General features: G+C 38.9%; 1 pseudogene; it reads right to left on the minus strand.

Annotated features, from left to right (window-relative positions):
* Nucleotides 1-14,320: 14,320 nt before the first annotated feature.
* On the minus strand, nucleotides 14,321-30,659 carry LOC149258876 (glutamate synthase 1 [NADH], chloroplastic-like; annotated as a pseudogene).
* Nucleotides 30,660-72,089: the final 41,430 nt, after the last annotated feature.

The raw sequence follows: 72,089 nt of genomic DNA on the forward strand, positions 1-72,089 counted from the left end.
AATCTCATCCAGAGTTTCAGATCCTTTAACAAATTTAAGATTAATAGCTTTTTTTTTCTCAATCTCCTTTCTAAGACCAACAATTTCACATTCCAAATTTTCAAGATGTTTTTCCCTTTCAGCCAGTTGACATTGCAGAGAATCAATAATCGCATTTTTCTCTTCTAAGCAAATTTTGAGATTAGATATCTCTTTATAAAAACCTTCTACATCTATAGCATCCATGTAGTCATCATCTTCAAAATCCATTAAAATTTTATACTTATTACCTCGTTCATCTTCATCACTATTTGAAAGTCCATCACTATATTCATGAGTGTAATAGCTTTTCTTATTTGCATTCTGTTTCTTGTTCCATCTAACAGGTTCCTTCCCTTTGTCAATCTTATCCTTGTGAGGACATTTGGCAGCATAGTGACCGACTCTTCCACAAGCAAAGCATTTGAAAGGTAACTTACCTCGGAACCGTCCAGTACCCCGTTGAAGATTTCTGACAAAATTTGATTCTTCTTCTTCTTCTGACACATGTCCTGACTCATAGTACTCGCCTTTTCCTGAAGCCTTGAAGGTAGCTTCTCTCCTATCTGATGGACCTCCTTTCCTCATTTCATAAGCAGTTAGAATTCCGTGCAGCTGTGACATTTTAAGGCTTTGTAAATTCTCTTTTTCTTCTATTGTAGAAACTTTAGATTCAAACCTAGGGGACAAAGATCTTAGAACTTTTTCAACCACAATAGCCTCTTTTATTTCTTCACCCAATTTTTTCATACAATTAACAATCTCATCTACACGAAGAAAATAGTTAGCCACACTTTCATCGTTATACATCTTGAGATTTTCATACTGAATCCTGAGGGTTTGAAGTTTTGCTCGTTTTACCTGATCATCTCCTTCATAGCTCAGAACAATCTTGTCCCATATCTCTTTTGCAGATTTAAACTGCATTACCTTGACAAATTCTGGTTGAGATAGGCATCCTAATAGAGTATTGACCGCCTTTGCATTTGTTTCATATTTCTTCTTTTCAGCCGGATCTGTAGGAGTTGCTGATGGAAAAGTATGCCCTGTATCTATGATATCCCAGACTTCTGTACCAAGAGATTGAAGATAGGTAGTAACTCTTACCTTCCAATAAACGAAGTTTGTCCCATCAAAAATCGGTGGCCTGATTGATGCTTCCCTCTCGTAGTTGCACATGATGAATGATCTTCCTTCAAGCGATCAAGCTTCTTCTGAAGGACCTGCTCTGATACCAATTGTTGGAAATAATACTAAGAGGGGGGGTGAATCAGTATTATTAAGTCAAATATTCCTTTTTCAAAATCAAATGCTATACGCTACTTCAGTTAATTAAACCCGCGTATATACGCAACTATGCAGAAGAAAACCCGCGTATATAATGCAAACTTTTAATTTACTTTATCTTTCTGATGTTGATTGTTAATCTGTGATTCAAAAGCAAATAACCAGTAACCAGAAAAGTAAAACAGAGCAGAAGGACAATCGTACACAAGAACACAAGATATAAGGTGGAAACCCAATGTGGGTGAAAACCACCTGCTGCAATTCGTCTCTATCTTTTCTTTAATTAGAAACTTCTTTTTACAAATGTACTGGTGCAGTCCTTTACCAGTACGCAGGCTGCAACTTGCAGAGAGCTACAAACCTCTCTTGTTTTCTAGCTTCTCCTGGAAGGGAGCTACAACCCCCTTAGCTCTTGCACTAGCCAAGATACTAGTGCGTAGGTGCTGGCCTACAGAAGGCTACAACCTTCTCTTTCTTTCAGGGACCACGTTTCATAAATTTTTAGACTGGATCCACAAATAACATCAATCAACCATCAAGAATTTCTGCATCAACCAATCACCTTTTCACCAATCAAAACTGAATCAACATAAACACTTCTCTGACGACTGTACCCAGATCACAGTAACAGTACCACACACCAAAACTGAACCCAGAGCACTGCAACAATAAACAGAAGCAGCAAAATCACAACTCAAAATGTATACGCTACTTTAATAGCTTGAAACTTGCGTGCATACGCTTCTGCGTATGGAACAACCTGCGTATACGCTGTTTTCCTTCAATGAACCTGCGTATATACGCACCATAGCTGAACTGAACCTGCGTACAGATCTACAAAAATAATTCACTCTTTCAAGTATTTAGGCACTGATTAAACCAGATTATCAGATTTATAGATCACGCATGCGCCAGATATAACAGATCAAAAAAAGATATTATCATTCAAGCCAAGAGATTATGACCCATCAATAGAACTTATCCTTCTTTTCACTAAGGTTCCTCCTTCATTCAGATCCAGATCTTCTCCACAATGCTAATCACCAATATTTCAGATCTCGTACATTATCAGATATTCAATAATAATTCAGATGATTCCTTGTCACATGATCTCCTTCCTCTTTTATAGTTTTAGGCCTTCCACAATACCATGGTCCAAAATCATAATAAACCAATACCAAGGGCCCAAAACCTGGGGTCAACACTTCTGACGAGATACCATGGTCCAAAACCATAGGTTCAAATTCCAAGGACTAACAACCATGGACTAAAAATAAGTTTCCCACCATGTACGCACTTTTCTGTGCATAAAAGTGCATGTATATGCATACGCGACTTCTGAACGTATAACCTGCGTGTATACGCGTCTTCGGCAAGGTGAACCTGCGTATACAAGATTTCCTTCATTCTGAGTGCCTGAACTGAGGTCTGACACCAAAGTGAGTTGCCATCAAGGACAACACCTGTACCATAGGGCCACACCTGTGCCAAAATGCCAACACATCTCACATGATCAACATCTTTAACATACTTCTTAAGAAATAACACATGGAGAACATCATGGACTTTCACTGTCAGAGGCAGTGCAAGTCGATAGGCTACTGGTCTAATGCTTTCAAGTATCTTGAAAGGTCCACAAAATCGAGGTGTCATCTTGGCTCATGATCCAATCCGCAAGGAGCTCTTATTGGGCTTGATGCGCAAGCACACCTGTTCCCCAACCTGAAACTCCTTAAACAACCTGTTCTGATCTACGTAAATTTTCATCTATCTTGTGTTGTATTCATATTCTTATTGATTACCAACATTTCCTATTCCATATCTACCAACAAATCTGGTCCAATCAATACCATGTTCACTAGATCACTCCAACTAATGGGATTATTGCAACTTTGCCCATAGAGTGCCTCAAACAAACTCATCCTCAAAGACTCCTGGTAACCATTATTATAACCGAGCTCGACCAATAGATTATACTCCTCCCATCTCCTCTGTTGGTGCATCTGATACATCCTCAACCTGTCCTCTAATATCCAGTTGACCCTCCCCGTCTGTCCATCTCTCTGCGGATGATAAGTGTTGCTGAAGGCCAACTCTGTACCCAAACCTACAAACAACTCTTTCCACAATTTAGAAGTGAACTTAGCATCCCTGTCTGAAACAATCTTCTTTAGAACACCATTCAATCTGACCACATCTCTGATGAATACCTATGCTACATCACTGGTTGAATAATTGGACTTCACTGGAATGAAGTGCGATATCTTTGTCAAGCTTTCCACCACAACCATGATGGAATCATGTTTTCTAGATGTCCTCGACAATTTTGTAATGAAATCCATGGAAATGACCTCCCATTTCCACTCTAGAATCAGAATCGGTTGTACTAATCCAACTGGGTGCTTACACTCTACCTTCACCTATTGAAAATCCAAGCACCTAGTCACAAACTCTAGAAAATCCTTCTTCAGGTTCGGCCAATAATAAAATTTCTTCACTGCAGTCAATGTCTTCTGATATCCTGGGTGTCTTGAATATGGTTTCACATGAAACTCCTTCAAGATAATATTTTTGAGCTCACTATTGTCTGGCACATATATCATGTCCCTAAATTTGATCAAGCCATCTGTTGAGAGATGATAGTACACATTCTGTGCACCTATACCATTACCTGTACTCTATTGTGACTTGTGCATGAGTTCCAAGTACATGTTATCCTGCTGACCTGTTTGTAATCTCTGATCTGGTAGATTTGTCCAATAAGAACTCATTTTAATGTGCTTTACTTGTATCCGCTTGCTAAGAGCATCTACAACCTTGTTCTCTTTACCCTTAATGTACTTGATCTCAAATTCAAACTCACTGATCATGGTCAACCATCTAGCTTACCTGACATTCAGATTTAATTGGTCAAATAGGTACCTCAAACCACTATGATTACTCATCAATACAAACCTCCTACCAAGAAGATAGTGCCTCCACATCTTCAACGCATGAATGATCACTGCTAACTCAAGATCACGAGTCAGATAGTTTTTCTCATGCTCATTCAATTTCCATGACTCGTAGCACACTACTTGTTCCTCCCACATAAGGACTCCATCAAGTCCTCTCTTGCAAACATCTATACATACCATAAAATCTTTGTCCGAATATGCAATCTTTAACACTGGAGCATTTGTTAATAACCGCTTTAACTGCTCAAAACTTGTTGCACATTCCTCTGTCCATTCAAATTTCTTATCTTTGCCTCTGCAGTGACGTAATAGGATATGAAATCTAGGAGAAGTTCCTGATGAACCTCCTATAATAACTTGCTAACACCATAAATGATCTTACCTCTTCCACATTTCTAGGAGTTTCCCACTCCATGATAGCCCTTATCTTCTCTAGATCCACTGTTATGCCTTCATTGGAAACAAAATGTCCCCAGTAATGCACCTTTGTCTGAAATAAACTACATTTATTGAGCTTAGCATACAATTGATGCTCTCTCAACAATCTCAATACTGCCACTAAATGTTCGACATGCTCTTCCTCATTCTCAGAATATATCAAGATGTTATCAATGAATACAATAACAAACTTGTCCAGATAAGGACACAACACGCTATTCATCAAGCACATAAATATAACTGGAGCATTAATCAAACCAAATGGAACTACAACAAACTCATAATGCCCATACCTGATCCAGAAACTTGTCTTGTAGTGTCCTCTTCTTTAATGTGTACCTGATGATATCTGGATCTCAAATCAATCTTTGAGAATACTGTTGCTCCCTTCAATTCATCGAATAAGTAATTAATCCTCAACAACAGATACCTGATCTTAATGGTCACCTTATTCAATTTGCTGTAATCAATGCATAACTTGAGAGTACCATCCTTCTTCTTCACAAACAATACCAATGCACCCCAAGGTGATACACTTGGCCTAATGTATCTCTTGTCAAGAATTTCCTTTAACTACAACTTCAACTCTATTAACTTTGGAGTGCTCATCCTGTAAGTTGCCTTTGATGCTAGTGCTACCCTTGGTACCCACTTAATAGAAAATTCCACTTCTTTATGAGGCGACAACTTTGAAATCTCTGCTAGAAACACATCCTGAAACTGCTGTAAAATTGGGTACTTTCTTAATACCTCTGCATCCTCATCCTCCTTACCTTTGTCACTAGAGATATGTACTGCAAATAATGCACAACCTTTTCTTCAACTGTGCTTTTTCTGCATGCACTAGTACAAAATGGCTAATCAATTACTAAAAATAATTAAAATTTGCATATAAAAGACTATTTTTCAGTCGGTGACCAATAATGGCTAATTTACAGTATCTTATAACGCAACTAACTTTTAGTCGTATTTAGCTTATTCATTAATTGGTTGTTTCAATTTCATCGTCTAGTAGTATATTTAGTCATTAATTATCACAATTAATGACCAAATACACAACAAAATATACTACTACATGATCACCCAAGAAAACCAATTAATGGCAAAAGAAATATGACCAAAATGTTGGTCTTGCTATAAGATACTGTAAATTAGCTACTAATAGTCACATATATGCAGATTTTAGTCATTGTTTGAAACCAATTAATGACCAAAGAAATATGACTAAACTTCAGCCATGTTATGAGATACTGTAAATTAACTACTAATAGTCATATATATGCAAAATTTAGTATTCATTTGTAATCACAAATTTATCATTTACAATTGTCACTTATCATTTTTTGGTAATTTCATATTCATTATATAAATGACTGATTTAGTAATTTATATTCATTTTATTTACTTTCATTAAGAATAATTATAAATGACTAATTTAGTTGTTGTATATTAATTTTATTTGTGTTCATTAACAATTAATATGAACTACTAATTAAGTAGTTTTAGATTTATTTTATGTGTTAATTATTAATCAACATAAATTAATTAGTATGATTTTGCAACTAAATTAAAAAAATGTCATACAATGTGCACGATCATCTAATATGAAAACACAAAGTTATATAGGTTATTACAATACTAAATAATATCAAATACAACTACAAATAATTTCAACCACATAAATTATATTATATAAAATGTAAGTATTACAATATCAGTTTCCAACTTAATATTGGTTGGACTACAATTTACACATGAAATATTGTTTCATCACTTCAGAACATTATTATTGCATTTCCAAGGCATTGTAGGCGAATTCACCAACTCTAAATATTTGACCATCAGTCTATATGTGTGTGTCTCATGTAGGATATTGGCTTTAAGAGTATCATTAGACTGGTTCTCTTCTCTGTCTCTTTCTACATTTGTCGCTCCAATGTTATTATTTCCCTCTTTCTTCAATTCCCGCTTCTTACCATCAATACTGAGTTCCACTTCTGAAAATGAAGGAAGATACAATGTAGAGTATAAGACATGAAAGCTGATGAACACTAGAATATAAACTAAAATATACTATAAAAGATTTATATGACATATACCTCAACATCAACAATGTCAATGTCATTTTTACCCATAAAAGAAAGAAGCTCGAACAAGTTTGCTTCAGTTTGGCAATAGTGGCCATTATGTGGCTAGATGCCCTATATAAACAAAGCAAATAAAAGGTCATCATAAAAAGAAAACCTTAGGAAATTAGTATTCAACCTTCAGGAAAAGCTTTAGGCACAATCATGTCAACTAAGTTACACGCTAATTAAAAACCTCAAACTATCGATAACTTGTGAAGACAAATGGAAAAAAAAAGGCAACATATAATAAACAAGAGCCATGTGGTGGCAATGTCATTGCTTTTTCTTTTTTGCGCATTGCCACCACCTGGTTCTTGATGATAATAAGTTTAATAAAAAATAAAAACAATTAATATAATATCTTAAAAGAAAAAAAATATGAAGTAAGCAATTTAATTAATTAAATAAAAATATAAGTAACTTGAAAAGCAACTGGTTCTACATAGATAATTTCAATAAAAATATTATTTTAAAATTTGTATAAAATTTCTTATTATTAATATATTGAAAAAATATATAAATACAAATAGAGTTTAAAGTGGAACTTGTTGAAATGATTAAAGTGGCGTATTTGAAAGCTGTACATTTTGGTGGCAATTTCACCTTTCACCACTTCAATGCTAAGAATCATCTATATACCTATATTATCAAAATTCATAGGCAAACGATGTAGTCAATAATCTATTAATCAAACCAACTACCATGGTGACTTCAAATGTATAAAAACATGAAATTCGTTTGCAAATAGCATTGATTAGAGGAAGACCTTGAACTACTACAAACTTAAAACATCCAATCTTTTCCATTTCCACAAGGTAAGCATAACCTAGAAACTGATATGGCACAAAAATAATAGAAAATGATTGATATGCACACCTTTCTCAGAATACCACTTTGGGAGCTACCTCTCTCCTCCACTTCCAACGCAAACATGGAAGTTCGGTAGTCGTGCAACTCCTAATAGCAACAAATACCAATGTTCACATCTCTCTCTCTCTCTTTCTCTCTCTCTCTCTCGTATACAAGCAAACATACATAAGGATGCATGAATGTATCATACATCCTACAACAACACTATCATGGAGAAGAAAGTTGATGATCACATGAGATCAATGTTGGTTTTCATCAAAGGTGAAAATATTAACAATCATACAGGGCTGGAGAATGGAGAACGCTTCATATATTTTACATTTATAAGATACACACATACTAATAAGATACACAACATATGAGTCCATAAGGGATAAACATAATTTATATAGAGGAAGGTAATGGAGATATGATATAGTAGACTCTTAAAAAAGGGTATGTTAGGATCACTTCCAAGCATAGGCACCAACTGCTACGTAAAATTCAACAATAATTGTAACCCTTGAGACATTAGAGTCTACTTGTGACTTCGCATAGTAGTGACAAACCAGATAGATCTCCTTAGTACAACAAACCATTGTCACATTGAGATAAGAACAAAATCCAGATATTGACATCTTTTTGTTATTTGTAATCTTTTGTATAGTTAATTTACATCCATCGATCCTGTGAACATGGGTGACTATCTATCTCTCCATTTTATGGATAGAAAGGAAAAGCCTTGTACGAGCAATATGTCACTAACTAGCTTTCATATCCATAGTTGCAATCTTTGGTACAAGCAGCGAAGCATACATTCCCTCTAGTCTTTGTGCAAGCTTAGAAGCACCACTTTTACCAAGTTGTATCAATGGCTCCACCAAAGGTATCATTTGGTTGAAAAATACAAAGCAATTAATTCAATTAATACCATCTTCAAAAGAAATTTCAAGATAGGCATATTTCATTTAAAACAATATATTTAAAGATATAAGATCATTTATAACTTGAAACTTTTGAACCATTAGAGCTAGACCACAATATTTACCCGTATCAAAATCTTTGAGTTATGGTGTGCTAATTTCAAACTACAAAGGTGTGCTCTTCACAATTTTTCCTTCTCTTTAAATCCCACATCAAAGAAAGAAGAAACATCCTGTACAACACCATCTGTTGATTTTGCAATCTAGGAACCCAAAGACAACAATATTGCAATACGTGCCTCGACATCCCTATATTTTTTTCCAAGAAAGTTACTAAGTAACCAAATCAAATAGTATACTAAAAAAAAAACAGATAAAAAACAGAAAAATAAAACCAAACCTGCACAATGGTTGTAGGACCAGGAGTTATGTTCATGCACATCTTGAGCCCTTCTTGGATCTGTCATTCAAATAGAGAAGTTATCCATTGTTTAAATATTTTTTCTAAATTTCTCTTGTCAACTACCTCCATACACTCAAAGATTCATTTCTCCTTTTGCACCACTAAACATCTATCACCATGTAGAATCCTAAGAGAAAATTCAGGTGCCATGTCAAGAAAAAGGACTAGGAAACCGCATTTTCACTCCTCCAAGGGAATAATTATGGATTTCAAACATCAACATTATAGCCAACGTACATAGGTAGAAAATGGGATATAAATGCAAATGATGAAATGTCCATTGGGACTGAAATGTCTCGTATAGACCCTTTTTCCATCACAAAGGCCTTGGACCAGGCAGTTAATGCTTCCAAAATACCCTCCTTGTTAGTATTAATAAATAACAATGTGAGACACTCGAAGCAAAGCACTCGACCTTTGATTCCTTTCACAACTTCAATAACAAGGCATGTGAGTGGCCTGTTCGACATTTTGTTGCCATTTTTATTGGGATTATGACTTTCTACAACAAGTTTCATAGGGGCACTTATGTTTTGAAAGTGAACATTGGACGCTTATCCTTGTCCTTCACTCTCTTACAAGTTTTGATCAACTGGTATTCCTTCATCACAAATTTATCTATCTGGGAAATTGCTGGTCTTGCTTTAGCAATGGCCCAAACAACTAGTGATTATCCATGTCTACAGTCACCAACAACAAAAACACCATCAACACTTGCAGAATCACCAAAGTTGGCTTTGAAATTTGACTTGTTATCCCTTTCTATATCAAGCTTCTCTACAATGATCTATCAAACAAAATAAAAAATTGAAATTAGAGTGAGGAGGTTGTTAGCACTCAGAATGAACCCCAAGGCTGAGAAGAGGCAATCCCGAGGTAACCACAGACCAAGCTTTCGATCTGGCATCTAGCCCTGCCAGACTAGAGAGGGATCTCTCTTTGCCAACAAAATGTGGCTGCAATAAGTGAATCTTAGGCTAGCTATGAAGAACGATTTGGTTGAAATTTGTGGGTCGAAAACAACAAGAGAAGGGACCATTGGGCTATGGAATTGAGGCTAGTTTCTGCCGACAAACTTGGGGCAAAGTAAGTGCAATGTTTAGCCAGATTAAAGATATAATGAGAGAAGAAAAGAGGAAAAAGACCGTTGCCCTGCAGGCATCAATCAGGGGATGGATCTACAGTGGCAACTTTAGGAGAAAGAGAAGCACATGATTACTCAACAGAGCATCTAACAGAGGATGGATTTTGAAAAGATAACCACTACATTAAACAACATAATCATTGTGAAAGGAGCATCATGCGTGGATGGATTCCTAACACTTCCCTTAGAGAATGCTGTAATGAAATTAGCAGAAAAAACAAAGCATGGAAATGAATTTACAAGAAAAACATGCTGCACATTAAACACCGTGATGGATCCCAAATCTAAAGGGCAGAAACTGCTCCATTAAAAATAATATTCAGAAAAAACTTTACACAGTCCAAAGAAACTTTCATCTGCTGAAAAATTTGAACCCTTTACACTCTGAAATTCATAAAATATATACGATTATCTCATCCCTGTACTAAGGGAGTTGAGCTCAACCATCTCCCTAAAGATAGAAACAGTTACATTAAATTTGGATCGAATTTCTGAAAATATGGGTCAAAGATGAACTCGTATCTCTTGAACCATAACACCTGTTAAAAAACTGAAAGAAATTTTTGTAGATAAGGTCATTTTTGAGAAAAACCTCTCTCAAATTTTGGAAATTCGTTTCTAGTTTCTCAGAATATGTGCCACAAAATAATCTCTAAAACATGAAATCATTAAATATTTAAATCTGTAAAAATAGGCTGTAAAGATCTAGTCAAATATTCCAATTCACGACACCTATGAATAAAATGAAAGAGGTTTTTGTTACATTGCTTATGGTTGACAAAAACCTCCTTGGGTTTCTCAAAATTACTTTCCATCTGTTGTAAAATGGCGCCGCACTACAATGACTAAAACAGTAAAACAAATGCAAAATTTGTTTTGTTTTAATGTAGGCTTCAAATATCACTGCATATCTCCCACATAGTAACACCTGTGCATAAACTGAAGGAGGTTTTTGTTATTTGGTATGTGATTGACAAAAACCTCTTTCAATTTTGTAAAATTCATGTCCATTACTTCATAAACTTATTTTGTAGTAAACTTGTCCCTGTGTGCAGCAAATGACCTCAAAACATGCATAACCAAGAATCAATCATTCATTTCGATCATATCTTCTAATCTAGAAACTGGTTACAGGAGTGTGATATACCATTGGAAATATTTTTTCGAGCTGCTTCTGATGGACATACTTAGGATATGATTTGCACTGAAACTCATGTGCAAAACATCTCTGAAAACCAGACATAGTAAGAGCCCATTTTGATCCCTGGTGACAGGCTGCGAAGACTGGAACTAACATTGGCCTTATTGGGGATGGCAACTCCTTGGAGGTGTCAAGAACACCGTAGAACAAGTGCCTCATCCATTGGGCAATACAGTCACAAACAACTGCAAACCTAACGCTGAAAATCACACACTGCAAACTGTAAACTAGATGCTGAAGGATGTCTGTCTAGCAAGCTTATTACACACTTATCCTACACTAATCTACTACAAAATCATTGTATCAAGTGATACTAAAGTGCCAAATCAACCAATCAAGAAGTTTTTGTAATGATGTGGTTGTTTGATGGTGTTTGAACCAGAACATAATTGGAAATTCTACCAGCAATATATACACATAGTACCTTTGGCTCTGTAAAAGGAAATCTGGTTTTTCATTCAACTTAAGAAAATATTCCATATATGCTACTATAGGATCATAAAAACTAGATTCTATCTGTTGCCCCAACTCATTAATATATTCTCTCGGCTGGATATCCTCACATCCTTGCTGTAAATCAAAACATCCTTCAATCCAACCATCCAAGGGCAACCTTACCTTTTCTTCTTTGGGAGGAGGGAGAGTTTCCAGGAATTGTTTAGGATCTTGGAAATCATATGATTCAATTTGAAAATCCAATAGTTCAATTTCATTTTCTAATCTTTTAGCAACTAAACCAAGAAAACAATTTGTACCTTCAGCTGTGAGTCGACTAAATTTCAAACAATGAAATACTAATGTTGAGAAACTCTGATTAATCTGAAATTTGGATTCTTTAGCAGTGAAGTCGCTCTGAACTTTGAAGCTCGGGATCTTGAACAATGGAGTCACCAGGTGAATGATTTCAACCTTAATACATGTTTGACTACTGTCCACCATCAATAATCAAATCTGCAACTTGAACGATCTTTCCCGGAGAAGATTTGTCACCTCGTCCTTGACAACGACGCCAATATGTTCACACTCAGAATGAACCTCAAGGCTGAGAAGAAGCAATCCTGAGGTAACCACAGACCAAGCTTTCGATCTGGCATCTAGCCCTACCAGACCAGAGAGGGCTCTCTCTTTGCCAACAAAATGTGGCTGTAATAAGTGAATCTTAGGCTAGCTATGAAGAACGATTTGGTTGAAATTTGTGGGTTGAAAACAACAAGAGAATGGACCATTAGGCTATGGAATCGAGGCTAGTTTTTGCCGGAAAACTTGGGGCAAAGTAAGTGCAATGTTCAACCATATTAAAGATATAATGAGAGAAGAAAATAGGAAAATTATCGCTGCCCTGCAGGCATCAATCAGGGGATGGATATACAATGGCAACTTTAGGAGAAAGTGAAGCACATGATTACTCAACAGAGCATCTAATAGAGGATGGATTCTGAAAAGATAACCACTACATTAAACAACATAATCATTGTGAAAGGAACATCGTGTGTGGATGGATTCCTAACACTTCCCTTAGAGAATGCTGTAATGAAATTAGCAGAAAAAACAAAGCATGGAAATGAATTTACAAGAAAAACATGCTGCACATTAAACATCATGATGGATCCCAAATCTAAAGGGCAGAAACTGCTCCATTAAAAATAATATTCAGAAAAAACTTTACACAGTCCAAAGCAGCTTTCCTCTATTGAAAAATTCGAACCCTTTACACTTTGAAATTCATAAAATATATACAATTAGCTCATCCCTGTACTAAGGGAGTTGAGCTCAACCATCTCCCTAAAGATAGAAACAGTTACATTAAATTTGGACCGAATTTTTGAAAATAGGGGTCAAAGATGAACTCATATCTCTTGAACCATAACACTTGTTACAAAACTGAAAGAGGTTTTTGTAGATAAGGTCATTTTTGAGAAAAACCTCTCTCAAATTTTGGAAATTCGTTTCCAGTTGCTTGGAATCTGTGCCACAAAATAATCTCTAAAACAAGAAATCATTAAATATTTAAATATGTAAAAATAGGCTGTAAAGATCTAGTCAAATATTACAATTCACGATATCTGTGAATAAACTGAAAGAGGTTTTTGTTATATGGCTCATTGTTGACAACAACCTCCTTGGGTTTCTCAAAATTACGTTCCATCTGTTGTAAAAAGGCACCGCACTACAATGACTAAAACAGTAAAACAAATGCAAAATTTGTTTTGTTTTAATGTAGGCTTCAAAGATCGCTGCATATCTCCCACATAGTAACACCTGTGCATAAACTGAAGGAGGATATTGTTATTTGGTATGTGATTGACAAAAACCTCTTCACTTTTGTAAGATTCATGTCCATTACTTCAGAAACTGATTTTGTAGTAAACTTGTCCCCCTGTGTAGCAAATGACCTCAAAACATGCATAACCAAGAATCAATCATTCATTTCGATCATATCTTCTGATCCAGAAACTAGTTATGGGAGTGTGATATACCGTTGGAAATATTTTTCTGTTCTTTTTCTGATGGACATACTTAGGATATTACTTGCACTAAAACTCATGTGCAAAACATCTCTAAAAACCAGACATAGTAAGAGCCCATTTTGATCCCAGTGATAGGCCGCAAAGACTGGAACTAACAGAGGTAAATGGAGAAATTCTAGAAAATATGGTGTGTATGTCTAGTATCTTTTGGACACAAAATATAAATGTTTAAAAGATATGTATTTAATGTTATGGATTGGAAGGGCTGCAATATCACTGAATTACTCAATTTTCCAAAGAAGAAAACATAGTCCAACAATGAATGTTGTCAACCAAATTCAGATTGGACCCGAATCGTTATATTGTGCTTATTAATAAAAATTTAAAGTTTTATATCACCTTAGCAACAACTTTGATGCTTAGAAAAATATAGCTTACCTGTTCTAGTCCAAGAAATCCCATTTTACCTTGATCAATTCAAGCCCTTTATCATTTCCATTGTCGTCATCTATAAACCTTTTTTTCAACACTTCATATGACTTGGGATCTTTACCAAACTTGGTAATAGCTTCCTTGTGGCCATAATCTACCTGGAAAACCTTAGGCCACTACCAAAAAGTGAACAAAGACCCATAATCATGGAATTGTACTAGGATACAACATGCTAGAAAATAATAGATAGCTCATTTTTATTTAGATGAAGATGAATAAAGACAAGCCTAAGGCCAAATATTCCTAGGGGTACATGAATTGGGGGGTTGTGGAAAGAGCTCCAAATTCACAACATTGCTACATCTATGTCTTATGGATGTTGCTATACAATCAGTTCCAGTGTTTCCTCCTCTAATGACAACTACCCTTTTCTGTTTTGCAGAAATAAACTTTCCATATTGCAGTCCATTGTCCAACATGTTAGAGCCTAGATTTACCTCAGGCTGAAAAGGTAGGATCCAGGGCCAACATCAAACCACACTCAGCCTCGTAGCTAGCCCTACAAGGACAGGAGAGGGCTCTCTCCGGGTCTATCTCAGAAAAAGATAATCGATGGGGCTTGAGATGACTGAAATATCTTCTAATGTTAGGCTAGGTATGAAGTGCAAGGATTTTATTTGATTTTTTGAGGGTTTTGTTGGAATCAAGGGAAAGGCAAATTTGGGTCTGGGGATGAGGCCAAATTTTTGCAGAGTTCCGGTTGGGGCAAGGTAGGCAGTAGTTTTGATGGTTTAGATTAAATGAATGGATAGAAAATACTGCTGAGGAGCTGAAGAGGGAAAGAGGCTGGAAGAATCCTCTCCAAACAGATGAAAACATGTAAAACTAAACAAATTTTAAGGCAGAGCACAACAAACTCATGAATTCTACCTTTGTCACTCAATTTGTTTAATTTCAGAAGCAAAGAGAAGGGAAATGGCATACATAAAAAATCAATGAACTTGCAATTGCATGAAGAAAAACACCATCAAAACACAAAGCCACAAGGCTCCCAACAAGTGCTGCAAAACCCTAGTCTTTCCTTTGCCAAAAATGCAGAAATTAGATGTATAATGGAGTGCCAAGCAATCCCAAGTGTCCAACCCTGAAAATGACTGAGAAATTACATGATATAGACAAGCCTAACTCCTTCCCATGCCTCTAGGGGTCGAGCTCATCATTCTAGGAGCTGTTTCAACCATATCTAAACAAGGAACTGAAAAATAGGTAAAGAAACAACTTGCCTCTATATGCTAGGAAACTGATTCATTCACTCACATTTCACCTTTTGGTGAATGAATCTACTAAAACAAGTAAAAATGTGCCAAAATTACATCATGGTCATGAAATTACATCATGGTAGATCAAGAGTTACATGAAAAAGTAAAACTAGTCAAAAGTGGGCGAATTTCTGAGTTGAAGAGTAAAAAATAGGCCAAAATTCTCTATGCGCTGCGCCCAAAATCTCTATGCGTACTGAAACTTTGGGGCTGATTTTGAGGCCCTTCCCAATGTCCAAATTGAGCTCATGATAGTTTTTTGGAAAGCCCTGCCTGTCTACTTTCCAATCCAAGTATAATTTCTGGATTTGGTGTCCATTTGCCCCTCCAAATATCCAATATCCCAAGACTGCTTCCTGTGTGTCAAAATACTAAGTGAGGTAATGTTTGAGTGTTTTTTGACCTTTTGAGGGCTCAAAACCTCCTCAAATTTCTTGGCCATAGATAGGAAAGCATAAATTCTCATGAAAAATCCAGAAATGCAAAGTTTTTGTGATTTTGAGCCCTCTAGAAAAAGCGAGCGCCATGTGGCGCGACACATAGAGCAGAGAACCCTGTGTTAATAATTTCTGTGCGTAGCGCCTTTTTTCAGACCAGTTTTGAGGGCCTTCCCGGTGTCCAAATTGGGCGTAGGATAGCTCGTTGGAAATTTATTTGAGTCTAATTTCCATCCCAACTTGAATTTTTTTAATTTGGAGTTAATTTTCCCTGTCAAAAGTCAAATCTACCAAGACTGGTCAAAATGTGCAAAATGAGGCTGCCTCAAGGCAGAGTGCTATTGCAGTCAACTTTTGAAGGTAATACTGAACTCCAAATTGAGCTCATGATAGCTCATTGGAAATATCTTTGTGTCTAGTTATCATTTGACTCATCAAAAAAGTCATTTGGCCAACCAAGCTACGAGAAAACTTGATTTTCCCAAGGTCACTTTAGAGGTGCATCAATTCTCCAAGGCAACTGTATCTTTGACATTTCTTTAAAACCATGACACCTGTGTAAAAAGTGAAGGAGGTTTTTCTTCCTTGGCCTATTTTGGACAAAAACCTCTCTTAGTTTTCCCAAATTAATCTTTTATTGCTTATAAAGATCATTGAAGTAAAATCTATCCTGATGTGTGGAACAGGGGATTTGTCGAAATGAAGCGAAATGAAGCGAAATGAAGGGGATAAGGGGCTTCTAAATTCTTGGGAAAATTCTTGGAAGTAGGGAGGGATGTTAGGAAGCAGGGGAAAGTGGAATTGTAAATATTTACTGAGGGGAAGGGGCCAAAATGGCAAAACACATGCCAAGCCCAGAAAATCGTCAAGTTGTAGCAAGAAACTAGGGTTTGTGCGAAAATGAGGAATTTGAAGGATATCAGTGATGGGAAGTGTTTAATAAGGTACATTAAGGATAGGGGAAGGTGTATGAACATCAGGATACAAATTTTGCTGATGATTTGACCATCCAAGAGAAATTAGCTTCAAAACCCTAGGAGAGGGAAATGAACCTTGCTTAGGTGCAACTGAAGTATGAACAAGGTGTAAAATGACCCATTAGAACCTGACATGATGATTCCAATCCTCTGAATGATGGTACACTCATCTGAATGGTGATATGAAGCTCTTGGGACAATAATTAGGGTTTGGGGATTTATGGTTAGGATTTGGGAAAAATGGGAACTTGGGATAGGGGATTAGTGGATTTAGGGGGTAGGGGAACTTAGGGAATAAGGGAATCAATGGAAAAATGGGGTAAGGGAATAAACTTGGTGGCAAAACAGTGAATCAAAACCCTAGGTAGCAACTTTGTTTGAGGAATTTCAAATGGCAGGGTTTGATCTCTTTAAACACTCACCATGAAACACTCACCATCAAACAATCATCAAACTTGGACAAAGAGCAATGACAAACGGTCAACCTACTTGGAATAGTGCGAATCCATGCATTTTTGGGCGATTGGAGGGAGTTTTGGAAGTTTTTGGGCTATCTAGTTGTGTGCGCTGCGCATCCAGCCCAATGCGCCGTGCCCAGTGTATGCGCTGCGCCCGTGCTTTTTTACACTGTAAACTGAGGCCCAATGCGCCGCGCCTGGTGAGTGTGCCACGCCTCCTGCCCAGTGCGCTGCACCGGTCAACTTGGAGCAATTTTCACCCAAAACTCCCACAACCACTTTGCTTTGTTTTCTCTTTGCTCTCTTGCATGTAAATGAACTATTGAAGCACAAGAATATCTCCTATGGCATGGACTTTGATTCTTCATTTGGCAAACCCACTTTTGTAATGTTGCAGACTTTGGCACTTTCACATAACTCTGTTTTTGCTTCCACTTTGGTTTTTGGCTGAACGATGAAATTCTGTCTATTTTTGCAGGGATGATTGGCATGTAATTTCGACAAAGGATGACCAGGGCTACGCCTGAAGAATTGTAGAACTTGAAAACCTTAAAAATTACATATTTATCACAAAAACTAAATTTGATGATTTCTTCTTCAAAACAGAGTTTTGAAGAAGAATCATTCTCGAGCACTATTGATAATGAAAATTTTGGAATGAAAACTTATTGGGGACATCCTCATGTGCCTGCTGACATTATTGGACACTCTGAAGACAAAATTTGCGAAACCCTAGACCTAATGACTGACATGACTCTTGGCTGACCAAAAGACCATCCATAATGACTGTAAAATTGACTTTGATGAACTTTGATGATCAGACACGAACCAACAAGTACATGACATGAGGGAAATGAGTGAAGAAACCCTTAGTCAGATAATCTATGCTCCTAATGGAATGAAGATGATCGAGCTGAATGAGACACCTAAAATGAAATGCAACAAAAGAGGTTTTGATATCTGACGGAGGGCTGAATAGATCGACTCTAACACAAAAAACTCTTGGTATTTGAATGAAGGAACTCCATAGCAAAATGTATTCACATTAATTTACGACCACACACACACACATATATAATTGACACTGTACAACAAGGGCCTTGAATCCTATGGAAAAAATGTGAATTGAAATCAAATATAGAAAGTGTACCTTGGTTTTGTTGCACCACATGCCGAAAGCATAACATCATTTTGGGTGTGAATCTTCTCCACAGAGAAAAGAGAGTCAACTCCAACATTTGAATTCATAACAAAATTAACACCTTCCTCTACCATCAGATCAACACGTCATTGGATAACATCAAGTTTGTTTTTCATATTAGGAACTCCATACATCGTCAGACCTCCAATTTGATCAACACGTTCATAAACAATGACAGAGTGCCCATGAGATTTATTACATTGATCAACAATAACCAAACTAGCTAGCCCACTGCCCACTATAACAACTTTCTTCCTACACCCAATGACTCATCCATATCAAGATCTAGTTCACCACATCATAGAAAACATACATATTATTTTCAGAATGATAAGCATCATAAGAATGACATTAAGAATTATAAATACAAATACCTTGTCCTCTTCTCAAGTAGACGTGGAACCATATAACCTTCTTCGAAATCTTTATCAATGATGGCACATTGAATAATTTTAATAGATATTAGATTTTCAATTATTCCTAGTACACACAAACCTTCACAAGGGGCAGGGCATACACGTCTAGTGAATTCTGAAAAATTATTTGTTTCCAACAATCGGTCCATTGCTTCTATCCAATGCCCTTGGTGCAATAATTCATTCCACTAAGGTATTTTGATCCCAAGAGGACATCCACTATTATCCTGCATGAAGGAAGAAGTTTCACATGTTCAGAATACAAACAAGTGTACAATCTAGCAAAACAAAAAATATACATGAACAAGGAATGTAATTAAGAAGCTTTGTAATATACAAAAAGGAAAACACTCAAACAATGAATATAAGTTATAACATATGAAGTTTGAATTGTATCACTACATTATGTTTCACTTTCTATTTTAATAAATAATTAGGGGAAAATAAATCATGTATGGACTCTAACTTGATGACAAAAGCGGGTTCCATAATTCATACACCTAGCTGATTGTGTCTTCAGTAGTGGTCCTAGATTGTTTTCCTCAACCACTTATTTCCAATCATTCATCTATGATACACCATCTCTATATGCAACACTCTCACTCTCATGCATCAAAAAACCATGGTGCTTAACTACATTATCTAATTTTGTAGGTCTTTGTGCCACCACTTTTTGTTCACTTTGTTGCAAACTAGATAGAAATGTTAGCCCCATGACCAAGCCATCACACTCAACATTTATACAACTTAATATTTGATGACATTGTCAAATCATTTGAAAGAGTCAAGGATTTTATATGATGGAGTTAATATTTGATGATGATATACATGTTATACAATTGAAATTAAAATAAACAAAAAATGAGTTGAACTACATGAAAATGTACCTTGTAAACCTTGTCATTTTTTAATGTTGATTTGAAGCAAGTTTTGCCATCCCCTTCAATTCCTTAAAGGCATCTTTCTTCATCTAGTTAGCCTCCTCTACTTCCTTCACAATATTCCTAGCCTTCATTTCTTGGAACACTCTTTTATAATATCATGGGAATACTTTCACAAAATTTGGGAGGAAAGATTCAAAATCAACAAGGAATTCTCTTGCCAGCTAACTGTTAGAGTGACGTTGGTGTTGTTGTATCATCATCTTCAGTGTCATGACATCCTCTTCAACATTTTCAAGGTCTAGCAACTCGAGATTGCATTTGGAATCAAATTTTCCATTAACATTAAGAGCATAGGAAATACCTCCACTCATTCCAGTTGCAAAATTCCTCGTTTCTCCCAAGATGACCACAGTTCCACCAACCATGTATTCACATCCATCATCTCCTGCTTCTTCAACCATTTCTTTCGCACCTAAATTCGTCACACAAAACCTCTCCATTTCCATGCCATTGAAGTATGCTTCTCCAATTATTTCCCCATATAGAGCAACAATCCCAATGACAATGTTCTATTTAGGATCAATCTGGCGTCTTCTAGGAGGCTAAACCATGATCTTGTCTCCTGATAAACCCTTACAAACATAATCACTTATGTCCCCTTCCAACTCTAGGGTAACACTTGAACAAAGGAATGCCCCAAGGATCTGACTTGCACTGCCTGTTATTTTACAAGAATCATGTCTGTGGGTAAACCTGTCATATTGTATCTTTTTGTAACTTCATGGCTAGGCATTGTACCAAAAGCTCTATTGACATTCCTTATGGGCATCTCCATGTAAGAAGGTATACCTTTCTCTAGAGTTTCCTTTGAAATCGTGATCAACTCTTGGTCCAAGGCCATATCTAGACCATAATCTTGGGCTTGAACACAATATTGAGCAACTTCTAGGTGAATCTCCACTATAGGCCGAAGTAGCAAAGAAAGATTGACATTTTCAAGCTTCTCATTATTGTCTATAACCTCTTTATCCATATCTATCATATCTGCATGGCCGACCATATCCTTTACAATTTTGAAACCCATCTCAAACATAAGTTCACAAACCTCTTCAGCAAGCATGAAGAAGAAATTAATGACATGTTCTAGTTCTCCTGCAAAATTTTCCCTTAAAATAGGATTTTGAGTAGAATACCAAGCAAACATATTCTAATGTGACATTTGTGCATCATGACTCAACCTAGACTGATAAGGGGTGATGTACTAAAATCAAACTCTTATGCACCAAGGAGAGCAACTATGACAACACCTCTTGCTGTTTTTAGTTGACCATCTATTTGTAGAACAATACGACCACACAAGTCATTAGCCACCAATCTCTGATGAGTCTGCTAGCCCAAGATCCCATGGAAGCGCAACATTTTTAACTCTTGTCTAGCGAGATGCTCTAGTACCACCATCATGTCCTGAAATAAATACATGATTTGCCTAGACCTTTACTACACCACTTGCTATCACTCCATCTTTGACTTCAGAGACCAACTTTATGTTGATTCTAGCTCCTGGATTAGGATTCTGCAACAAAATCCATCAAAATAATCAGACACACTTTCCTGGTCTACAAGATTCAAAGACTTTCTTCGTCGACAAAGAAAGTCTAAAGAACCAAGTTAGAAAATTCACTTGAATTTATTGTTATTTATTTCATGAAAGGATGACCATTTTATTTGTTTATTAGTACTCAAGGAAAATGTCGATGGGAAGCCATACACACAGAAGTATGAGAAGATGATTTTCAAATCATCAATGAGATTTACAATTTTTCTGAGAACGAGAGATTTAATTGATGTACAATGAATTTCGATATACCGATAACAACTATCTAAACTCCCCATCATACTGCTGGACAAAACTAGTAAACATGACCAATCCCCATGATTATCTCAATGGAAACTAAGGACCTCACTAAAGACATTGCTTTGGTCTTTCGGTGTGGACTCTCCTATTGGAGTTTGATAACAGGCCAATTATTTGCCCCTTTTTTGATTTTCCCTTATTGGAATCAGACAATGTGATCTTTGGTGAAATTCACTATTAAATTGATTGAAATTACAAATTTCGGTTGCTCAAATAAATTAAACACCCTCAAAAGAACTCAGGCACCCAAATTATGCAATCCCTTTATGGAATTTCATCTAAACAAAATTACTTTTTCTGAATTCCTATCGTTTTTCACTAGTTTGGCCTCCTGTTATTTTTGCCAAACGGGGAAGAGGCAAAACATGGGTCCATTATCCTATACCGACTCATATTGACAAGTATGAAGACCTACATATGCCACAAAAATAGACAAACCTACTAAATACCAAGCAGAAACAGAGTGACAGAAAGCACTGCAGAGCCAACCGAATTGAGGAGCAAAGAAGAGTTGCATGTCTCAGATGTTAAAGGTTTCAAGATGTGCTAGACTGACTAATAGAAATCTCTATGGGTGGCCATTTGCTTGTCTCTAACCACATCAACATCATGCATCTTTGCGAACCAATTTCCATGTTTCAGTTCTTAGGATAAGCTATGTTGCACATTGTTAAATATTAGCCTCCATATTTGATAAACATAACACAAGAGAGCAAGCCATTACAAAGGAGTAAGAAGAGTTTGTACAATCTTACTAAAGCACTAGGGGTATATGACCATTAATATTTTCCTTGTTACTCCACACCACACCGTTAGGGAAGGAATTATGACCAGCTTAACTCTTCCATGAGAGGTCCCTAGTGCTATGGTGAATACCACTTACAGTCATCACTGCTTTATAGCCTGCAATAGCTTGATGATGGTGCTATGACCCTTCATCATAGTTTTGTAACCATATGATGGCTATCTTTAGTGTCTTTGAGGCCTACCTTCCCCTAGTAGAGATAAAAGTGTTATTAGATTTTGTGGAATTTCCTTCACTTCTAGCTGGAATTTACCATTATCCATGTAATGCTTTATGCCTTTCTCAAGCAATACATTTCGGTCTATGCATAAACTATGCATGCATGCATTATATATGCGCACAACCATATATCTAGGCATACACAGTAGTTGGAGATCCCATGTCAAATAAATGACATGATATAGTACTTGAGATGTAGATCCTTAGATTGTTTTTCATGCTTTTAGGTTCCATAAGCTTGTTTTGTTTGAGTCCACAAGGTTCATCTTATAGGACCATAGGATATTCTTAGGATTTTTAAAATCATGGAAAGATGGATAGAGGCCTTCCTAACTCTCTATTTATTTGTGAGCATAGTATAACAGAGAATCCAACCCCCATGACTGTCTCAATGGAAACTGAGGACCTCACTAAAGACCCTACTTTGGTCTTTCGGTGTGGACTCCTATTGGAGTATGATAATGAACCAATTATTTGCCCCTTTTATGATTTTCCCTTAGTGGAATCTGACAGTGTGATCTTTGTTGAAATTCTCTATCAAATTGACTGAAATTACAGAATTAGATTGCTCAAATAAATTCAACACCATCAAAAGCTCCCAGGCACCTAGATTATGTAATACCTTCATGGAATTTCATTTTTTTTCTACCTTTCCCTAGTGGATATAAAAGTGTAATTAGATTTTGTGGAATTTCCTTCACTTCTATCTGGAATTTACCATTATCCATGCAATGCTTTATGCCTTTCTCAAGCAATACATTTTGGTCTATGCATAAACTATGCATGCATGCATTATGTATGTGCACAACCATATATCTAGGCATACACAGTAATTAGAGATCCCATGTCAGATAATTGACATGATATAGTACTTGAGATAGATCCTTAGATTGTTTTTCATGCTTTTAGGTTCCATAAGCTTGTTTTGTTTGAGTGCACAAGGTTCATCTTACATGACCATAGGATATTCTTAGGATTTTTAAAATCATGGAAAGATGGATAGAGGCCTTCCTAACTCAATATTTATTTGTGAGCATAGTATAACAGAGAATCCAACCCCCATGTCTGTCTCAATGGAAATTGGGGACCTCACTAAAGACCCTGCTTTGGCCTTTTGGTGTGGACTCTTATTGGAGTTTGATAATGGAAAAATTATTTGCCCCTTTTCTGATTTTTTCTTATTGGAATCTGGCAGTGTGATCTTTGCTAAAATTCACTATTAAATTCACTTGCTAAATTGACTGATAGAAATCTCTATGGGTGGCCATCTGCTTGTCTCTAACCACCTCAACATCATGCATCTTTTCCAACTACTTTCCATGTTTTAGTTTTTAGGATAAGCTATGTTGCACATTGTTAAATATTAGCCTCCATATTTGGTAAACATAGCACGGGAGAGAAACCCATTACAGAGGAGTAAGAAGAGTTTGTACAATCTTAGTGAAGCACAAGGGGTATATTACCATTAAGATTTTCCTTGTTACTCCACACTACACCGTTAGGGAAGGAATTATGACCAGTTTAACTCTTCCATGAGAGGTCCCCATTGCTATGGTGAATACCACTTACAATCATCGCTGCCTTATAGCCTGCAATAGCTTGATGATGGTGCTATTCCTTCATCATAGTTCTATAGCCATATGATGGCTATCTTTAGTGTCTTTTAGGCCTACCTTTCCATAGTGGAGAAAGTATAATTAGATTTTGTGGCATTTCCTTCACTTCTAGCTGGAATTTACCATTATCCATGCAATGCTTTATGCCTTTCTCAAGCAATACATTTCGGTCTATGCATAAACTATGCATGCATGCATTATGTATGTGCACAACCATATATCTAGGCATCCACAGTAGTAGGAGATCCCATGTCAAATAATTGACATGATATAGTACTTAAGATATAGATCCTTAGATTGTTTTTCAGGCTTTTAGGTTCCATCAGCTTGTTTTGTTTGTGTCCACAATGTTCATCTTATAGGACCATAGGATATTCTTAGGATTTTTAAAATTTTGGAAATATGGATAGAGGCCTTCCTAACTCTCTATTTATTTGTGAGAATAGTATAACAGAGAATCCAACCATTCGTGGGTTGAGCCTTTGACCCTTCTCTCCAAACTCTGTTGGTTAAAGTGGTCTATCTATCCAATTCGTTGTGAACCTAAGTTAGGTGACATGAGTATACATGACATGGAGGACATGAAAATACGAGTATCTAACATGTGACATGGTGATCCCCGAAACATAACACAAAGGACACACACTCACACATATACCAATCTTAAAAAAATTCAAGCCCTTCCAGCCCAAAAAGCATAGTCCAACTGATATAACAAATCAAGTTCATAGAACTCACTATTAAATGCAAGGATCTCATGCCTACAAGGCAACCTCTAAAACTTAGCAATTAGTAAGTGCAATTGGCATTACACTTGATCAGTGCACTACTAAAAATTCATTGGAAACAAAGCCAATTCCTTTATTGTCCACAACATAATCTCTCACGTCCTTCTGAATAATAAAGAGCTAGAGGAACCATCCATACTTAACAAACCAGTGAGTACAATATTGATTAATGTTTTTATGAACCTTGGAAATATTAAGGAAGTTGTGTTGTATTTTTTCTTTAATTAAGGAAGCAGTATTGTATTCTTCTACTACTAAAATTAACTACCCTTTGTCGCTCTGGGAAATTAAGTTAAACAAGATATCTGAACTGAATACCCTTGCTTCTATATCTATTTGAGATTTAGACCTGAGACATCTGATCAACAACATTATCCAATCATCATCGTCTGCTCCACTCATTGGAATGTAGATATAACTTAGCTCTTTCTAGATGAATTCTGGGTCAATATCAAATATTTCAGAGATTGCAGGGGAATCCACCTCTGAGTCACCTATGTCAATCTCCCATTCTACACATGTGAACGACCCTGGTTGTACCTATGGCATTCTTTTCTAAGGAAACACAAACATGGAAGTAGGCACATGACATCAGACAATCATTCAGAGTTCCAAATATTTGATGAGCAAGCATGACTATGGTCTCTTCCTCTGTCCAAGGCAATGCATCCAAATAGTCCTCCACATACACATATCTTTAGAGTTTGCAATGACTACTGTAGAATTTAAAGGAAGGAATTGGAGTAAGATGGAGTTTATATCATGGGCATGGTAGATATATTTCATGAATTCCTTCATGGAAGGATGGGACATGTTGTTTGATATTATAACAACATCAAGAGCATAACATGTGCTCAATATAAACCCACTTATGCCTTCAGTTTGGGACCTCTTTTGGTGGCTGGAACATCTCTCTCACCGATCTCCAAATCAAGCCTTCCTCCTAACAGGCTTGTAATAAAAACTGATAAATTTCCCATGCATGTGATTCCCGCTTCAGAAAAACTAGTGGTTCCCCTTACAACTTCACTAAAGCTAGCCATTGCAGCCACCCAACCATGTTTATGATAACCAACATAATCATGCATCAACTTCTTTCACCATTGAATACCACCATTTCAAAAAACACTACAGTGTGAATTTTTCCGAACCTCTGAGAATAAAAAAGCATTCATTGGTCAATCCATTTTTTTTGCCTCCTTGCAAATGCTAATTTTTTCCCTTAATGTTTAATTATGCTTGTTAGTAAAGGAAATTACTTAAAAGCTCAGGGACAATTTTATCTAATTTTTTTTCAGTAGGAAAAGAAAGGCCTTACATACCAACTATTGGTAAAATGAACAAACCATGAAAGGTGGAGAAAATGACTCCTTGCAAATGCTAATAGTTTCCCTTAATGTTTAATTTTCCTGTTAGTAAAAGAAATTAATTAAAAGCTCAGGGACAATTTTATATGGTTTTTCAGTAGGAAAATAAAGGTCTTACATACGAACTATTGGTAAAATGAACAAACCATGAAAGGTGGAGAAAATGAGGAAGGTGGAATTATCAATGTTCCAATTATGAGGAAGGTGAAATGTTCCAATGTCTTATCAATTATGTTTCGGTTCTTCTATGCTTGTTCAACATTCTTATATCTCTTTTTCCAATCCTTTCTTGCCCTACAATCTGCTTCTTAGAAAGTAGTTGAGTTCAAAGACAGGAACTCATAAATTTGCAAAAACTACAATTTTAATGCCCACTAATTTTCTCTATTAACTTGTTCTTGCAAGATAAGTGTAAGTCCATATATATTATGAAACTAGCTCACATAAATGTTATGAAACTAGCTCACAAAATATAGAAAAGATAGATCAACGACTTAAAGATCAGCCTCTTCGAGGGGGAAGCCTCCTTTACATTACACAAATGAACATTTCTTGGATGATACAAATGACAAAACCTCCTTTCTATATATAGAAGTCTAAGGGGTCATAATATAATCATAGCCGATATAACAATAATAATGTAAGGGCACAACAATAACAATAGTGGTCTTCTATGGGACACAATATAACAATATGGGGACTACATGGGCACAACAATATAATAAGGGGGTTGCACTAATAACAATAAGGGGTTACACTAGTAGTATAGGGATCTAACAACATACCACCAGAACAAAGCATATTCTCACCATATATGGTGATAGAATCTTTTCTACCTAAGGAATTCTTCCAAACCATAGACACTCCCTTTTACAAATTGACCAAAAATATTTTTACAACTTGAGACAATAGAAAATATATTTTTGGATATGCATGAACTTTTTTCCTCCACATAACATCTTTTTTTTTGTCATTTATATAGTTGCTACTACTTTCCAAAACTATGTTATTTTCCCCATGACATGGGTAATACTTTGATGTCAATGCATTCAATTTTGGTTCATAAACATTATAGTTTGAGAAAATGCCAAAACGATGACACCCAATCACAAGTGCAGAGCTAAAACTGAATAGAGAAATATGGATGAAAGAAATCCATGCTATTGGAGAAAGCAGAAGCTAGGCACCGGATAGGATAATTTTAACAGTGTCTAACAAATGACCACAAAGTAGGTTAATGGAACTAAGAGTTACATCTAAAGAAAACACTAAGGGACTTAAATGCATAATAAATGGCTGGCTATAATTAAAGGAGATAAATAGTAGACTCTATTCCAAAAGAGGTAAACTGGAATATACATATAAGGTAATCATGAAATTTTCCAATTCTGATATAAGATAATATAATGTTACTAATTTCCAACAAATGACCACAAAAATAGGGCTATGGCAACGAAAAGTACAACTAGCATGAATACAATGTGGGAGTGCTAGTGCAACTCCTAGAAAGTGCCAAAAATAATACAAAGAAAGAAAACAACACAAGTATAACATAAGAACATAGGTATAGTAGACAAAATACATGTGGGAACCAAGCAAGAGATCAACCTTCAGATATCTATATGAATTTTGAAATGCTGCAACCTTTACACCCAATCTTATTGTTGTTGAAAAGGAGATCATGTGCAGCATGATATTTCTACAAGTCTCGAACTAAATAGAGATTGTTGAGATCAAATGACCAGATTGAGTTGCCAATATTTTACCAGCCTATTGCTTGGAATCAATGGCCATGGATTGTTCCAGGATAACCTAAATATGTACCTCAAACCAATACTAAAGCCTCTAATGGTTTCTGAATTATCTGTAGACCCTAGTTGGAAAACCCTAATTGGAAAAATCGTGGCATGGTAACCTAATAAAGTACATTATATGGTGACATGAGAAGAACGAGGTCTTTAGAAAAAACATTTTAAAAATACACAATCATGAACACTCCTTGCAAGTGATACATACCAATTGTACAAAATCATTCCCATGGAAACTTACACCACTAACCATTACTTTATCTACTGTGCTATCATTTATAGACCAAGAACAAAACCATACAAAACATAAGATGCAATTTAATAAGTAAAAACAACCACACTTACCCTTGTATTAACTCCATAAATTATGGTTGCAGTTCCTCATCCCTCAATCTTTGGATTCTCTTTGATACTGAGTCAACTGTCTCAATGGAAACCATGACTCTTGAGTCTTGAGTGAAGATATTTTATTGTATCCCTTGTCTTATCAATCACTTCAAAAGATGCTCACTTGGATTCCTAGTGGCTTAGTTGAAGACACTTCTTTTCATACACTCTTCTTATAGCATCTCTTGCCTGAAAAATCAGGTGTTAACAAACATGACAATAGAATGGGGAAATCATGCCTCATCTATCCTGAGAGAGCAACTTAAGCATCTACACTAATGATCTGATTTAGAATATTAGTTTGCAGTGCTAAGACTTCCTTAGATTATAAATAAAATGCTTTCATTGTGGTTAAGGATTCATCAATTTTTGTAAGTGAAATGAAGAGTTTTTATGTTAATTTTACGAGCAATTTAACATAAAGCAGAAACTGAACAACAACATAAACATATACAGAACGTCATCAAAAACATATTACAACAAGCAAATGATAAGTGAGTTCACCCCTCCTGGGCTACATCTCCTTGGTCCATCTTCCAATGGCTTGGTCCTCTCTATTATTATCAAAAGTGTGAAAATATGTGTTTACAATGCTCAAATTATTCTGAAACTTGCTCCAATCAGTCCAGAATACTAAAAAATGGCTATCTAGCCTCTTTTTGCATCCAATTTGGTGGAAAACTTCCTTATTTATGACTTCTCTCAGTCTTTCCACAATTTTCTCCTCCAAATCTGTCTAATTTCCAGTTAAATTCATTATATGGAGCTAATTCTGGCAGTTCCACCAAACTTGGCGGTCCCTTCAACTTCCCCGCCTCTCTCGTGGTTAAGGCTAAGTGGTCACACAGTGGTTAGGTTTGGTGGTTAAGGCGATGGTTCTGGCAGCTCCATCACAAATCGTAATCAACAAAGTCTGGCGAGTATTATGGTATGTGAATACGAAATGTACGATTGCAATATCGCCGGACCTGACGGGACATTAAACTACAGGCTATAAATGTATCACGTTCAGGATCCTTTCGCTAATCGCAATCGCAGAGTACCAATGGTCTTATGAATGTGGGTCCTACCTTGTTGCGATTTGCGATTGCGATATCACATTGCAACTCGAACTTGCCGGGGCCGATTCTATAGTGCCGTGTGATATGTGATGTGTGATCGCATCGTAACCCTGATCCTATTGGGGGACAATTCTATAACACCCCCCTTCACCGATGTGCGATTGCGATTCTTGCATCACACCCTGGCTTGCTCTGGGGCCGATTTGTAATGCTGACCCGCCTCTGATATGCGATTTGCGAAATACAGGGACCAATGGTGGCCTGCCACTTTGCGCTTCCCAATTCGCTAATGAAACTTGCCACATCATCCAATCCTACCATGTGAGCAAGTCAAACCTGAACTTTGACTTGCTCTAACTTCTACATAGGAGCTCATATTTGAGTGTCGTTCACATCGTTGGAATTATAATGATGAGTTATTCAATCTGAAGCTAAGTTTAACAAGATTCCAACACTTTAATTTTTGAGCCTAATTTTGAGCACCTGATTGCTCCTCCCCACTAGAAGCCTTTTGGACCCCAAAAGGATCACTTTCAATTGTTTAGCAGGTGAGGGTACCATTCCCTCACCTTTCCAATCTCGGTCTGTTGATAACTAAATTGGAACGTGTGATCTCCACGATTTTTGTCGTGCTTTTCTGTGTACTTGCCTTTAACCTTTTCAAGCTGTTCTTGCACTGTTTGATGTACCATTTGGAGTCGTTCAATGATATATTTGGCTTTGTCCATGTTACTATCAATAGCAACATCCTTATTACCAAGATGATACAATACATTATGATGCAAATGGTAAAAAAATTCTTCCACTTCATTCCTTTGGTTCAAGCTTGAATATACATCTTGAAAGTATGTATTCTTCTAAACATAACTTTCATGTAAAACAAAATCATGCTTGAGGAAAATAGTTATACAAACTGTAGGCCTAGAAAGTACATCAAAAAACTTGTTGCTTATACCTTGCTTATACCTTTTGATCGAGTGGAATAGAAGAAGAAAACCCATCCAATGGAAGTGCCTTTGTCACTGCAACTTAAACACTGTATCATTGAAAATTTCTGAATGAAAAGAAATGGGCTTACTACATTGCAAATAGACTGCGCCCATGGCATACTGAAACTTAAATGACTGTCTCAAGTCTGGAAAAGAAAGTACTGGAGCTGTAATGATCTTTTGTTTTAAAGAATCAAATGCCTCTCGTTGTTTTCCTCCCTACTGGAAGACGTTTTGCACAACTGCCAACAAATGCAAATGAACTACAATAGAAGAAAAATTAACAAATTTTCTCCTCCAACATTGGGTTGCTCCCAATAAACCTCTTATCCTAATGAATATCTTTAGCCTGCTTGCATAAATTGCGATAAAAGCAAAGGCATCTGCGACTTCACGAGGATGTATGATTCTTTAACCCGTGTTTGGAGGAATGGAGTCAATACCACCACAAACTATTACAACTTCAATATTGGAGAGGTCTAGTTTCATATCACCTTCTCCACATCCTACATAGACTACCAAAAAGCCTTTGGGAACTTGAACATTCTTGGAAGAACCAATTTCATGGCTCAAGTACATCAAAGAAGTTTTATCCAACATATACTTTGACATCTTCAGAAACAAATGCTCTTGACATATGACATCAAGCATTTTTTTCTCACACATGACATGTTCATAATGATTTTTTTTTTGAAAATGAAAATGTCATCCAAATAGAATATCTTGTCTAGAAATGTCTTCAACACATCTTTCTTCATATATGTAAAAGTAGTAGGAGCATGGCAAAGAATGAAAATCATAACAAGTCATTCAAAAAAACCTTGCATGCTTTTGAATGTCGTCTTCCCTATATCTCCTTTAAAAAGTCTACTTTGATGAAAACCACTTCTTGAATCCCTTCCAAGTAAATGCTTACCATTCTTCTTGAGCGCCAAAACAAGAGGTGCACCACACAGTAAAGGAGTAGGTAGAATGATCCTTTTATTCAACAATCCCTGGATTTGTGTTTTAATTTCCATGCTTTCCATCACTGACATCCTATACATGCCAATGTTAGGAAGAAGTCACTTTTATTACAACTATAACTCAGGTTGGATGCCCCTCTTGGGAAGTAATCCCTTTGATTCCTGAAACATTTCATCAGATTGGTTAAAAGCGTCAACCAAATCAGTTTCCAAATTCGAATTACAATCATCAAACGCTTCATAATCAATATCATTCTCGGGTTTAATCATGAGAATCATAAAATTCTTGCTCGAATTCACCAGTCTTTTCATCTGCCCTGCATTAACAAGTGAAAGATTTGTTTTCTTGCTATGAGCTCTCACAATATATTCTACTCCATTTTTGAATATGTAATATTTGTTTTCATGTTGATGGAAAATAGATTTCCAGTCATAAAGGTATGGGCTGCCTAAAATGATGCAACATATATCTAATGGAACAACATCAAGCTCCACTTCATCTATGAATTTTGCAGTGATAATGAATTCCAGTTTACACTTTCTCGTAACGTGTAATTGCGCATTGTCACATACCCATCCAAGTGGATACGGTTTATGATGTGGAACAATTTCCAGGTTTAAACTTTTGACAATGTTTTCAGAGATAAGATTGAATTGAGAGACGCTATCAAATAGCGTATCAATCTTGTTATGTTTCGATATTATCCTTATGTGAAACAATTCTATTCTCCTCTTTTCATTTGGAGTTTCATTATGTGAGTTTGAAGAACTAGTGATGGCAATGGATTCCTTTCGTTGAAACCCCATGGCTGTGATTTTTATTTCATCACCTAATTCAGATCCCAAATCCTCTTCTTGAGTGACGACAACTGTCTTTTCTTTTCCTTTGTTGTTGAATTTCTTTGGTTTGATTTTGAGTTGAAGCTTCCAACAGTGAGCTTCATCGTGACCCTCTCTGGAACAATGTTTATAGATTGTTTTCTCTCCTTATTTTTTAATGGATGCATTTTTCTTTCCCTTGAAACCATTTTCTTTCTCTTTACCCTTAAACGACTTTTTACTACCTTCTTCTGGGGTGTTTTTCCCTCTTGCCTCAAGATGAGTGGCTTGCAAACTCACAACATCTAGATTACTGGGATTAAACATTATTATAGTATACCTAAGGTAACTGTGTAAACCCCCTATGTACTTCAACAATGTGTCCTGTGATTGCAAATCTACACCTAACATCAGAGACATTTTTCTGAATTCTTGGCTGTAATCTTGCACATTTTGACCTGTAAGCTATCTAAATTTTTGCCAATTCATGTTGGATTTCTGCATATAAGCTAGAGGGTTGAATTGTCTTTTAATTGCAACAATGAAATCATTCCAAGAAATTGAGACCTTATCATGATTTTTAATATCCTCTTTTTGGCTTTGATTCCCACCATACTAATGCTTCACCCTCCATTCTCAAGGAAGCTAACTGAATCTTTATGTCATCTTCTTGAAGGTTTTCAACCCTACAATAGACCTCCAACTGACGAATCCAATTATCAAGCTTCTCTGCATTCACTTCATCGTTATACATGGGCAACTCGAATTTAACATCAAGTTTTAAAAAAGGTGATTTACCAGTTCCTTTTGAAGAATGATGATGAGTATGAGTAAGGGTTGTATTAGTGGAAGAGGGTGAAGATGATTGTGAAGAAGAAGGTGGAGAAGATGGTGGAGAGGGTGGATGTTTGTCTCCATTCCCATTACCTCCTCCTGAAGAGCCTTCTCTTTTGGGAGGTTTGGAACTTTCTCCTTGCAACCTGCTATTCCTTTCTTCATAGAGGACCTTCACCATCTCTGTCATATCAAAGAAATCCTTTCTGAAGGTCTTCTCATCTTCTATCATGTTTGTAGGTTCTCCTTCACGAGACATGATCTCTGGAGTCTCAACTGCAACTTGATGCTGAACTGGTGTTGGAGATTGTGGAAACCTTGCTCTTCTTCCCCTTGACCCAACTTCAGGACTTCCAACCAGCTTTCCTTCACCTCTTTTGAGTTTTAACCTTGTAAGCATGACACAAACTTGCAAAAAATTAAATCCTTCTTTCATAAAGCAAAACCTTGTTCTATGGTACCAAATTGATCTGATTTAGAATATTAGTTTGCAGTGCTAAGATATTCCTCAGATTATAAAATGCTTTCATTGTGCTTAAGGATTCATCAATTTTTGCAAGTGAAATGAAGAGTTTTTATGTTAATTTTATGAGCAATTTAACATAAACCAAAAACTGAACAAAAACATAAACATATATAGAACATCATCAAAAACACATTACAACAAGCATATGATAAAGGAGTTCACCCCTCCCAGGCTATGTCTCCTTGGTTCAGCTTCCAATGGCTTGGGCCTCTCTATTATGCTCAAAAGTGTAAAAATCTGTGTTTACAATGCTCAAATGCTTCTGAAACTTGCTCCGATCAGTCCAGAATACTAAAAAATGGCTATAGCCTCTTTTTGCATCCAATTTGGTGGAAAACTGCCTTAGTTATGACTTTTGTCAGTCTTTCCACAATTTTCTCCTCCAAATTTGGCTAACTACCAGTTAAATTAATTAGCTAGAGCTAATTTTGGTAGTTCTGCTAAAATTGTTGATCCCACTAACTTCTTCGCCTATCTTGTGGTTAAGGCCGAGTGGTCACATGGTGGTTAGGTCTGACGGTTAAGGCGACGATTCTGGTAGCTCCATCACAAATCACAATCGTTGATGTTTGGCGAGTCTTATGGTCTGTGAACGCGGAAATGTGCGATTTCGATATTAGTGGACCTAACGGGACATTAAACTATAGGATATAAATGTATTGCATCCAATATCCTTTCACTAATCACAATCACAGTACCAACAGTCTTATGAATGCGGGTCCTGCTTTGTTGCAATTTGCGATTGTGATATCGCATCGCAACCCGAACCTGCTAGGGCTAAATTTATAGCGCCGTGCGATATGCAATGTGTGATCACATTGCAACCTTGATCCCTTTGGGGGCCGATTCTGTAACACCCCCCTTCACCGATGTACGATTGCGATTCTCGCATTGCACCCTAGCTTGCTTTAGGGCAAATTTGTAATGTTGACCCGCCTCTGATATGCGACTTGCGAAATGCGGGGACCAATGGCGTCCTGCCACTTGGAGCTTCTTGATTTGTTGATGAACCTTGCCACATCATCAAATCTTGCCATGTGAGGAAGTCAAACCTGAACTTTGACTTTCTCTAACTTTTGCATACGAGCTCAGATTTGAGTGCTGTTCACACCGTTGGAATCAGAATGATGAGTTATTCAATTTGAAGCTAAGTTTAAAAAGATTCTGACACTTTAATTTTTGAGCCTAATTTTGAGCACCTGATAAACTGGCATGCTTAAAATATTCACAAAGGATGTGCACAAAAAAATATTTTCACTCATAAACAACAAATATTAGAAGACTGGTGTAGAAATCTTATTAGAGAAACCAAAAAGTTACAAGATAAAGGCAAGCTGCATAATACCCAAAAGATTACAGGGTGCATCAAATTTTGCTCTTTTATAGAACTGATCCCTCATAGTTTATGCATGAGCTAGCATTACAATATTTCCAAAATTATTTCCTCTAAGAAGATAAAAGGCTTTTGCTTAAAGTCTTCAAACACCGTACTAGACAATTCCATTAAGGAAGGCATTGAAATATCATGTGCAGGTCCATCAATCATGTTGAGTGTAAATATGTTTGAGATGGTAATCTTAACTATTAAATTTATTTCGAAACAAGTGTTCTAATAGATCAATTAATTTGATATTCCAAAGTTTTCCAAAATTATGCCAATGCAGTTTGTAGTAACCATGAAATCAATGCATAGGGTTGCAAAAAATGGATGTTAGTTAGTTTCTTGTGAGGATTAGTATTTCCAGATGCATAAGAAACCCAAGTTGTGGAGATATTTGACCTTGTAATCCTATATTTGAGAGTGAAATAGAGTCCAGAATAGTTCCATTGCACTCCACTCCTTTCCACTGATAATTAGAAGAATTGGTATTCTAGTCAACAATGTCTTTTGAATCATTCAGGCCATTTCTGAATGCTAGAAGAGCTTCTCCATCCATGTTTGAAGCAAATGTCCTTAAAATAAATTGAAACAAAAACCACACCATCCTGTAAGGGTTGTATATGAAAGTCCTACTCCAATCCAAGAACTTCAACCTTTGAAAACAAAACCAACTCACATTATCAGAATGTCAAAACATCAAACATGTGAAGCACATTCAAATTCAAAGGTAGGGGATAGGGACCCTAACACTATTGATCTAGGTGGCTCCAGGGACACACCGAGGACAGAGAGGGCTTATGAAAGCTCAAAAATCAACGTGATTAGAATGCTTTCGAACTAGGAACAGAGCATAGATCTCATCGTCTTGATCACGACGGTGTGAATGGTTCGTCAATTTGAGCTCGTACGAGGGAGAACGAGCCAGTCAAAGTTCTTGTCAAAGTTGGGCTATGGGCCAGGTTTAATTGTCCTATAATTTGATCGACCCCGGGCATGAAACCTAGCTCCCGAAATTGGTCAAAATTGTGGCCTTGTTAATTTTCCCAATATCCCTTGTTTTCTAAAGATTTGGAAAACACCTCTATGTGAATAAAAATAAAAAAATATAAACATGGCGACGGGCCACCACCCTCGCCACCCCGAACTATATTGATAAAATTTTATATTAAAAAAAATATATGGCCGACGGGCCATGATCCTCGTCAGCCCTCCCAACTGTTTTAACAAAAATTTTATGTTTAATGGGCCGACAGTCATGACCCTGCCGGACCCTTCTCCAACCAACTCTTATATATTAAAAAAAAACATTTGTTAAGGGGGTGTGCGGGCCACCTCCGGTGGACCCAGCCCACACCCCAATACTCTCTGCCAATCGTGCTAACGAATGATCAGAAATAATGTGAGGCTGGCGGGGATCCAACCCAACTGGCCCACGTGGGCCGGCCCCATATGTCATACGCCAAATCCAATGTACCACCACCTTAATGTGGTACCAATGTACCATGTAACACAATGCCCCCGATTAATGCGCTCAAATAATTAATGTTTTTTTTTTGTTAGTGCGGGAGGCATGGGGCAGGCCACCCAATGCGGACCCGACCCCCATTTAAATACATTTAGTTTAACACCCAAAACAATAATGTGTAAAAAAAAAGGAGGGGTGGGGTTTGACCACCCAACCCCTCCTCAACTAATGCCTATTTTTACCATTACACCAAACTACTTACATTGGAAAATCTGCCGGAGAAAACTTATATAAACCCAGTTTTCTCAGTGTGGGAGAGAAGGAGGAGGAACTAGGAGTGGGCATAGATTTCGAGACAGAGGAGGCAGAATATTCTTTGATGCCCAAAGATTCTTCGAGGAGGTAAAAATTATTTTTGTCGGAACATAGTCAAGTTTGCAGTCGTTTTTCATGGTTTTCCGCAGGGATCGCAATGACAAGGTTAGATTCGCCTTTTGAGTTGTAGATTTCCAATCCACCCATGGAGCATAATCTTTGAGGAATCTAGGGGGAATCTAAAAGATTCCTTGAGCCCTAGATTCTCAATTTCTCAGAATTCAGAAATTTGACAGTCGATTTTGCACTATTCGATGCCACAAATTTGATGGTGCATTCAAAATTTTCATTTTCTCATTTTATTTTATAGCCACTTTTCTAAGTGGAACACAGGTGTCAGCATTCATGTGTGAGAAACCATTTCCATGCAATTGATGTTGTGAGATCAATGGTCCAAACAGCTTCAACAGTTTGACATTCGCTTATTCAGATGGCCCCTGGTTGTGATGTATATGCAGTGCGTTCATGTACTTCTTTTGCTATGCATTGTGCTGCACAGATCCCTGTTTGATGTTGATGAGGGATCTTGTTTATTGCTTGTTTTCATTATTCCTGCTTGATTTGGCGCGGAATTGTCTATGGGATGTAGTTGTTGTCATGATTTTTCATGTTATGTTTTGAGGTCCCTTTGTTGTATGTTGATGGTATACTCAGGTTGTCTTCATGCATGTTTGCATTGAGATCCCCTTTTATGCCATGTTGGTGAGATGCTCATCATGCATGAGTTTGTGTCATACTGATAGGAGTCTTTTGACTGAGATTTCTTGTAGTGGAACATCTCTTGGAGCCGCTCCTACGCAAGGGAATTTTCCCTGTATGATAGAGACATCACCTCTATGTACATCATCATTATTGACAATACTTAATGCAGCGGCCAACGCCATCTTAACATTACCACCTGGAGACGTAGTCCCTCTTGGATGAACTCTATTATCAACGGCTTATGTTTTTATGTTGCTGATGATTGTCATGTTCCTCTTCTTTACAACATGCAGATGTATTCATTTATGTTCTTTTAAAAATGAAATTTAACACATCATGAAAGTAAAAGGTCTTGGAAGGGTCCTTTGTCACACCCGAACCTGGATCAAGTGGTATCAGAGCGGTCTTTGCGTTGATGTGAATTGCAGCGTGAACAATGGAACGTGCAGCGATAGAGGATGAAAAAGCGATGTACGAGACCATGCTCAAAATTTCCAAAAGGGTAGAGATAATGTATGAAACTCTAAAGAAAGAGACAGAGGAAAAGGAGCGATTGCAGCTTCAGTTGCAAGCCATGGAAGAGGCCCTGGAAGAACTGAAGCACAACAAACATAATCTTCAAACGGAGAACGTTGAATTGAAGATGCGTCTACATGAAGAGAAAGAGGAGAAACATAGTTTTCTACAATAGCTGCAAGCAAAGGACGAGGCCTTGGAAAAGCTGCAGTGTGAACAATGTGAGGTAAAAAGTAGTTCTCTAAATTCATGTATGTTTCTTGATGATGATTTCGCTGTTTTTGAAAATCATACCATAGGAATTGGCTCCAAAATGTTGAAGAGAATGGGGTATGAAGGAAAAGGCTTGGGCGTCAATGGCCAAGGCATTGTCAACCCCATCAAAGTAGAAGAATTACTCTGTCAGGCAAGACTTGGGTATGTCATAAAGGAATTTGGGGAATGTGCCACGACAGTTAGCGAACCACCAACAACGGATGATGAGCAACCCTCATCAGTTCTTTCCAAATTGACAGAGGAGGTAAAAGATGTTGATTTCCTTTCGGTTTCATCATCACATAGTATGATTTCTGTTGGAGAAGTGGATATCCCAATTATAGGGTCAAACATGAGGCTCCTTACTAGGATGAGACATGGGGAGGAAAAATAACTTGGTGTTAATAACCAAGGCATAACTCAACCTTTGGAGGTTGTGCATAAACATCAATTTGCAGGCTTGAGATACACTGAGGGAGAATGCTCGAAGGTGTCATATTCTTCCGAGGCATCGTCGAAATCGTTGAGGAAAGAGAATGATGAGAACACATCCCCATCATCCCATGGCAATGCCCATTGTAGGGAAAGAGCTGAGGCAAGATCTCATCGCCATACTTGCACCCGAAATGACAAGGAAAGGTATAATCAATTTCAACAATCGAATGTTCATTTCAATTATGATCATGTTGTTAATGATGAATGTAAAACATGGTGTCGAAAGACATGTACCTTTTGTGGATTGCATAACCATACATTTTCTAAGTGTTGGAAAATAATGGCATCACACAAAAGGATGAGGCATGAAAGACCCTCTCAAAAGTAGGTAAAGAAACATGTTAAACAGATTTGGAGGAAGAAGACCTATTGCAGTCATTGCGACAGAAATGGCCATCAAAGAGCCACTTGTTGGAGGCTCCATCCAGAGCAGCACCTTAAAGACAAAGCGTTGGTGCATGAACTAGGTGAAACAATTGTTCGACAAGCAAAATCACCACAAGGAGGTGACCCATTCACATTGATAAGTGAAAAATGGTTTCTAGATATGTTAGCGTTTCATGGTCGTACTTTTGTAAATCATTTGTTGCATTTTAAAATGAAAGAGTGATGATGTGTTTTCCATCACTTGTTCAACAACAATGATGTCTGGTCTTATTTTGAGTTGCATGATAAATTGTGAAAGTGATTTCGTGTTTCCATCACTTATCGAAGCAAAAATAGTGTTTGGCCTTATCTTTGTAAATCATGTGTTGCAGTGATGATGTGTTTTTCCATCACTTGTTGAAGCAACAATGATATGTTGGCCTTGTTTTCGTAGCTAGGGTATTATGTCCATCTTGATGTAAACTTGACCACCGAGTATGTGTTATAAACTCGTGGAAAGTGCGGGACGCTTGGGTCATTAGTTGGTCATGAAAGTCAAGCGTATAATTTGCAAAACAAAGTACTACAGGTTGCAAAGATTGCAGGTGTCGGATCATCGCTTAAGGCTCTGAAGAACAAAGGTGAAGGAGATGGAAGTGAGACCTTTTCAGGACACTTGAGATGCAGATAAGGTACATAAAAGTTGCAGATTGTTTTTCATGCTTTTCGAGGACCAAAAACTCCTCAGTGGGGAGGATTGATCCAGGTGGCTCCAGGGACACACAGAGGACAAAGACAGCTTATGAAAGCTAGAAAATCAAAGCAATCAAAATGCTTTCGAACTAGGACTAAAGCGTAGATCTCATCTTCCTGATCACGGTGGTGTGAATGGTTCATCAATCCAAGTTCGTATGAGGGAGAATGAGCCAGTCAAATTTTTGGTCAAAGTTAGGCTGTGAGCCAGGTTTAAGTGTCCTACAATTTGACTGACCCTGGGCATGAAACCTAGCTCCCGAAATCAGTCGAAATTGTGGCCTCGTTAATTTGCCCAATATCCCTTATTTCCTAAAGATTTGGAAAACACCTCTATGTGAATAAAAAAATATATATATATAAACATGGTGGCAGGTCACCACCCCCGCCACCCCGAACTATATTGATAAAATTTTATATTAAAAAAAAATATGGCTGATGGGCCATGAAAACCGTCGGCCCTCCCAATTGTTTTAACATAAATTTTATGTTTAATGGGTCGGCAACTATGACCCCGCCAGACCCTTCTCCAACCAACCCGTATATATTAAAAAAAAAATTTGTTAAGGGGGTTGGCGAGCCACCTCCAGTGGACCCGGCCCACACCCCAATACTCTCCACCAATCGCGCTAACGAATGACCAGATATAATGTGAGGTCAGCGGGGATCGAACCTGCCTGGCCCATGTGGGACGGCTCCCACCTGGCGGCCTCGTACGGCATACGCCAAAACCAACATACCACCACCTTAATGCGGTACCAATGTACCATGTAACACAACGCCTCCGATTAATGTGCTCAAATAATTAATGTTTTTTTTGTTAGTGTGGGAGGCATGGGGCAGGCTGCCCAATGCAGAGCCGACTCCCATTTAAATAAATTTTGTTTAACACCCAAAACAATAATGTGTAAAAAAAAGGAGGGGTGGGGTTTGACCACCCGCCCTTCCTCAACTAATGCCTATTTTTACCATTACACCAAACTACTTACATTGGAAAATCCACCGAAGAAAACTTATATAAACCCAGTTTTCTCAGTGTGTGGGAGAAGGAGGAGGAACCGGGAGTTGGCACGGATTTCGAGACACGGGAGGTATAATATTCTTTGATGCCCAAAGATTCTCCGGGGAGGTAAAAATTATTTTTGTCGAAACATAGTCAAGTTTACAGTCATTTTTCATGGTTTTCCGCAGGGATTGCAATGGCGAGGTCAGATTCACCTTTTGAGTTGCAGATTTCCAGTCCACCCATGGAGCAGAATCTTTGAGGAATCTAGGGGGAATCTAAAAGATTCCTTGAGCCCCAGATTCTCAATTTCTCAAAATTCAGAAATTTGACAGTCGATTTTGCACTATTCGATGCCACAAATCTAATGGTGCGTTCAGATTTTTCATTTGCACATTTTATTTTCCAGCCAATTTTCTAAGTGGAATGTAGGTGTCATCATTTATGTGCGAGCAACCATTTCCATGCAATTGATGCCATGAGATCAATGGTCCGAATAGCTTCAGCTGTTTGACATTTTCTTCTTCAGATGACCCCTGGTTGTGAGGTATATGCAGTGTGTTCATGTACTTATTTTGCTATGCATTGTGCTACATAGATCCCTGTTTGATGTTGATGAGGGATCTTGTTTATTACTTGTTTTCATGATTCTTGCTTGATGTGACGTGAAATCGTCTATGGGATGTACTTGTTGTCATGATTTGTCATGTTATCTTTAGAGGTCCCTTTGTTGTATGTTGATGGGATACTCAGGTTGTCGTCATGCATGTTTGCATTGAGATCCCCTTTTATGCCATGTTGGCGAGATGCTCATCATGCATGAGTTTGTGTCATACTGATAGGAGTCTTTTGACTGAGAGTTCTTGTATTGGAAGATCTCTTGGAGCCACTCCTGTGTGAGGGCATTTATTTGTATGATAGCGACATCACCTTTATGTACATCATCACTATTGATAGCACTTAATGTAGCGGCCTACACCATCTTGACACTGGGGCCCAGAGACGTAGTCCCTCCTGGACGAACTCTGTTATCAACGACTTATGTTTTTATGTTGCTGATGATTGTCATGTTCCTCTTCTTAACAACATGCAGATGTATTCATTTATGTTCTTTTAAAAATGCAATTTAACACATCATGAAAGTAAAAGGTCTTGGAAGGGTCCTTTGTCACACCCGGACCTGGATCAACTACTGATGGATGCATTGTGTACTGCTCTACTGCCTATGTCTAGGATGCATGATGTTCAACAACTTGATCACTTGGGATCAAGTCTGATTCGGGTTCAACCCCTGGTTATGTGGACTGACTTTTGCCAGTGGAGAGTGGCAAGGCCTTGTGACTCACTCTCAATCAATTCTTTTTCATTATCTATATCAACGTTCAACAAAGATGAGACAACATGTAGAGATGGTTCATGATGATAGGATGGCATGATGAATTGGCAGGTGGAATTCTCCCTAGTTGAGAGGGAGTGTTGAAATTGGAAACTAGGGCCAAATTCCACTTTGGGAAGCTCCTTCAAAGAAGATAATCGTGGCATTGAATTCCTCTTTTCGAGCGGACCAAAATTGACCTAAAGATCACTATATTTGAATGAGGAAAAATATATTTTTGAAATTAAGTCCCCTCATTTGTAATTTATCAAGGTCAGCTTAGGGCTAATTTTACAAGTGAAACTCGTCTACACCTCCTATAAAATGGAGTGTCCTCCAACATCATTTGATCATCTCACACATATTATTTACTCTCTGAAACAACCGTAGGAGGAAGGTGTTTCCAACGAAGGAGGAAGGGCTAGGTTATTGTCTTGGCAGGGTTGTTTAATGGGATAAATTCCTTAGCTAGAAGGCCGAGCCTCCTAGGGACAAGTCTAGGCCTTTGTGTGGACTATTATGAGCTTTCTTATCTTCTATTACAGGTCTGAGGTTTGAGATGAAGCTATCGCTGTGTATAAATGTTGATCTAAGGATCTTTTGAGCATAATTGTTATGGGTGAATCTCTCCTAAAAGAAAGCTGCACTTGTTTGGGTCATCTATAGCCAGGCCGCAAGCCTTATGTGCCCTATTTTGGAGGCCAAGAATCTACATCTAGGAAGACATAGTCTAGCATGCCTCTTCAGGGGGCTGTGTAGTTGGTTTTTGAAGCCTAGAAGAAGGCTTAAGGGCAACGAGTATTTGGAGGTTCTGTTTGAAGGGAAGCCATAGTTAATAGAAGGTGTAGAAGGTAGTGAATGGGTTGTTGTAGCAAACCATGTTTATGCCCTAGATAGTGCTACCAAAATTGCATAGAAGTCAAAAATCCTTGGAGATTGCTCAAAATACCAAATTTGCAACTTTGTTTGAGCCATCTCCTTGTCTAAGGGAAGTGGTATTAGACCTTCACATTTGTAAGTGATTTTGACTTTGAATTATTGTATTATCTCTTTTTTGAACATTTGATATTAATGATAAGAAGAATTGATAAAGGGTTTTCCCCATCTTGGGTTTTTCCCTGGCTTGAGCCATATCCTTGTGTTCTCTTGTCTTGGCTTGTCTTTTGCTTCTATCGTTTATGTTATTTCTTCAGTTACTGTTTATATAATAATGAGTTATGTGATTGATAATGGAATCAAATTGGATTGATAAATGGGCTAATATGGATCAATGAAGTAACTAAGTAGAGAACATGTCCCAAAATTTAATAGAAGTTGTTGATCTTCTAGTCACGCAGAATTCTTGTGTTTGAATCAAATGCCATTCCCCTCAATGAAAGCTTTATTGGTTGGTGAACATATTTAATCTCATTGAGTATTGGATGAGGAGTTCGATCTAGCCATGTTAGATCATCTAAGAAAGAATTAAGGTCATTTGAGAGATTCCCAAAATCACCCCCATATGCCGGGTATCTCTTCCTATCAGGTCCCTTCTTTAACAAGCCCTGATCCAATTGTTCCCATATAAAATCTCTTTGTAGTCCTGGTGTGCAACGAATGTTCCCTTTATTATTTCCAATGACTTCATATCCATATGTGTTAAAATTGGAAACTAGGGTCAAATTACACCTTAGGAAAGCTCATTTGATGGAGATGATGATTGCATTGGATTCCTCTTTTCAAGAGGTCCAAGATTGATATAAATATCATCTCATTCAGACAAACAAAAGTGTGATTTTGAATTTATGACCACACATGTGCAAATTGTTTAGGTCGGCCTCAGCTAAATGTAGGCTCAAGAAGCCCAATGGATGTGTCTCTTCACCCACAACGAAGTGTTTGAATAGAAGAGACCTCACACCTCATTTAGACATCAATCACTCATACATTCTTCTCTCTCTCTTCATCAATTTGGTTTGTACAGCTTGGGCTGCCTCTCTCTCTTACACATGTGGCAAGGAGGATGATTTTATGGGTAGAAAATTATAGGCTGACTTTCAAACTCCAAGACCAGCATTGATCGAGGAGATTTTGACCTATTTTAACTACAGTTTTGAGGGAAAAATTTTAGTCTCTTTAGGCCAGATTGACTGGCACAAAAATCGAGGATTTTGGAGATGGTTGATTTGTGTTGACCGCAAGCCTGTTTGGCCACAGGTTGACCAAGTTTGACCAGAGTTTTTGTGACTGTTTTGGGTTGAATTTGACCACTTTTTGAGGCTGAATTTGACTGCCTTTGACCAAGTTTCAAAGGAGGTGTTTTACTGTTGTTTTGACTAAAATTGACTTTATGGTTAGGGCTAAAGATTGATTGCAGTTGACTACAGAATTTGACAGTGCTAATTTGATTTTGTATTGGGCTAGTTTATTTGACTTTTGTACTCTATCTCTCTACTAAACTATTGAATAATAATAAGAATATTTGGTCAAAGGGTTTTCCCCACATTGGGGTTTTCCCCTAGCATCTGCCAAATCTGGTGTCCTCTTTTCTTGGATTGTCTTCTGCATTTGTTTTATGTTCTATCTGCATTTACTGTCAATGTGATTAATGGTTAATATGATTGCTACTGGAAATAATTGGAAATTTTTATTGGGTTGCTAAAGGAAAATTGAAGTAAATTGTGCTAATCATAGAACATACCATTGTTACCTAAAATTAACAAGAACCCTACATTGTTGATTATTATAGCCACACATTTTGAAAATGATCTTCTCATGTTTCCCATCAATTGTATGTCACAATGGCTAGGAAAATTTTAGGGGCTAATGTTCGCCCAGTGGGCTAATTTTCCATGAATTTTCCACAATAAAGATTCGCCAATTTCCAATTTTATAAAAGACGATTCGCCCAAATTTTAGAATATAAAATTATTTTACCTTAAAAATCGCCAACATTATATAGAGACTATATATAAAATAATTATAAATTTGAATAATTTTACAAATATATCAATAAACATTTATAATTTGCATATTAGGGATTAGTGAGATTCGCCAATGTTTTAAACTTCAAGAAAATTTTCCATCCTTAAAATTTTCCTTGGAGCCTATTAGATGCACTATCTTGATAGTAATCACATCTCTATATGGCAGGTTATTAATGTCTGGCTACCCATCAATCCGTATAGTATGGGGAACATAGTAGGTCTCTTTATTCAGAGAAAGCTTCCCAACAATTTTTGAACCTGAGTCCTAGTAATTAACTGTTTTTTTTATCTACGGGTCTGCAACTTCCCTTTCTCTTTGCTGCTTCTGAGGATACCGATGCTTCCATTTGCTTTATCACTTTCATGAAGGTTTTGTTGGGTTGTGTTATATTCTTTCAACGAATAACTTACATAGTGAACCGAGGGTTTAGAGGGGGGGGGGGGGGGCGCAGAGCCCCCCCTTTGTTGCGCCGATTGCGCGGTGGGGGGGTCACAGGGGGTTTGAGGGGGGCGGGTATCCCCCCTCTACGGGGTTCGGGGCAACACCCTGGGAAATTTTTTTTGGACCCTATATTAGGTTGGGCAGACCTACCTATGGTTTTCGGTCCATGGTTTTGGACGTGATGGTTTTCAGTCCATGGTTTTGGACATGCTTGTTTTCGGTCCATGGTATTGGATGCTTCGACATGTATAAATAAGTATTGTAACATTGAAAGGAATATAATGAAAAATCAAGCTGGTAGTCCCGGTTTTGGGATCTAGGGGAAAATATCTGTGTATATGTGTTTTATGTGTTATGCTCTCGCATTGTTTATTTTCTCTGTTTTAGAATTCATATGCAGGTAATTTCTGTACGGGGTTAAAACCCACAGGTTTTGTTATAATCTTTAATTTTTTTCAACAAATTTGTTGGGCACGGGAACCCCAAGGGAAGTTTTGGGGCTTAGAGCCCAGATTTTGGTCAAAGATTGTAATTCCGATGTAAAGACTCCGCATTTTGTGGGCATGGAGCACGTAGTTTGTAAAAGAGTCATAGGGTTGTCTGCCCTTAATTTTGTTAATGTAATGTCAACTGTAGAGATCTACCCATGGTTCGCGGACCATGGGATTGTATAAATAGAGTGAGGCTCTAAGTAGTTAAGAAATCAATCAATTGATAATGGAAGATGAACACATGATGTATGCGAGATAGATCTGTGGAGTAAGGTCTAGTTTTGGGTCATAGAGTAGGAGAAGGCTCTGCAGCTGAGTGCGAAGAGGCCTAGTAGTCCGTAGCTGAGTGCGCAGACCCTTGCAACTGAGTGCGCAAAGCGAGTCAAGTCTGTAACAGTTGGAAGTATTAATAAAGAGAAGTTTCCTACCATTTATGTGTATTTATTTCCTGTTTTATGCATCTATTACATTGGATATAAATTGCACTTTTAGTTCTTATATGATGCATGAATGTGTATAACTATGTTGATTAAGTGAACGCAAGTTAGAATAACTATTTACACGAAGAACTAAGATCTGTTATGAAGATAGGTAAGATACGCAGTGTAGTTTGGGGAATTAGTACAGTTCGCTGTCATAAGAAGCGTGAAGCATCTCAGCCCTTGGTTAGGGCTGCGCGAAAGACAATTGTAATATATCGCGAAGGTATTGAAGGTTAGAATAGTGCGTGAAGCGACCTACGTGAGGGTAAACATAGTTGGACTAAACCGACTTCACAGACATCTCAAGGGTGCAGAAACTTGGTTCCAGCATCCCCCCATATTGCTTCGGGTGAGACTTCAGTCTGCGCTTTGTGGGTTGATGCTGAAAGGGCCAATAGTGTAGGGATTTGTTTGGCTAAATAAATTCGAACCTGGGTCAGGCCCATAAGCCAACAAATGGTTCCGTTGCTGGGATCGAAATCTGCATAGAGATGTTTGATGTCGTATCATTGGAATCCAACTAAGAAATAAATTGAAGGCTGGTTGGACAGAAGAATTCACGAGTTCGCGGCGCAAGAGAACAGGAACCCGCGACTGTCAAAAGAAGAGTGGTTAGACTGCTACCTTTAAATGGATATCCACGAAATCTTCTTCACGTCCTTCCCTACTGAGCTATACGAGTGGATTGCGAAGCTAGCAGATAGCCAAGGAAGGTGGAAGCTTGACGGTCCTATTGTGTGGACCCCAAAGTTAATGCAAAGGTTGGAAGCATAGGAGGATAAGACCGCATGAGTTGTTTATCATTGGCTCGTTCGTGTTGTAGGAGGATTCATTATTGAGTTTGCGGTGGACACCTCAGTTAGCTACAGCAAGGCAGAGCGACACTTTCTCAAAGTACCGTGAGGTAAGTACGTAAATTCTTTGAATACTTGGATTAAAATTCTATTGTGTGAAAAGAGGGTTATGCAGTTACCTTGATGTTCAGGGTTACACGAAATGGAAAAGCTTACAGGAACGAAGGAAATAAGGGACCAGAAACTAGCCCCTTGATTTCACCTCCACGAGGGGACGAAGAAGAGATCGCGAAGGTCTCACCGCGAAGTGTGATTTTCTAGAGTCAGTATTTGCGTACTGCCACCAGTGATCAAATATGCTCTTATAAAGTGGTCTTAGGGTGTCAAAGCCAATTTTTTTTCATTTCAGTGAGTCTTCAAATAAAAATTTGGTCACTAGGTATTAGGTCTAGGATTTGTTTTCACTCCTTCCAAAGTTTTCGAAATATTGGTCCATGTCACCATTTTTCTGAGTGTACTATCATTCAAATATTTGTCATCATTATTTCAGGATCCAAAGGTTCATTTTACACCTTTTTTGTGCTTCAGTTGTGCTTAAGTAAGGCTCATTTCCCTCTCCTAGGGTTTTGAAGGTAATTTTCCTTGGATGGTCAAATCATAAACAAAACTTGTATCCTGATGCTCATACACCTTCCCCTACCCTTAAAATACCTTCTTAAACAATTTCCATCACTGATATTCCTTAAATTCATCATTTTCCCACAAACCCTACCCTATTGCTACAATTTGACACTTTTCTAGGTTAAGCCCGTGTTTTGCCCTTTTGGACCCCTTCCTCTCACTCAATATTTGAAATTCCACTTCCCCTACTTCCTAACATCCCTCCCTACTTCCCAAAATTTTCTCACAAAATTAGAAGCCCCTCATCCCCTTCATTTCTACAAATCCCCTGTTCCACACATCGGGATAGGTTTTATTCAAATGATGTTTATGAGAAATAAAAGATGAATTTGAGAGAAGAGAGAGAGGTTTTTGTCCATCATAGAATCAAGAAGAAAAATCTCCTTCAGTTTTTACACAGGTTTCATTGTTTGGGAGAAATGTCCAAAACATTATTTGCCTCAGGAGAGTTGTTGCACTTCTAGTGTGATTTTGGGAAAATCAAGATTTATCCTAGCTGGAGTGACCAGATGACTTTCTTGATGAGTCAAATGATAACTAGACACATAAATATTTCTAATGAGATATCATGAGCTCAATTTGGAGTTGAGGAAGACCTTCAAAAGTTGACTGCAACATCACTCTGCATTTTGGCAGCCTCATTCTGCACATTTTGACTAGCCTTGGGAGATTGAGATTTTGAAAAGGGAAATGAGCTCCAAATAGAAAAATTCAAGATATTATAGAAAATAGACTCAACAATATTTCCATCGAGCTATCCCATGCTCAATTTTGATATAGGGAAGGTACTTAAAAGTTGATTTGAAGTCAGCGTTGCGCGTTTCCTTAAGGCGCTACACGTTTATCCAGGAGAGCTAAAATCGCCTCCTCAACTCTACTAAAGTGCTTTCAACCTCAAGACAAGTAAATAGTAGCTAAGGGATGTGAATTTTCCTCCTCAATTCAATTGCTAAGTGTTTGAAAGGTTTTATTGAAGATTTGGTTTAATTTCACATCTAAACCCTAGATTCCCCCAACACTATCCTTGTATTCACAATCCCTTTCATATACTCCCCTATACCTTCCTTCCCTCTCCCTAAACCTTTACATCCAATGCTCTCTAAACCTTTGTGCAAAAACCCTAAACCATAGGTGATACAACTACCTAGGCTCCCAAACGCCAACCCTCATATCCGTCATACTAATACTCCCTATCCCCTCGTCCGTTACATAAATTCCAACAACTTAATACCTCCCTAGGGTTTGACATTAAAACACCATGGTAGAAGAAGAAAACATACCATACAGTGAGGTAGACCTAGAACCACTGGTTTGAAAAAAGCCTTGGAACTTAAAGGGCAAAGGCAAAGAGAGATAGTTGATGAAGCTATGCTTGATGATCATATGATCAAAGAAGACAAGGAAGGTTGGCTTCAGGCCATCAATGATCACTTGGAGAAGTTATTGAAGAAATGTAAAGGAAAAACTTGACACACTTGTAGAGGCTTTAGTCCATGCCTAGATACACTAAACATCAACTCCTTGACAAATTTTGAAGACTCTTGGCACATTTTAGCAAATATTGTCTTTTTCTATGTTTTTGAGGCAATTTTATATCAGCAGCTTGGTCAAACGCGCAACACCCTAGGCATTGCGCACTTTTTGGAGGCACTTGTTGGAGGAATGGCCACCACCATTGGATTTAGAAGGCCCAAGATAGTCAGGAAAACCATGTTTCCATCCTTGGAAGGCAAAACTGGTTGGTGGAAAAGGCAAAAAACTAGCAAAAAATCACATTTCTGCCTCATTTTTGGACCAGGCGCTGCGTGTTTGACCAGTCTTGGGAGAATCCATTTTTGGAGAGTCAAATCAAGTTCATTTTGAAAACTGAAGATAGATCTGGAAACTAGATAGGATAAGATTTCCAACGAGCTATCTTGGGCTCAATTTGGACATCGGGAAGGCAGTCAAAAGTGGGTTTGAACATGGCACTGCACACTTCCCTCTGGCACTGTGCATTTGACACTGGCGCCGCACTTAACATGCATCCCAATTTTTCACTATTTCTCTCAAAAAATACTTTTAAACTGTGGGATTTTGATGTTTTCACTGATGTAATTCATAATGATTATGTAATTACAACGTACTTTTGTTACCTAGGGTAGATACATCAGATGAATGGCCTAAGTGGCATGTAATGAATCAGTTTGCTTCATATTAGGGATGAGTCAATTTGACCACCCTAGTCTTTAGCTTTCAGTTCAGTCTTTTGTGCAACTACTCCTCCTCTCATGGATTTGACCCCTGAGGCTAGGATTAGTTGTTTTGAGGCCTATATCATGTATTTTCTTAGTCATTTTGTTGGTTGGACTCAGTGTGGATGCTCAGAGCTTGATTGTACATCTTTGTAAGCAGTTTGGTAGGAAATTAATAAGAATTGCAACTATTTTTATGGGATCCCTATGGTATGGAGTTCTAGTACAGTTTCTTCTTCTATGATTATATGTTTATATGTTTTATGTATGCCATCAATCATTTCATTGCTTCTAGTTTTCAAGTTTGATAGGTAGAACCCATTGTATCAGTGCTCTGCCTTGGGAAATCATTCACCATTTCATGTTTTCTGCCATCCAAGAAGGACCCATGATTGTCACATGCCATTCTTAGCTTCTCACCAGTCTAAAACATCTCACCCCATCAAGCCTATAAGTTATAAATCCTATGCCTACCTTGCCCCATAGAACACCCTGCATTGTTGACCTAATTTCTTAGACCTAAACTGCACAGCTCCTCCTGATCTGGAAAAACCTCTACAAAATCTAATAAAAAATTTCATGCTACTATACCTAGCCTAAAATCCTTACCTGATCCAGTCATATTGACTAAGATCATTACGGAGAGAGTCCTCTCCCAGCCTAGTAGGGATAACTACTTGGCTAAGCTTGGTTTGTGGTTATCCTGGCATTGCCTCCCTTAAGCCTCAGGTCAATATAGGTGATAACACGATCCATCTGATAAGGCAAAGAATTCTGTGGATACCACCTCCACCCACACCGCCACCAACTTCACCACCATCACCTCCATCTTCACCCGTACCACCTCCACCACCACCGCGATTCAATATGGCAAGCACAGTGAAGTTTCTTGTGTTAAAAGGTTTGGGAAATGAGGATCCAGACCAATTCTGGTTTGTGGTAAGGGCTGTATGGGAAGTGCAAGGAGCTACATATGACAATATAAAGAAAGCGACACTGGTTAGCGCCCTGCAGGACCACACACTGACCTGGTATATTAAGAACTCCAATGATAATCCAAATGTGGGAATCACGGATATCCAAGCAGCGCTAAATAGAGAATTTAGCAGGCCGAAGTCTGAAGCACAGTCGATCATTGGATTTAAAAGGATTACGATGTTACCAGGCGAGACTCCTCGGGAGCTGGATCAGAGGCTGAAATGTACGATTCGCGAAGCCAATATGAATATGAGGGATGGATAGCATCGCGAGTGGTTTGTACCTTCGCTAATGCCACATTTAAGGAGTGCGTTATCATAGCAGAAGATAACAACTCAGGCAGAGGCCCTGGAGATTTCTATGAGGCTACATGAGACCTTGATGTAGGATCCTAATCTATGATTTCAGCAGATCCACGCGCATCTGAAGAATTTATGCCTTGAGATGCAGAGTCTGAAACAGGATAGGACAGCTCGACCAGAAGTGCGTGAAGAGGTATGGTGCGTAAAATGCAAGGGTCAGGGTCATGACAAGGACCACTACCTGGTTTTCACAAATTACCTTGTAGGAGGAGGACCGATGCCCTTAAGGCCGGAAGTGCAAGAAAGACCTAGCATGATGCATGCTTTGTGGTGTGCAATTTGTCAAATAGCAGGAAAACATGCCACAGACAATTGTCACTTGTTACAAAAGTATACGCAAAATTTGCAACAGTTGTTCTGCAACTTTTGTAGGTCGGTGGGACATGATGAGCACAATTTTCGAAGCTATGAGTTGATGGTGGATAGAACTCCCACCTACAAAGTTTAGGCTGAAACGCAGCCCCTTGAACAAAATGCAGGAGTGGCGCGAATAGGAATTCGGGGCGCGGATGAGGCTGAGGCAGAGGAGGACCTGGAAGAGGTCACGGACAGTTGATATGCTACAATTGTGGATGACGAGGACATTATGCCCATAATTGCATGAATCCAACGTGCTCATCGTGTTTGTATTGCACCTTGTTTGATCATGAGACATAATATTGTCCTACGCTGATAACTAGGATACGCAACAAAGGAGTGCTACTGCCTCCCTCGACTCAGAACCTACAGATGATGAGGTCTGAGCGAGGAAGATCCGAATGTGAACATTGTGCTCCGAAGTAGAATCACGACGGGAGATGACAAAGGCAAACAACCAGAAGATAGTACTTGGGTTCGCAAGGCCCCGACGAAAGAAGTAGAGTTTGATTTGGAGCGCACTCGGGAAAGCTTCATGGAAGCTAAGAAGAGCTTCACTGATGCCTCCACTTCAGGAAGAAAAGATAAACCAGAGCCAGAGATGGACCCATCTATGCTTACAACATTCCTGGAAACATGTATGAAGTTATTTCACGACAATAAGGAGGTGAAAGGGTTACAAGAACTCATCAACAGATGCGCTGGGACCGTGCTAGGAGAATCACACATAGTCTGAAAGATTGGAAAGAATAAGACAAGAACGGGAAGAGAGATGAGACTAACCGCGCAGATCGGAGAATATGAGATGGACCAAGTAATTCTGGATTTGGGATCAGATGCAAATGTTCTACCGAAGCAGACATGGGAACGAATGGGGTGACCTATGCTGTAGTGGTCTCCAATTCAGCTGAGGATGGAAAACCAACAAAAAATAATACCCATGGGGCGATTGCAGGGAATAACTGTGGATATTGAGGGAGCGAGCGCGCTGGTGGATTTTGAAGTGATAGAGATTGTTGATGATAACAATCCCTACCTCGTGCTCTTAGGAATTGACTGGGCCACTAACATGAATGGGGTAATCAATTTGAAGAAGCGCAAAATGATTTTTGAAAAGAAGTCACTGCGCGTAATTGTACCCCTGGACCCTGTTGAAGGATCGCGCTATATGTAGCTAGTGCGTGACTATGGAAGTGATGATGATTTGGACTACATCTATAAGATAACAACACAAGACCAGGACTAGGTGAATCCCACCATGGATGGGAGGATTTCATGGGAGCGTGAAAGCTCTTGTACTTCAGATTTAGATGAAGAAATAGAGCGATGGTAGAATTGGTTACATGAGGTAACTACACTGAATTGTAATATGATGACAAGTTCGCTGCGCTGCATATCGACAGAAGTAAGAGACGTGCCTACTTATGATGGTTTAAGTGAGGTAGATACCTTCTTAGATAAATTTGAAAGAGAAGTGCCACAAAAGTGACGATTCCAGGCCTTGGACTGGGTACTGCATGCTACACCTGCCAGATGGTGGGGTATGCACAAAGGGAGCTTTGACGACTGCCGCAAATGTAGGAGAATGCTGCACACATGATTTGGGAAGCCTAGGGTGCGACTGATAGATAAGTACAATGGGCAAGATGGTCCACACACACATCTGGCTAGGAGGATGCAGGCCTATGGAAAAGAGCCCCAACCTACGTGGATGCACATATACTCCACGTTGAAAGACTTGGTCAATAAGCGTGCGTTGGGGGGGCAAAGGTGCAAATGGCTCTTAATGTTGGGAAGACATTATATAGGAGGAGCAATCGCACAAAAGGTTCTACGTGCAGAGGCGCTCAACAAGGTGTGCAATGTGCTAAACAAGGTACTCAATGCACAACGAAGTGATTGGGACTTGCGTGTACATGCAGATATGGGCTTATAGGACAACATGAAAGAAACTGACGGGACAACCACATTTTAGGCTTGTCTATGGAGTGGAATCCATAATACCCATGGAATACATCATGCCTAGTCTACGCATAGTATCACTTACAGGTATGATGGATCGTGGAGCCCTAGAGGAGAGGCTCGCATAGTGGGAGGAGCTCGAAGGAGAACGATTTTTGGCTAGATTTCACCAGTAGGTCCAAAAGTAGCGCGAAAATGCGACACATTAAGTTGCGCTCCTTCAAGGTGAATGATTTGGTGTTGTTGTATGATAGTAAGTTCGATAAATTCCCAGGGAAGCTTAGAATGCATTGGCTGGGACCATATGTTATTAAGGAGATCACAGATGGTGGCGCAGTGTAGTTGGTAAAGTTAAATGGAGAACTCTTCCCAGGAAAAGTCAATGGCAGTCATTTGAAGCCATACACAGGGGGCTCGGTCATCTAACTAGCTGATAGAAGCACAGTCTTAGCACTCCAGGAAGCTGAAAGGAGGCGCGGGACTATAAACTACTCTGCCCGGGAGTTGTGGGTTGTTAGGACTGCGCGCAGTAGCGAAGTGTCACAGGGTCCGCGACAGCGCGAGGGTAGCTGTGCTGCCGCACGGGTTGGCTGGAAAGTGACTGTTACAGTCACTATTCATGATGTGATGCTTGGTTTGAGACCAAATGGAGCGGACGACAGGCATTTAAGATGAACTTTATGGGCTAGATTCTTGAAAATATACTGCCAATCGAGAACTAATGGATCGAATGTGGGGGGAATGGTCGAATTCAAATTCAAAAGGCACTATAAATTACAAAGGATTGTCCAAAAAATAACACTTGGCAATTTGAGAACTGAGTTGTTGCGCGCTTAGACATTCATGAACCCAGACTTGTTCGATCTTCTGAAGGCGAATTCGTTGCTTGAGCAATTACCCAAGACATTGAGAGAATTGTGGAATCACACTATGGCAGCACCTGAAGAAGCCATGAATACCGGAGTAATGAACACCGAGAAGCTGTGCAGGACATTACGGAAGTGAAAGCCCCAGAAAGTGTCAAGATAGTCACAAAAATCCCTAAATCCCCGGGCACGCCGGTGTGCGTATCACCTAGAAATCCATTGAGTAGTAGGCTCACCATGGAAGAAAAGGGGAAGGCTATCAATTTGGAGGCCGATGAGGAAGAAGAATTTGAAGAAATCCTGGTAGAGGAGGAGGATGTAGAAATGGAGGTTGAAATCCAGGGTGCAGACCCTCTTACTAGGCTGCCCGCATATGTTCCTCCACGGAAGGGTAAAGCAAAGGTGCCCAAAGATATAGATGAGAGCAAGAGCTCTCTGTAGACTTCGCTGCTCCCCGATGACATTATCTTTGAAGGAACGCACTTGGGATTGGTGTTCATGCTGAAGTTTGAGGATTGGGATCTCACGGACCATGAGAAGTTCTCACATCTCGCGACTGCACAACTCATGCGCCAGAAGAAAGACGCACCAGCCAGAATCATAGAATTGGAACGACGTAAATGGTTAGGAGGAGTTGAGAAAGCAAAGTTGCTAAACCTACTCTGGGTTTTGCACTACCATTGCGCCCCAGTGAACATTTTTTTTATCAAGCAACTGCTTTACTTGGTGCATGATGGGTGCTTGTGGATGGAGGAGCCCATCCCCATCATAAACCATTTGAGCCATAGAATTACCCAGCTCCCTTGCAAAGGGGAGGACCCAACAAATATCTCGGAGGGAAAGAGTGATGATTTGGCCATCGTGGAGGCCATGAAGAAGAAGTTTAATTTGGAGAAGAAGAAGAGAGGGTACGCCATTTCCAGCATCAACAACCCTGCAGTTGAAGTCACGACGCAGATATTGGCAGGGAAGGTTATGCGGAAGTGTCGCGCGGATGAGGTGCCCGCGCTGGTGGTTGCACTAGCAGTGCAATGTGCAGAAGGGGTCGAGTTCAACTGGGCAAACTATTTATGGAGAGATTTCCTTGAGAATTGCCACGAGGCATAGCAGTAGGGAAAAACTTTTCACTATGCGTGGCTTCTGTTGTCAATAGTACTGGTGGCCTGGGAATTGCCCAAAGATAGCCAGTTCCTGATGATCGCATAGGACCTTCCAGAGGCAGTGAAGTATGCTTCACTGTGGGCAACCAGGATGCACAAAGGATAAGGGAAAACAAAATATTCTGGTGTTCATGGAGATTAACATAAGAATGGGGATTAATTGCAAGCCACAGTTATCGCCCATGGTCTACAACAGTTTGTAGAGCTTCATGGAGTTCAAGGCAAATTGTCACTATGTCTACATTAGGGCATAGAAGGACCCTGCGAAGATGTGGTGCGAGCTACCCTATCTGGCGACAGACGATGTCATCTTCGTAGTCCTTGATTTGTGGATGCCGGAGTGGCATGCTCTAGCTGGCTTAGTGGTGGAAGCAGAGAAGTCCACTGTGCAACGGAAAAAGGAAGAGGCGAAATTGCGGATGGCGCAGTTGGCAGAGAAACATAGGAAGGAAGAAGCAGTGGCTAAGGCCCAAGAGGCGTGCGATGCTGCGAAGTTGGCATAAGAGTAGTAGAAGATAGCAAAAGAAGAGTGCAAAGGAAAGAAGTCACCTTCGATTGAGCCGAAGACCAATACAGAGCAAGGTGACGTGGACCCACAAACATCATCCACCCAACTAAAACATCTGCGCCCAAGAGAGTAGGTAGGGTCACGAAAGAAGTCGAAGGCTTCAAAGACTTCGTTCGACCCGATCACCCTCATTGAGGCGGATTTCCATGATATTGGTGAGACGATGAGGGACGTCACCGCGAAGGCCCTCCAGCAGTTTGAGGAGCAACACCAAATGGTGGTGGGGGCTCTCCAGACACAAATACAGAAGTTGCAGGAGCGCACTCCACAGGCTCAACTGTGTCAACCAGCCTTGCAGTAGGCATGCTCGTGGCCTAGGAAATGCGCCGCGCTCGAATGACTAACACAATAGTTCTGCCAGATGGCACACTCGTTACAGAAAATGAGGCCGACAACCCTATGGTCAGCCGGTTGAAGGGAATCAGATTAAACGTGGCTATGCTCCCTTGGGAGGCACTCTATATTTTGTAGGATGGAGTCACTGTAGAACTACGAGCTAGGGCAGGTTGCGCGCTCCAGGTAATGAGCAAGCAACACATCAAAATTGAACATCTGAGCCTAAAACATGACGAGGTAGTGGCGCAGAATAGCCAAATAGTGCAGGTGGTAGAGGAAGCCTGGCAGATGGTCCCGGAGTTGGCCATCCAAGCAGAAGAACCAGTGGAGGCGCGCGTTCGAAAATTAGTAGCAGGGGTGCGTGAGGCGAAAGAGGAAATGGTCAGGGTTCAACTAGAGCTGAACCTTCAGATAAAAAAAATGCAGTTGAATGCGTAGCCTTCAACTCCACTAGAGGTTAAGGAATAGCATGCCACCATGATCACCACAGCAATGGAGGTGGTCAACATTGCAGTGACAGCCTGCACAAAGCTGTTCGAGCGGTCGTTCAAGGCCATCACCACCCTACAGGAGGACCCAAACATACAACGCCTAGAAACAGAGGTGTGCAAGCTACAACAAAGATACAATGAAGCAAAAGGGACCACGTAGACGGTTTCCCTCACACAGAGGCTCGCTAGGATGCAGCAGGATAAAGCGCTGAAGGAGCAGGTGGATGTTGCTCGGCATAAGGAAGCAGTTTTGAAGGCACACCTACAGTCATGGATTGATGAGGCATATATCATTACAGCCTCCGTTGAAGCTAAGCTCACGTAGCTGCAAGCAACACCGGAAAGGATTCAGGGCAGCAGTTCAGCCACAGTGGTCACTGAACAACATGTCGAGGAAGTACAGTAGGTAGCTGCTCAGTGCGTTGCCAAACTTACAATGATCCAGTCAAAGTTGAGAGGTCTTCACGCAATGATCTCCGCACCAACAGAGTGAATCAAGGGCGAGTCACAATGTTTGTGTTGGTGGCCTTTTGGGTGCGAGATCCTCCAAGGGAAGTTTTGGGGCTTAGTGTTCGCTTATTGGGGCCTGACCCAGGTTAAGAGATGATTTAGCCAAACAAATCCCAGTAGTATTGGCCCTTTCGGAAATAGTCCATAGAGTACAGACTGAGGTCTCACCTGAAGTAGTATGGGAGGGTGCCAAAACCAGGTTTCCGCACCCTCAGGATGTCTTGATGTGGTTCAGGGGGTCCGCAGTTTGACCCTGCTCGCATGTCGCCACGCGCACCTCCCAGCCTGCGATGCTGCCCTTGTGCAACCCTACTCGGGGGCCAAACATCGTAATTACCCAATTCCTTGTCAGTAACCCATTATTAGTTACTTACCTTAGCTTATTTGTATGTGTTTAGTTATACTTAATAGTGTTCACCATTCATACAAGTGTGCACAATAATTAAATAGTATAATTGCAAATGATATCAAACAGGAAATAACACAAGAATAGATACACCGAATTCAGATAAAACTTCTCTTTATTATTCTTCTTCCTTGGTTACAGACTCGACTCCGCCCTGTGCACTTAGTTGCAGGGGTCCCTGCACTCAGCTGCGAACTCTACATGGCCTCTTCGAACTCAGCTGCAGAGCCTCTTCCTACTACTATGACCCAAGACACTTAGACCTTTTCTCTATGCTCACTATCTTATTCTATCCATCAGATTCCATCCGTTCATTTGTTATCTTTACAACTTTGAGCCTCGCTCTTATTTATACAATCCCATGGTCCATGGACCATGGGTAGGCTAACACTACATTCAAAACATAGGGCGGACAACCCTATGACTCTAACATACAATTCACACTCCACGCTCGCAATTTGCGGAGTCTTTACAATAATATTACTCAAAACTTGGGCTTTGAGCCCCAATACATGCTGTGGGGGGATTCCATGCCCAATGCTTAAAGCCTAGATTTTGGTCAAAGATTATAATTCCGATGTAAATAATTCGCATTTTGTGGGTGCAAAGCGTGTAGTTTGTAAAAGAGTCATAGGGTTGTCCGCCCTTAATTTTGTTAATGTAATGTCAGTTGTAGAGATCTACCCATGGTCTGCGGACCATGGGATTGTATAAATAGAGCGAGGCTCTAAGTAGTTAATAAATCAATCAATTGATAATGGAAGATGAACACATGATGTATGTGAGATAGATCTGTGGATTAAGGTCTAATTTTGGGTTGCAGAGTAGGAGAAGGCTCTACAATTGAGTGCGCAGAGGCCTAGTAGTCCGCAGCTGAGTGTGCGGACCCCTGGAACTGAGTGCGCAGGGCGAGTCGAGTCTGTAACAATTGGAAGTATTAATAAAGAGAAGTTTCCTACCATTTATGTGTATTTTTTTCCTGTTTTATGCATTTGTTACATTCCAGGATATAAATTGCACTTTTAATGCTTATATGATGCGAATGTGTATAACTGTGTTGATTAAGTGAACACAAGTTAGAATAACTGTTTACGCGAAGTTAACTAAGATCTGTTAAGAAGATAAGTAAGATACGTGATGTAGTTTGGGGAATTAGTATAGTTCGCTTCCATAAGTAGCGCAAAGCATCTCAGCCCTTGGTTAGGGCTGCGTGAAATATGATTGTAACAGATCATGAAGGTATTGAAGGTTAGAACAGTGCGCGAAGTGACCTATGAGAAGGTAGACATAGTTGGACTAAACATACATCACAAATATCTCAAGGGTGCAAAAACTTGGTTCCAGCATCCCCCCATACTGCTTTGGGTGAGAATTCAGTTTGCACTCCGTGGGCTGATGCCGAAAGGGCCAATAGTGTAGGGATTTGTTTGGCTAAATAACTCCGAACCTGGGTCAAGCCCCCTTAAGCCAACAAAATTATCCCTGTCTTAGAAACATTTTTCCTAGTTACCTTAAGCCTTTTGATTTTGGTTTGATATTACTTGGTTTTAATCCCATAACCAACCAAGAGCATGGATCTCACATTGATACCACTAATATTCCATCTCAAAATTTCTTCCAAATGTCACTATGTCTTCTGAGTTTGTTGTTTTTTCTTTAGTGAGAGTCTTTGTCAAACATTTTGAGAGTAGATTGATGTAAGAGTATTTTCTTGTTTTTCACATATTAATAAGGAGAAAGGAACAAGAAACCGACTACATGAATAATCCAACTCATAAATAGAAATTATAGGGAACCTAACATATTACTTTTCCATTGAGAGATGCATGCTACAACCCTTTAAAGCATTATTCCTCCATGAATGAAAACCCAAAAATACATAACAACAAGATATAAACAAGAGCATAGTGCGTAGGTAATAATAAATATAGAGGAACCTAGAAGGAAGTGCCTGCTAATGATCAATGTCTGGGTGTGATGAAGGACCCTTCTAAGACCTTTTACTTTCGTGATGTATTAAATTTCATTTTTAAAAGAACATTAATGAATACATCTGCATGCTGTAAATAAGAGGAACAAGACATTCATCAACAACATAAAAACATAAGTTGTTGATGATGGAGTTCGTCCAGGAGGGACTACGTCTCCTGGCCCTGGTGTCAAGATGGTGTAGGCTGCTACATTAAGTGCTATCAATAGTGATGATGTACACAAGATATGATGTCGCGATCATACAAGGAAAATTCCCTCACGCAGGAGTGGCTCTAAGAGATGTTCCACTATAGGAACTCTCAGTCAAAAGACTCCTATCAGTATGACACAAAACTCATGCACGATGAGCATCTTGCCAACATGGCATAAAAGGGATCTCAAAGAAAACATGCATGGTGACACATGAGTATCCCATCAACATACAACAAAGGGATCTCAAAACACAACATGATGAATCATGACAACAAGTACATCACATAGGTGATTCCGCGTCACATCAAGTAGGAATCATAAAATGAGTAAGAAACAAGATCCCACATCAAACATCAAGTAAGGACCTGTGCAGCATAATGCATAAAGAAGTACATGAACACTGCATATACCTCACAACCAAGGGCCATCTGAAGAAGCAGATGTCAAACTGCTGAAGCTGTTCAGGCCATTGATCTCACGACATCAATCACATGACTGCTCGCACATGGATGTTGACACTTGCATTCCACTTAGAAAAGTGGTTGAAGAATAGAATGAGAGAATGAGAAATCTAAACACACCATCAGATTTGCGACGTCAAAAAGTGCAAATTCGGTTGTCCAAAATCTGAATTCTGAGAAGTTGAGAATCTGGGGCTCAAGGAATCTTTTAGATTCCCCCTAGATTCCTCAAATATTCTTCTCCATGGGTGGACTGGAAATCTGCAACTCAAAAGGCAAATCTAACTTCGCCATTGCGATCCCTACAGAAAACCATGAAAAAGGACTGTAAACTTGGCTATATTCTGACATAGAGAAAAATTACCTCCTCAGGAAAATTGCAAGCATCATGGTTCTGCTCCCTATTTTTGTAGCAATCATGGTTCCATCCTCATACTGAAAATGGCCGAAAAATTCAAAACTCTGATGGAGACACGGCCAACGCCATTGTGTTCATGGCGTTGAGAAGTGCTGAAACCATATAAAATTTGTCAAAATCTCACAAAGTGGAAATTTGGCCCTCCTGCAAAATTCATGGTTCCACCTGCACTAAAAATTAATTAAAAATTAATTTGTCTCGAAAGCATGCCCGCTCCTGGTTCCTCCATCTCTACCCTCCTCACTGAGAAAATGAGTGTTAATATAAATTATTTGGCGATTTTTCCAAAGTGGGCGGTTTGGCACAATGGTAAAAATAACTGTTTGTTGAGGAGGGGGCGGGTGGTCAAACCCCGCCCCTCCAATTTTACACAACATACATTATTTTTTGTTTAAGGGGGGGGGGGGGGGGGGTGTCGGGTTCGCATTGGGTGACCCACCCCCATATTCCCACACCGGTTGTTTGTTTTGGCATGTTAATAAATTTGGGCTGTTATTTGTTTTATATATTAAGGTTTTGTTGTGCTATGTGAGGGTGGTTGGTTGTGGGGCCGCCTGGTGGGTCGGCTCACGTGGTTGGGCGGGTTCAACTCCCGCTGGCCTCTCTTTTAATAGAGCGATGGTTCATGGGGGTGGTGGGGTTGGTGGCCCCCACCCCCTTTTATTATATACATATATATATATATATATATATATATATATATATATATATATATATATATATATATATATATATATATATATATATATATATATTTTAATATAACAAATGCACATTTTTTGAAATTCGAATTTTAGCCATAGGAGTGCATTTAATGACCCCACAATTTCACCCAGAATCCAGCCCAGGTTGGTCGGAATCTAGTGGCCGCAAAAAGTCCAAATTGTGGCCTCCTTAAGCCTCCCCAGTCATAAAAAGTCAACCCAACTTTGACTGCTTCTAACTTTCGCGTACGGACTTAGATTTGACGAACCGTTCCCATCGCCGCGATTAGAATGACGAGGTCTATGCTTTGGTCCTGGTTCGAAAGCATTTTGATCACTTTGATTTTCTAGCTTCCTTGAGTCCTTCTTGTCCTATATGTGTCTCTGGAGCCACCTGGATTAATCCTCCCCACTGAGGAGCTTTTGGTCCTCCAAAAGCATGAAAAATAACCAACAACTTCTCTGTACCTTGTTTACATCACAAGCATCCTGAAAAGGTCTCGCTTCCATCTCCTTCACCTTTGTTCTTCGCAGCCTTAAGCGACGATCCAACACTTGCTACCTCTGCAACCTATAGTACATTGTTTTTCACATTACATGCTTGACTTTTATGACCAACTAATGACCCAAATGTCCCACACTTGCCACGAGTTTATAACACATACTCGGTGGTCAAGTTTACATCAAGATGGACGCAAGACCTCAGCTATGACAACAAGGCCAATCTATCATTGTTGCTTCAACAAGTGATGGAAAACACATCATCACTGCAACACATGATTTACAAACATAAGGCCACACACTATTGTTTTGACAAGTGATGGAAACATAACATCACTTTCATAGTTTAACATGCGACACAAAATAAGACCAGACATCATTGTTGTTGAACAAGTGATGGAAAGCACATCATCACTTTTAAATTTTAAAATGCAACAAATGATTTACTAAAGCATGACCATGAAATAATAACATGTCTAGAAACCATTTTTCACTTATCAAGGTGAATGTGTCACCTCCTTGTGGCGCATTTTCTTGTCAAACAACTGCTTTATCTAGTTCACGCACCGATGCTTTGTCTTTAAGGCGCTGCTCTGGATGGAGCCTCCAACATGTGGCTCTTTGATGGCCATTTCTATCGCAATGACTGCAATAGGTCTTCTTCCTCCAAATCTGCTTAACATGTTTCTTTACCTTCTCTTGAGAGGGTCTTTCACGCCTCATCCTTTTGAGTGCTGCCATTCTTTTCCAACACTTAGAAAATGTATGGTTATGTAATCCACAAAAGTTACATGTTTTTCAATGCCATGTTTTACGTTCATCTTTAAAACATGATTATAATCGAAATTAACATTCGAATGTCGAGAGTGGTTATACCTTTCCTTGCTGTTTCTGGTGTAAGTATGATGATGAGATCTTGCCTCATCTCTTTCCCTGCAATGGGCACAACCATGGGATGATGGGGATGTGGTCCCATCATTCTCTTTCCTCGACGATTTTGACGATGTCTCGAAAGATTCTGACACCTTCGAGCATTATCCTTTGGTGTATCTCAAGCCTGCAAATTGAGGTATCTGCATAACCTCCAATGGTTGAGTTATGCATTGGTTATTAATACTAAGTTTTTCTTCCTCCTCGTGCCTCATCCTTGTAAGGAGCCTCATGTTTGTCCCTATAATTGGGATCTCCACATCTCCAACAGAAGTCATACTATGTGACAATGAAACCAAAAGGAAATCAACATCTTTTACCTCCTCTGTCGATTTGGAAAGAACTGTTGATGGCTTCTCATCATCTGTTGTTGGTGGTTCGCTAGCTGTCTCGGTGCATTCCCCAACTTCTTTCCTGACATACCCAAGTCCCGCCTGACGAAGTAATTCTTCTACTTTGATGGTGTTGACAATGCCTTAGCCATTAATGCCTAAGCCTTTTCCTTCATACCCCATTCTCTTCAACAGTTTGGAGCCAATTCCTGTGGTGTGATTTTAAAAAACAACGAAATCATCATCAAGAAATATACATGAATTCATAGAATTACATTTTACCTCACATGGATCACGCTGTAGCTTTTCCAAGGCCTCATCCTTTGCTTGCAGCTATCATAGCAAATTATGTTTCTCCTCTTTCTCTTCATGCAGACGCATCTTCAATTCAACGTTCTCTATTTGAAGATTATGTTTGTTTTGCTTCAATTCTTCCATGGCCTCTTCTGTGGCTTGCAACTGAAGCTACAATCGCTCCTTTTCCTTTGTCTCTTTCTGTAGAGTTTCATACGCTATTTATACCCTTTTCGAAATGTTGAGCATGGTCTCGTACATTGCTTTTTCATCCTCTGTCGCTGCACATTCCATTGTTCATGCTGCAATTGACATCAACACAAAGACCGCTTTGATACCACTTGATCCAAGTCCGGGTGTGATGAAGGACCCTTCCAAGACCTTTTACTTTCGTGATGTATTAAATTTCATTTTTTAAAAGAACATTAATGAGTACATCTGCATGCTATAAATAAGAGGAACAAGACATTCATCAACAACATAAAAACATAAGTCGTTGATAACAGAATTCGTCTAGGAGGGACTATGTCTCTAGGCCCCGATGTCAAGATGGTGTAGGCTGCTGCATTAAGTGCTGTCAATAGTGATGATGTACACAAGATATGATGTCATGATGATACAAGGAAAATTCCCTCACGCAGGAGTGGCTGTAAGATATGTTCCACTACAGGAACTCTTAGTCAAAAGACTCCTATCAGTATGACACAAAACTCATGCATAATGAGCATCCTGCCAACATGGCATAAAAGGGATCTCAAAGAAAACATGCATGGTGACACATGAGTATCTCATCAACATACAACAAAGGGATCTCAAAACACAACATGATGAATCATGACATTAAGTACATCACAGAGGCAATTCCACATCACATTAAGCAGGAATCATAAAATGAGTAAGCAACAGGATCCCACATCAAACATCAAGCAAGGACCTATGCAACACAATGCATAAAGAAGAAGTACATGAACACTACATATACCTCACAACCAAAGGCCATATGAAGAAGCGGATGTCAAACTGCTAAAGCTGTTCGGGCCATTGATCTCACGGCATCAATCGCATGACTGCTCGCACATGGATGTTGACACCTGCATTCCACTTAGAAAAGTGGCTGAAGAATAAAATGAGAGAATGAGAAATCTAAACACACCATCAGATTTGTGGCGTCGAATAGTGCAAAATCAACTGTCCAAAATCTGAATTCTGAGAAGTTGAGAATCTGGGGCTCAATGAATCTTTTAGATTCCCCCTAGATACCTCAAAGATTCCGTTCCATGGGTGGACTAGAAATCTACAACTCAAAAGGTGAATTTGACTTCGTCATTGTGATCCCTGTGGAAAACCATGAAAAACGACTGTAAACTTGACTACATTCCGACATGGAGAAAAATTACCTCAGGAAAATTGCAACGATCATGGTTCTGCTCCCTATTTTTGCAACAATCATGGTTCCATCCTCATATTGAAAATGGCCGAAAAATGCAGAGCTCTAATGGAAACACGAATAGCGCCATTGCATTCATGGCGTCGAGAAATGTTGAAACCATACAAAATTTGTCAAAATCTGACAAAGTGGAAATTTGGCCCTCCTGCAAAATTCATGGTTCCACCTGCATTAAAAATTAATTTGTCTCGAAAAGCGTGCATGCTCCTGGTTCCTCCATCTCTTCCCTCCTCATTGAGAAAATGAAGGTCAATATAAATTATTGGGTGATTTTTCCAAAGTGGGCAGTGTGACATAGTGGTAAAAATAACTATTTGTTGAGGAGGGGGCAGGTGGTCAAACCCCGCCCCTCCAATTTTACACAGCATACATTATTTTTTGTTTAAAAGTGGGGGGGGCGGGGGGGGGGCGGGGCGGGGGGTAGGGTCGTCATTGGGCGGCTCGCCCCCCTATTCCTACGCTGGTTGTTTGTTTTGGCGTGTTAATAAATTTGGGCCATTATTTGTTTTATATATTAAGGTTTTGTTGTGCTATGTGAGGGTGGTTGGTTATGGCGCTGCTCGGTGGGCCGGCCCACGTGGCCGGGCGGTTTTAACTCCTGCTGGCCTCTATTTTAATAGAGTGATGGTTCACGGGGGTGGTGGGGTTGGTGGCCCCCACCCCCTTTTATTATATATATTTTTGTTTTTTAATATAACAAATGCACATTTTTTGAAATTCAAATTTTAGCCATAGGAGTGCATTTAACTACCCCACAATTTCGCTTGGAATTCGGCCTAGGTTGTCTAGAAAAAGTCCAAATTGTGGCCTCCTTAACCTTGCCCAGTCATCAAAAAGTCAACCCAACTTTGACTGCTTCTAACTTTCGCGTACGGACTTGGATTGACGAACCATTTGCACTGCCACGATCAGAACGATGAGGTCTACACTTTGGTCCTAGTTCGAAATCATTCTGATCACTTTGATTTTTGAGCATCCTTGAGTCCTCCTTGTCCTGTGTGTGGCTCTGGAGCCACCCAGAGCAGTTAACAAAAGTGTCAACACAGAGTCATTTTATAAGAATACTGTAGCTCTAGATCATAGAAATACGTTTCCCAGGTACCTAGGGTCAATATAGTGCTCAGACAATCAATGTTGGAGATCTTTACTTGGAAAACTAATTCTGGGAAGCTAGTGGCCTGGAATTGTAGCTACAAATCAACTCCTTTAACAAGGGATACAACCCACTAGCTGGAATAAATCTGGCCTCAATGTTCAGTCCCAAATTTTGAAGATGATTTTTGGCACTAATCCCTAGAATTGCAAGATAGCTCGACCATCCTGCAAGTTAATAAACTTGATCCTTAGCACTACAAATCTCATTGGCACTTTGAGACCTATAAATTAGATCTAGGAATAGTAAGTAACTTCTTCCTTGATTTCACAACTCAGACCTTGGAGATATTATAACCCTGCAACCCAAATTATAATCACAATATTGAAGCTTCCTACAAACAAATATGATTAGATCTTAGGGAAATAAGCAAACCAAATCCTTTAGGGTGGAAGATGATGTCCACTGAAGAAGGATAGATCTAGCTAGGGTGGCAAGGGACCACGTTTTGCCTGAAACCCTCAAAATAGAAACTCGCTAGCAGACAATATAAGAAGATACAAAGTCAGTATTGTTTTCCTGAAACCCTCAAAATAGAGGTACCAAGAAACATGCATTGAAGAAGACTGGGAAACACAACTAAAACACCATATCTTAAAATTTCTCATATGCTATTTGAAGATGATGTTGTCTTTAGAGTGGCAGTAGTCAGTGAACTCAAAGAAGAAAAAAAGGTACATAGGGGTAGCACTCAATCTTATGCTTAACAATGATAATGGAAATCAATATAGAGAAATCTACTCTAGAGATGTATCACAATAGTGATGACCAAGAGGAAATGGATTCAGGCTTTACTGCCTTACAAGCTATTTTTTTTGAAATTTCTATAAAACCGTGGGTTTCTACCTAAAAGAGATTAACTGCTCCAATGATGACTTTTTAAAATGATAAAGAAAACAATCTGTTGGTTGTGCAGCAAGGGAATATCCAAACGAGTCATACTAATATTAATAAAGATTATGAGTGACATCAGTTTATTAGATGACAATGGCATGCGTGCTTAAAATGAATACACAAAAAAAATTTAGAAACTCTATTTTAGATATCTATGGGAAAGAAAAAGAGACAAAGTAGATATTCACCTAGTAAAACTGGAAGAAGATCGTAACACCAAAAAAATGAGGAGATTGGGCACTGAAGGTAATGCCTAATTTTTCAAATGGTCTTGCCACAAAAGGAGTCTAGAGCATCATGTCCATACAAGGGATGTGCCAATCAGTTATGATAAAGAAATATATTGATCCAGAGTATAATGGGCCTGAAAATGATTCCAAACCTCTCTAAATCATAGCAAGCTGCACTAGTGCGCATAATCTCCATCATAGATCATGAAAAGGCCAAATGTCATGGGCCAAATGGATCCCTTCCTCGAGAAAGTCACAAGGGCATCGAGCTTCGATATCACGTACTCCACCGGCTTCAAAATCCCTGTGGCTGAAGGGTTGTATGGAATTGATATAGACAATAGTACCGACTTCAAAATCCCTATGGCCGAAGGGTTATATGGAATCGACGCAGACAATGAGGATGAACCCACTACTTTAGCCATAGACGATACAAATGTATGCATCAAAGTCGTAGGTTTTGTATGGAATCGACGCAGACAACGACGATGAACCCACTGCTTCAGCCATAGATGCAAATGCATGTATCAAAGATGTAGCTATGCAAGCACTTCTAGGAATTAATGTCATTGTAAATCTACTATTTCTCACTACAAAAATTAAACCTGGGAACAAGCGCTCAATTAAATTAGAGTTTGGACATCTAAAAATTTCGGATTTCACAAAATCTCTACACCTTTAAAGAATTTCTTCACCATTTTTCTCTTTTGATAATAATAATAATAATAAATCTTTTATTCTAATAATAATAATATATAATAAAAGGGTTTTATGGCCTTTACGATGGAAAACAAGATCCTTAGTGTCTAAACAAAATTTCTCAATTGACATGAATAACGCTTCAAACCACTACACATATTTTATCTAAAATATATCTAACCTGTAGGTATGTTATGGGTGCTATTTGAATAATGCTTCAAACCACCACACATATTTGATCTAAAATATATCTAACCTCTAGGTATGTTATGGGTGTTATTTGAGAGTTTTGTATATCATAGTTGGGTCTTGCACCTCTAAATTTAGCCTCAATATCATTAGGAGGATTTTTGCACCATGTATGGCACTTGGGGCCTTAACTATGGTCAAGGAATGATCATAAGGTGTTTGGGTCATATTTGAATCTTCCCATGATCAATCTTATTGAACAAGTATTTGAATTCCCACACATGACATCTTTAGGGAATATTTGGCCTCTATGGGGATCTTTGTCACCATTGGTATGGTTTACATGATAAGAATGGGTCTTGGGGAATGTATTATCTCAAGGGGAGGAGAAAATAAGGCCTTAAGCACTAAAAAAAGCTTCTATAGTTCAAGGAACATGAAGTAACCCTCAAACAACCACATAGATACTCTCTAAGGGATATTCAGATTCTAACCTGGATATGGGAGACATGGCATGTTATTCTACATAAAGAGCCACAAGATATTTTAGTATGTATGGATTTCTGATAATAATGTGTGCACATTCTAAAAATGTGAATGTGCTATTAGATTTTGTGCACATTTTTGTAATGCATGTATCTTTATAATTATTTATTAAATATTATGGCTTTAGAGTAATTTAGATTTATATTAATTGATCAAGTTTAAATACATTGAATTCAAATTGATAAAATCATTTTCTTTATGAATCTAGTGAAATAATCAACCGTGGTATGTAACAACACCACAAAAACCCCACAACAAATAGTGTGTTGTCTCTCTAAGATGTGAGGAACAAATTCCTACTAACCCTTAAAACCCTTCTACATCAGTAACTCTCTTTCTTGTCCCTCCTTCTAAAGGGAGTATAAAACTATTATATAGAGTATTTATACTCTATATTGTATAAAATTGTTACAATTTTAACATTATAGATGGATTCATAGACCCATGAAGGGGGTCATTGAATCCATCTACCTAGATTTTAACATTGCAAACAAATTTCTAAATTTTAATATAGTAGATGGATTCAGAGACCCCTTTGTCGCTAAATTTCAACACGACAAATGGATTAGAGGACCCCTTCTTTGAATCCATCTACAATTTTAAAATTTAGTGAAATGTAACACACTTCATAATCAAAATTTCAATTTTCCATTTCTGGAGTGACACAATTAAAAATGACTAACATAAATGACTAATTCATATAAATGTTTGTTGATGGTGCTGGACCCGTCAACATTCAGGGGATCACCCCAGTATGAAGTCCCAACTAGACCTCACACCATTTGGTGTGGGAGTCCCATCTGGTATGATGACCCAGTTGTCATTGTCTTAAATATTTGCCTCAACTCTTGCTTGTCAGCACAAGAGAGTGGTCTTCTTTGTATTTGAGAAGTTGCGTTCACATGCTTGGTGATATCTAGTGTTACTTGTGTCAATGGTCCTTTCACCGTAGAGGGAGAGGGTGAGAGTGAGTCCCAAGTCAGTTGGGCGGAATCTCCAACTATGCTAAGAACACACAACATAACAGGACGTGCACAACTTCCGGAGGAGTAGTCCACATGGATGCGACAATCACAACACACAAGGGAAGATAACATGTACAACACTCAACAGAAGAGTCAGCACAAGTGCAACAATTTTTACAACAAGTATTATGTGAAAGGTCTGTCTGATGTCCGGGAGGTAGGCACCACGGGAGGGACAACGTTAACATCATATAAAACACATTTTCATTAACAGATTATGTATTACAACAAGTGAAATAAGTTCAAGTGTTCAACATAGGTTAAAGCAACATGCATTACAAGTGTTCAAGATTAGTCTTACAACAGTTAAAATACATGTGTTAAAATGTGCTAGCCTGTTAGTAGGTTTATGAATTAAGCGAGAATTCCAAGACACATCGTTACACCATACATCACTAACCACGTGTGCAGGGCGTTGGAGCCACTACTTACTCCTCAAAGAAAAGATTACAGACTCTCTTGGCTATGTGGGAGGAGTTGAGGTGAAAAGTCCTTTCCATGTACAAATGAGGGGGTATTTATAGCCAACGGTGAAACTGACCCTTGTCGCTGTTCAACTACCCTCATGACTGTTTGACTTCCATGAATTTTGAACTTTACATGACTCTTTGTACAAAAAGAGGGTCTCTTGGACTTCCACACTACATTACATTGTTTAACAACATGGCCCATAGTAGAGATGTGGACGACATGACCCATGACATGACTCGACAAGACAGTGTTAGTACATTCGTGCTGTTGTTGGAGTGCATGTCGAGCTGCAGTGCTGCTAGGTGATGGATGTCTTCATGGTGTGTCACAACTTCACCTCTGCATGACAAAGTGTGCGGAGTCTTCGATGGTCATTGGTTCACTTGATGTTTCTTTGGCATGATTCTCCTTGCTTGTATGTTGGAAGGCTTGACAGGCTCATCTGTTCGCGAAAGGTTCATGTTCGTCCATCCGTGAGCACGTATTGCATGTTTGCTCGTCCATCCATCCACGAACACATCTTTGCATGATCATCTATTCGCGAGCACATCTCTTCGCATGCATCATTTGTTCGTCTGTTGGTGAACATGTCCTTTTTCATGTGCTCCCTTCATTCCTCCCATTCGTTGTCAGGCCATGTTTGTTGGTGTACTTGTATCTGTAGTCACTCATGATGAGACGATATCAAATCCATAAACCTCCTAGTATACCATGACACAGGATAATTTCGGATACAGGT

The sequence above is a fragment of the Pinus tabuliformis genome, chromosome 6 (genome assembly GCF_031772625.1).
Source record: "Pinus tabuliformis cultivar Carrire ecotype Pingquan chromosome 6, CPIR1, whole genome shotgun sequence".
Lineage (NCBI taxonomy): Eukaryota > Viridiplantae > Streptophyta > Pinopsida > Pinales > Pinaceae > Pinus > Pinus tabuliformis.